This window comes from Entelurus aequoreus, linkage group LG20 (assembly GCF_033978785.1).
Source record: "Entelurus aequoreus isolate RoL-2023_Sb linkage group LG20, RoL_Eaeq_v1.1, whole genome shotgun sequence".
NCBI lineage: Eukaryota > Metazoa > Chordata > Actinopteri > Syngnathiformes > Syngnathidae > Entelurus > Entelurus aequoreus.
Genome location: NC_084750.1, coordinates 47,146,544 through 47,216,543, shown reverse-complemented (window position 1 = coordinate 47,216,543; position 70,000 = coordinate 47,146,544). Strand labels below are relative to the sequence as shown.

The window sequence follows — 70,000 nt, the reverse complement described above, 5'->3', positions numbered from 1 at the left end:
GTATGTGTGATGTATCATGTTGTATGCATGCATGTGGGATGTATCATGTTGTATGCATGCATGTGTGATGTATCATGTTGTATGCTTGCATGTGTGATGTATCATGTTGTATGCATGCATGTGTGATGTATCATGTTGTATGCATGCATGTGTGATGTATCATGTTGTATGAATTAATGTGTGATGTATCATGTTGTATGCATGCATGTGTGATGTATCATGTTGTATGCATGCATGTGTGATGTATCATGTTGTATGCATGCATGTGTGATGTATCATGTTGTATGGATGCATGTGTGATGTATCATGTTGTATACATGCATGTGTGATGTATCATGTTGTATGAATGCATGTGTGATGCATCATGTTGTATGCATGCATGTGTGATGTATCATGTTGTATGCTTGCATGTGTGATGTATCATGTTGTATGCATGCATGTGTGATGTATCATGTTGTATGCATGCATGTGTGATGTATCATGTTGTATGCATGCATGTGTGATGTATCATGTTGTATGAATGCATGTGTGATGTATCATGTTGTATGCATGCATGTGTGATGTATCATGTTGTATGCATGCATGTGTGATGTATCATGTTGTATGCATGCATGTGTGATGTATCATGTTGTATGGATGCATGTGTGATGTATCATGTTGTATGCATGCATGTGTGATGAATCATGTTTTATGCATGCATGTGTGATGTATCATGTTGTATGCATGCATGTGTGATGTATCATGTTTTATGCATGCATGTGTGATGTATCATGTTGTATGCATGCATGTTTGATGTATCATGTTGTATGCATGCATGTGTGATGTATCATGTTGTATGAATGCATGTGTGATGTATCATGTTGTATGAATGCATGTGTGATGTATCATGTTGTATGCATGCATGTGTGATGACTCATGTTGTATGCATGCATGTGTGATGTATCATGTTGTATGCATGCATGTGTGATGTATCATGTTGTATGCATGCATGTGTGATGCATCATGTTGTATGCATGCATGTGTGATGTATCATGTTGTATGCATGTATGTGTGATGTATCATGTTGTATGCATGCATGTGTGATGTATCACGTATGCATGCATGTGTGATGTATCACGTTGTATGCATGCATGTGTGATGTATCATGTTGTATGCATGCATGTGTGATGTATCACGTTGTGTGCATGCATGTGTGATGTATCACGTTTTATGCATGCATGTGTGATGTATCATGTTGTATGCATGCATGTGTGATGTATCATGTTGTATGCATGCATGTGTGATGTATCATGTTGTATGCATGCATGTGTGATGTATCATGTTGTATGCATGCATGTGTGATGTATCATGTTGTATGCATGCATGTGTGATGTATCATGTTGTATGCATGCATGTGTGATGTATCATGTTGTATGCATGCATGTGTGATGTATCATGTTGTATGCATGCATGTGTGATGTATCATGTTGTATGCATGCATGTGTGATGTATCACGTATGCATGCATGTGTGATGTATCACGTTGTATGCATGCATGTGTGATGTATCATGTTGTATGCATGCATGTGTGATGTATCATGCTGTATGCATGCATGTGTGATGCATCATGTTGTATGCATGCATGTGTGATGTATCATGTTGTATGCATGCATGTGTGATGCATCATGTTGTATGCATGCATGTGTGATGTATCATGTTGTATGCATGCATGTGTGATGCATCATGTTGTATGCATGCATGTGTGATGTATCATGTTGTATGCATGCATGTGTGATGCATCATGTTGTATGCATGCATGTGTGATGCATCATGTTGTATGCTTGCATGTTCCAAATAAAGTCAAAGTCAAGTTTTGTGGAAATGCTCTCAGATGACCACTTTCAACAATGTGGAATCATATTTGTCTGAATATGATCATTGTTTGACAACAGTGTGACAAAAATACTTGCTTTGGAATCAGAAGTCAAGATTGCAAGCATATATTAAAGTTCAGCTGTTTTACATGTATTTAAATAGGCTTGTGTTAAAAATGCTTTGAGTAGTTTCTTGTAATAAATAATATTGAGTTAAGTAAAACTGCAGTTGCATTAAAATGTTTTTTTCTGTCAAAATTAAAATACCTCGAAGTGTTTTATTGACACACATTATTTACTGACGATGTTGAGGACCATTTGACATGTTGTAAATAACATGTCACTACCTTACACCTGTGCTAAAGTGGGTTCATCTCAAATTATGTAATCATGATTGTTGAATGTCATTTTGTAAAAATCCTTATAAAATGTTTATATAAGGATTAACTGACACATTTTCTGGGGGAAACATTGAGCAGTGAATGTGTACCGTGATGAAAGTGTAGCCTTTCTTATGCAACCTTCTCATAACTCCTTCAATCAATCAATCACACATTGTTACAAACTGAGAAGAACATCAACCTCAAACTGTCTCCTTTTCATGAAGAATCTAAATGAAAGCATTGCATCATCCCCACAAGACAAACCATCTTCCTATTAAGTTCAAGTTAAAGTACCAATGATCGTCACTTGCTTACTTGCTTATGGTAGTCCATCGTATCCGATGATGACTTCCACTTCATCTATTGGTGAGTTTTGAGGTGACTAAAAAGTCCAATACGAGAGCCACATGGTCTATTGCAATGGGGGCGTATGAAGTCAGTGTTTGTTGTGGTCTTGGCTGCAGGGCCCATCTTCCTCCTCTGGCGTTTCCCTTCTCTCCTCTTCAAAATGTTGAAGGCCTGCATGGCAGAGTTGCCTCCAGAGAGGGCGATCTGAGGCAGAGCTTTCCAGCTGTGTGTGCTGTATTCCACACCTCTTGAGAGTTATTTTCAGTTGGTCCTTATATCTCCGCTTTTGGCCACCTGCAGATCTCTGGCCATGATGAAGTTGACCATACAGCAGTTGTCGCGGAAGTCTATCAACTGACATTCTGATGGTGTGGCCGGCCCATCGCAGTTGGTACTGGAGAAAAGTGGCCTCCATGCTCTTGGTACCAGTTCTACTCAGGACTTCCGTGTGTGGTACACGATCACGCCATGTCAGCCCAAGGATCCACTGGAGACACTTGATGTGAAAGTTCTCCAGCTGTTGGATGTGGCGGCGATACAGGGTCCAAGCTTCACAGCCATATAATAGTGTGGAGACACAGATGGCTTGGTAGACTGCCACCTTGGTACGTATGCTGAGGTCTTTGTTCACATACACCCTCTTACGCAGTCTACCAAAGGAGGCTGAGGCAGACCTGATTCGATTTTGAACATCATTGTCCATGCTGCAGTTTTCGGAGAGGATGCTCCCAAGATATTTGAAGTCTGGGACTATTGCTAGGGGCTTGTCATCGATGTTAAAGACAGGTGATGGTGGTCGAGTTGGCGGAGGGGAGTTCCACTGGCACAGTACTTCCGTCTTTACAGTGTTCACAGTGAGACCCAGTCTACTATAGGCCTTCACAGCAGCTGTTAACGTCGCCTGCAAAGCCTCTGATGTATGTGCCACGAAGGCACAATCATCAGCATACTGTAATTCCACATTGTTCACAGTTTTGACCTTGGTAGCGGCCTGCAGCCTTCTGATGTTAAATAAGCTTCCATCCAACCTGTAATCCACCAGCACACCACTGCTTCCCTCAACTTCTTTGTGCAGTAGCCAGGTGACACTCATGAGGAAGATGTTGAATAGTACAGGTGCAAGCACACAGCCCTGTCTGACACCTGTGGATACCTTGAAAGGCCTAGACTCATGTCCTCCTGTTGTCACCTGAGCCATCATCCCCTCATGGAAACTTTGCAGGATGTTTACAAACTTCCGCGGGCAACCAACCCTGAGAAGGACCGCCCAGAGCAAGTCTCTGTTGACCGTATCAAAAGCCTTTGATAGGTCCACAAACGCCATGTATAGATCTTGATGTTGTTCCCGACACTTCTCTTGTAGTTGGCGTGTTGTGAAGATCATATCCACAGTGCTGCGATTTTTCCTGAAGCCACATTGAGACTCAGGCAACAGGTGTTCCGTTATGCTCTGTATGAGTCTTGACAGCATCACTTTGGCAAGAACCTTGCCGGCAGCAGACAGGAGGGATATTCCTCTACTATTGCCACAGACAGACTTCTCACCCTTCCCTTTATATATGGTTACAACATTTGCATCCCGCCATTGTTGGGGGACTGCTCCGCGCTTCCATATATCAGCAATATAGTGGGAAATTGCTCTGGTACAGAGATAGCCTCCCTGTTTAAGGATCTCTGCAGGGATGCCATCCGGGCCAGGGGTCTTGTTGTTCTTAAGTGACTTAATTGCAGCCAGGACTTCAGAGAAGGTTGGTGGAAGATCCAGTTCTTCAATAGTTGGGTAGCTGGGCAGCTCATCCAGCACTGCCAGATCAGGGGTGGCAGGTTGGTTTAAAAGTGTCTGGAAGTGTTCCGCCCATCTGTCCACAACTTGTTTCTGGTCCTTTATGAGGGTTGAGCCATCAGCCGACTTCACCGGTGAGAGAGAGGAGTTCCTGGGGCCATGGATGGTTTTCACAGCATTATAGAAGTTGTGCATGTCGTTCTTCACTGCAAAATGTTCAATTTCTTGAGCCTTGTCAGTCCAGCAGTCATTTTTCAGTTTTCGTAGAACAGACTGTACCTCCTTCCTTGATGTTCTCCAGTGCTGCTTTAGCCTGACGGATGTAGGGTTGTTCAGGGCTGCGTTATGGGCCTTGTGCATGGTGTCCAGTTTGGTTCTGATGGATTCTGAATTTTCGTCGAACCAGTCCTGATGCCTCCTACGGCGGTAGCCAATAGACTCGGCTGCAGCCTCATAGAGCTTTGAGCTAAGGCAGGTCCAGTTGTCATCAACACTGCCTTCGGGGCTCAGGAAGGGGTCGATTTCCTGGAGCTTCCCTGCAATGGAGGATCAAAGGCTGTTCCGGGCCTCGTCTGCTTCAAGCCGGGCACAGTCCAACCGCTTCTTTCCAGTTTTTCGGAGACGAACAGGGGGACGTACTGACGCTCGCAACTTGGAGATAATCATGCGGTGGTCAGTCCAGCAGTCAGCACCTCGCATTGCACGGGTGATGTGCACGTCCATGGTGTCCTTGCGTCTCACGATGACGTAATCCAGCAGATGCCACTGCTTGGATCGTGGGTGCATCCAGGAAGCCTTGTGTTTATTTTTCTGTTGGAAGATTGTGTTGGTGATTGTCAGGTCATGCTCAGCACAGAGACTGAGTAGCCTCATGCCATTGCTGTTGACCTTCCCGATACCATGCTTCCCAATCACTCCTTTCCATATGAGGTGGTTTTTCCCCACCCTGGCATTAAAACCACCAAGCAGGAGGATTTTGTCACTGCTAGGGATGCGCTGTAGGGCCTCATTTAGTTTCTGGTACAAACGGTCCTTTGCCTCATTCTCGGATGGTAAAGTTGGCGCATAGGCACTGAGAAGAGTTGCGTCGCGGTGTTTTGCAAGGGGAATACGGACAGACATGAGTTTCAGTGAAACTGGGTAGCAGGCTGTTTTTTATTGCCAAACCAACACCATGGTGATGCGGACCTTCTGTAGGGTAACCCTTCCAGAAAAAGGTATAACCCTGGCCTTCTTCCTTTAGGGATCCCTCATCCAGAAGTCTGGTCTCACTCAAGGCGGCGATGTCAATTCCATAACGTCTGAGCTCAGCAGCAACAAGCGCAGTTCTTCTTTGCGGCCTGTCAGGGTTGTTGTCCAGGAGGGTTCTAATGTTCCATGTAGCCAATTTCAGGGGAACTTGTTTATTTTTTGTTTTTCGACCGCGGTAGTGGAATGTCCCGGTAGGTGGGCAATGTTTAGGCCACCTTTTCTAGGCCTTCCCCCAACTTTGGGGCGAGCAGTGTAGCTCCTAAATAGGGCTGCTCAGTCATACAGGGGTCTGCCGAAATCAACTGCCACTCAATTCCCAGCTGATAGCGACCATTATAGCCCTGTATTGCTGACGTGCAGGGATCTAACTAGAAGCTCCCAGTTCATTCTAACCTGCCCCCGTTATTAGACATCCTGACGCCGTCAGACTTTGTGCTTCAGAATCCAATTGCTGTTCTGGATCCACCAAGGTCAGAAGCAGAGACCTGTGCGGTGATATGTTTTAAGTGCCTCTGGGGGTGCACAGTTCCCAGCCGCACTATCTTTGCCACAACGAGATGGAGCCTAGTGGCAAGGGGGAAACCCAGGACAACCAGCACCTCTTCATAGCTGCAGGAGGCCGCCGGAACCCTCAGTCTGTCGTGGCCCGCCTATGTGTGCCTCCATCACGGTGCTTTTCTCTCAGGGTGTGCTTCCCTAGCCCTTGTCTTCCTGGACTTACCCGCAAGGCAGCGGGTCGATCCCCTACCTTCTAGCCTGAAGTCGCGAGACTCCATATACTGTGTGCTGCCACGAGGAGGCAAGGTGAGGGGTCTTGGTGAAGGAGAGGCTATGTACTGACCTCGGAAGGCTTACGCACTCGGCTTCCTTTACCCAGCTGGGTCAGTCAGCGGCAGGAGCTATGCGTCACATGCATCCCTACATGCAACATCTCTCTAGCATGCTGCACTAGACGCATCACTACACCCTGCGAGCCAGGCCCGCTAACACTATTTAACCCATAGATGGGGCAGTGGTTAGCGGACGCCAGGGCGTGTCCACACACCGGTGGGCCTGCACGCCTCGCCTCTGGGGCCCACTGCAGCTCCGAGATCCCCTACAGTTTAGCCTGCGTCCGCAAAGACGCAGTTTACCGTGCGTGGCCACGAGGAGGCACCACAGGAGTCTTGGTGGTGGAGAGGCTTTGTACCAGCAGGAGGAGGCTTACGCACTCGGCTCCTCTTTTCACCCACCCAGGGGCTAGCTGGTGGCGATAGCTGTAAGCAGAGAGTAGCAAGCAGGAGCAGCATGCAGCATGCATTAACTACAAGCACTTCTGCCACAAATCTAACGCACTGACGCATCACACGCACCCTGTGCGCGAGCACACACACATGTCACAATGATTGTCACACACACACACACACACACACACACACACACACACACACACACACACACACACACACACACACACACACACACACACACACACACACACACTAGATGTGGCAAAATTATTATCTGCATTTGACCCATCACCCTTGATCACCCCCTGGGAGGTGAGGAGAGCAGTGGGCAGCAGCGGTGGCCGCGCCCGGGAGTCATTTTTGGTGATTCAACCCCCAATTCCAACCCTTAATGCTGAGTACCAAGCAGGGAGGTAATGGCTCCCATTTGTATAGTCTTTGGTATGACTCGGCTGGGGTTTGAACTCACAACCTACCCATCTCAGGGCGGACACTCTAACCACTAGGCCACTGATTGACCATATATTGAAGAAAGGTGTTAATAATAAATATAAAGTTAGTAAAGATGTGAGAGTAAGAAGTCAACAAACCTGATCTGTGTAACACAACTTGATGTTTCTTGAAAACAGCGTCCAGTAGTTGTTTGTTCTCCTCTTTTGTTCTAGAAAGTTCCGCCTCGTATTCTGCGATCATTCTTTCTAACACTACAAATATGTCTTCAACGGCAGCAGTTAGTCGCTGATCCACCAACGCTCTCAACATGTGTAATGTAGACATTTTCACACAATCACAACACTTTACTCTCACACTTGATCTCTACTTAGCGATGTGTTGATAACTTCTGTTAGCAGCTAAAAAGCTAAGCTAACTAGCGAGCTAAGCTAACTAACAATAAACGAGCACGAGAAGCAGCAAAGTGCTTCTAGCGCATCGAGACGATTTTATCCTTAAAATAAAGACTCAAAGATGTATTTTATACGACGTAAATATTTCAAACTGGAGAAGAAATAATAAGACTGACTTATTAGCATCCTTCTGGCTTCTTTCTGCATCAATGTGCTTTCACGACAGTTGGCACGCTTGACGTTACAAGACGGTTCTGCTCTCGCCTATGACTGCTCTGCTCTCGCGAGATGTGTCATGCGCAGAAGACTCAAAGCTTTGTAGTAAATCAGGAGCGTGATCACTTTTTGATTTTCTACATTTATTTTGCATTTTTGACTTTGTTAAAACTGTTGTTTGTAATCAAATGATTAATTGTATTATTTTGTTGTAATTGTTACATGAACTAAAATGATGTATAAATTGTTGTATTATTCACCAATAAGTCGATACATTTTGGTCCTGTGTTTTATTCTGATGATAATGAAAAATGAGGTAAAAGGCAAAGTGAAAGTGAAACTGAGCTACTGCCTCTCGCCTACACGTCAATTTATTGTGCGGTAGCCAAAAGTCACCAGTAGATGGCAGTACATTATTGTAAAGTCCTACATATAGTACCATTGAAATGTTGCTGCTCATATTAATAAAACACAAAATCCTTTATTTTTGACAAAATACCTCTAGTAGTGATACAAATGTGCTCTGGCAAAATAATCTTATTTCCTTTGTTTGGCTTGAAAGAAGCTATGAAAATAAACATGACAAAAAATGAGTAAATCTCTGCCATTTTAGTTTTTAAAAAAAAGTTCTCAGGAAGAAAAAAAGGTTGTAGATGATGTGAAAGGACCAAATCCTCTGTTTAGGAATAATACGAATAATATTAATCAATGATATTTATAAGGTGCCTTTCTAGAGACGATACAAACATTACAGCATTGAACAATATAAAACAGAAAATGTCAGTTTAGACAAGAAACTAGAAATAGCTGAAATTAAAGGCCTACTGAAAGCCACTACTAGCGACTACGCAGTCTGATAGTTTATATATCAATGATGAAATCTTAACATTGCAACACATGCCAATACGGCCGGGTTAACTTATAAAGTGACATTTTAAATTTCCCGCTAAACTTCCGGTTCTTTATGATGACGTATGCGCGTGACGTCAATGGTTGAAGCGGAAGTATTCGGACACCATTGAATCCAATACAAAATAGCTCTGTTTTCATCTCAAAATTCCACAGTATTCTGGACATCTGTGTTGGTGAATCTTTTGCAATTTGTTTAATGAACAATGAAGACTGCAAAGAAGAAAGTTGTAGGTGGGATCGGTGTATTAGCGGCGGACTACAGCAACACAACCAGGAGGACTTTATGAGTTGGATAGCAGACGCGCTAGCCGACGCTAACCACCGACCGCACGGATGATCGGGTGAAGTTCTTCGTCCTTCCGTCGATCACTGGAACGAAGGTGAGCGCGGGTGTTGAAGAGCAGATGAGGGCTGGCGTAGGTGGAGCGCTAATGTTTTTATCATAGCTCTGTGAGGTTCTGTTGCTAAGTTAGCTTCAATAGCATCGTTAGCAACAGCATTTTTAAGCTTCGCCAAGCTGGAAAGCATTAACCGTGTATTTACATGTTCATGGTTTAATAGTATTGTTGATTTTCTGTCGATCCTTCCAGTCAGGGGTTTATGTATTTTGTTTCTATCTGCATTTGAGCCCGATGCTATCACGTTAGCTCAGTAGCTAAAGTGCTTCACCGATGTATTGTCGTGGGGATAAAAGTCACTGTGAATGTCTATTTCGCGTTCTCAACTCTCATTTTCAAGAGGATATAGTATCCCAGGTGGTTTAAAATACAAATCCGTGATCCACAATAGAAAAAGGAGAAAGTGTGGAATCCAATGAGCCAGCTTGTACCTAAGTTACGGTCAGAGCGAAAAAAGAAAGTCCTGCACTGCACTCTAGTCCTTCTCTCTCACTTTCCTCATCCACAAATCTTTCATCCTCGCTCAAATTAATGGGGTAATCGTCGCTTTCTCGCTGCATTGTAAACAACAGAGAAATGTGAGAAGCCTTTCAACAGGTGACGTCACGCTACTTCCGGTACAGGCAAGGCTTTTTTTTTATCAGCGAGCAAAAGTTGCGAACTTTATCGTCGATGTTCTCTACTAAATCCTTTCAGCAAAAATATGGCAATATCGCGAAATGATCAAGTATGACACATAGAATGGATCTGCTATCCCCGTTTGAATTAAAAAAATTCATTTCAGTAGGCCTTTAAATTGAATAAGCATTCTGGAATAAGTTTGTTCTTGATTTGAAAAGGCTAAATGAGTCCATTTTGTGGAAGTCTTGCTGTTCCAAAAATATGGAGGGTCAAACGGGACAAAATTAAACAAATAAATACATCTTTAAATAATTACTTAAATGTGATAATTCATTAAATTTAAATACATAATTTTTTAGAGTTTTATCTTTCAAACGCAGCCATCAAAGTCAGTGGGCGGGTCCTAACATCTGATTGGTTCCACCAACCAGAGAGAATAGCGGTTGATATCTTCGTCCAAAGTGAGGAAATTGTTACATCTTTGTAACTGTTTTGGACTTATGTTTGAATGTTATCTGTATGTGGTATATAAGTTCCTGTCCTGTGCCCTTATTTGGTGTTTTTCACTTCCTCGTGCTGTTCACAGGCTTCCACACCAGCTGCCTGATATGCAACCAGGACACACCTGTATCATGTTGCCAATCAGTCTCCTATTTCAGTCCAGATTGTCATCCAGACATCGTTGGATCTTTGCGTACACGTGTTGTTTCTAGTACAAAATTAGTTCTGTCTCTTGCGCATTTACTTCTGCACTCGCCTTCTTTTGTTTTCCTCCACTCCTTTTGTGGTTGAGTTTTATATTCTTGCTTCCCCTCCATGTGAGTATTTTCTCTGCATCCTTGGGGTCACGTCGCTAAGCTGCATTCCAGCTCCTGACAGAAATAACGGTATTAGATTCCTCTACTTTATTTGCTACATGCGGGTCAGCATAGGTCTTACATGTTGCACATCTACAAGCAACTCCCCAAAAAGTATGTCCTTCCAAGACGTCATGTTTTCAAATACTTTTAAAGTTCCAAAGATATGAAGATATGACGGGGCGAGGTTGTGGATAACCTTGCAAGTAAGAAAATGATGTAAAATTGGCTACGGTCTTTGACGAGGAGCCAGTGGAGTTGCTGCAAGACCAGGGTGATGTGCTGGACTAAGGGGGTTCTGGTGAGTATCCAGGTAGGGGAGTTGAAGGATTCAAGGAACTTTTTTGTTTAGACACATAAGATGGCAGGAAAACTAATAACCCAGGTTCCAGATTTAGCCTAATAAGAACCACATGAAAGTATAGCCAAAAGTCACTAAAGTATGCTTTAATACAGCCAAACTTCACTCTCCCGCCAGCTTGGACCAAGAATTGGATTCAAAAGGACCCCTTACAGGCAGTACACCAGACAAATGGACCCAGTTCAGGGACGTAATAATGTCATAATATACTGCACAACCTCTGTTTGCCAAGAAGCAGATAATTCAAAACTAGTTTGATGAGTACGACATGACTGTACAGGCTCGAATTGATGAAAAAAGAAGAGCCTATATTGTGGATCCCAACATGACAGGTTTAAAGACTGTCAAGCAAAAGACCAAAGAGAGCTCTGCTCTGTGCAAGACACATGGTGGGAGCCAAAAGCTGAGGAAGTCCAGCGTTACGCAGACTCTCTCAACTCCAAAATGCTCTTCAGCCATCTCAAAGCCATCTTCGGTGCAGCCAAAGGGGGCACTGCACACCCTCTCTCTGTTGATGCATCCACCAAGTGCATCAAAAGTGGTTTCTGTCTGGGCAGAAGCATTGTGATACGCCAACTCCCAGAAAAGTGTATTGAACAACAGATGGAGCTGTAGGTCTTTGTTGAACTAACCAAGGCTTTTGAGACAGTGAATCTTGAAGCACTCTGGTCTATGTTGGCAAAATTGGGCGGCCCAGAAAAGTTCACAATGTTGATAAGGCTCTCTCACGATGACATGATTGGTCAGGTCCTCTAAAACGACGACTATACTTGCAGCTTTGGGATCAGTAACGGTGTCAACCTTCAACCTCTTCTTCACACAAGTCATCCTCCATGCTATCAAGGACCTTGACATTGGCATCTACTTCAGATACCATGTTTGATGTGAGACCTTTCGCTGCAAAGACAAAGACAGGAAAAAGTAATCTTCATGGCTCTTTTGCTGATGACAATGCGCTTCATGGCTCACAAGGAGGACCATCTCCAAGTCATTCACGAGTGTTGTGAGACATGACATCAGACCATACTTGCCAACCCTCCCGAATTTTCCAGGAGACTCCCGAATTTCAGTGCCTCTCCCGAAAATCTCCCGGGACAACCATTCTCCCGAATTTCTCCCGATTTCCAGCCGGACAACAGGCACGCCCCCTCCAGGTCCGTGCGGACCTGAGTGAGGACAGCCTGTCGTCACGTCTGTTTTTCCTCCATATAAACAGCGTGCCGGCCCTCAATACAATTACAAGTAAAAGCATATAATTATAACTACACAAAACAGAAAAAAATAAAAGCATCAATAAGAAAACAAGCAAACAATTTACAGTCACAATAAAATAATTACCATATAAATATAACTACACAATATAAAACCAAACAAATCATCAACGAGCAAACTAATTTAAAGACTCAGATAAAATATGACTTTCCTTTTAAAAACCTGTTTACTTTCAATGCCGGTGAGAATTCCAGGCAGGTTATTCCAGAGCGATACAGATCTATAAATAAAAGATTTCCGCAAATCATTCTTCCTGGGACGAGGGAGTACAAAATGCCCTTCACGAGACGCCCTGGTATTATGATGATGTATAGTGCTACTGTAAACTATTTGGGCCATGAGAAAAGCAGGAGTTTTGCTAGCGGTTACTGATTTGAACAATAGAAGAGTATTAGCTGACAACCTGTTCTGCACTGTTAGCTAGGAAAGAGAAGCATGCATTTGGTTAACATTGGTTCTTAGTGAACAACCAAGAACCAGCCTTGCTGCCCTATTCTGGACAATCTGGAGCTTACTGATCTCACCACTTGCAGCAGACTGTAGAACAATAGTCAAGATGACACAAGACTAAACTCTTAACAATCTGACAAAGAAGAGGTGGATCAACAAAAACAGCACATTTCCTGGAAATACCAACAGCCCTTCCCATCTCTGTAACTATATCCATCCATCCATTTTCTACCGCTTGTCCCTTTTGTGGTCACGGGGGTCGCTGGAGCCTATCTCAGCTACAATCGGGCGGAAAGCGGGGTACACCCTGGACAAGTCGCCACCTCATCACAGGGCCAATATCACTGCTATGATTTGAGCAGGATAGAGTGCAGTCCAGCATCACTCCAAGGAGCTTGGCACTTCTGACCTGTTGAACTGTTGAAATACCTAGCCTCAGATCCAACTTTGGGTCACAAGATAACCCTTGCCTAGTCCCCAATATAATACTTTTGGTTTTTGAGGTGTTAAGGACAAGTGTGTTACATACTGTCCAGTCATGCACAGCTTTTAGTTCCTCACTCAATACTACATGAAGTACACTGCATGATGGTGCAGCATGATATAAGCTTGCATCATCAGCATAAAGAACCAACTTGGCACGCCCGGTAGCCCAAGGTAAATCATTGGTGAGTATAGAAAAAAGTAAAGGTCCTAGGTAACTTCCCTGTGGAACACCACAATCTAAACTTGTGCTATTAGACAAGCTGCCATTAAGATACACCTGTTGTGATCTTAAGGACAAATAACTCTGTATCCACATTAAAGCCGAAGTATTAAAACTATAACATTTAAGTTTGTCAATTAAAAGAGAGTGGTCAATCACGTCAAATGCAGCACTAAAATCTAACAGCACAGCTCCAACCAACATAGAATTATCTATAGCATTAAGCCAATCGTCCGTCATTTGTATAAGAGCAGTGGACGTAGAGTGGCCCGTTCTATTTGCATGTTGACAATCAGTTGCTAGCCCATTTGATTGAAAGTAAGCTTGAATTTGTGCATACACACATTTCTCCAGTATTTTACATAAACCAGGTAGGATGCTTATTGGTCTAGAATTGCCCTCATTGAAAGCCAATTTGGTATCCTTATGTAGAGGAGTAACCTTAGCCACCTTCCATATCTTTGGACACAGGCCCACTTGTAAACATTTATTACAAATATGACAAACAGGCACTGATATGATACCAGCAGTCATTCTCAGTAACTTACTCTCCAGGTTGTCTACACCAGCTACTTTGTTGTCCGCAAGAGAGTGTAGTAACCTCTCAACCTCACTGACTTCAACCTGATGAACATTGAATTCACAGCCCTTATTATCCATTATAATATTCCTAATGAGGTCAGCTGATTTGTTGTTATTGGACATATGCATACCATGCCTTAATTGAGATACCTTGTCAACATAATAGTTATTAAAATGATTGGCAATGTCACATGGCTTAGTGAGTACCAACCCATTTGATTCCACAAAAGGTGTACAGACATTGTTCTTTCTACCCATGATTTCATTCAAAACATTCCATACACTGTAAAAAAAAAAAATCCTATTTTTTGGTTAATTTACTCTAAATTTCTACTGTAATTTTTCTATTTTAAAAAAAATAGTCTATAAAACTGTAGAATTGAAGACATTATCTGTAAATAAACAATCCGCCTGTTATTTTAAGTAATATGCCAGTAATGACAAACTATGTATATTTCTATTTTTTTTACAGAAAAATACCAAATTAGTTATACATAGCATTTTCTGTTTTCTTAAATTACTTTCAAATTCATGTAAAATTACGATATTTTTCCGCAAAACGTTTCATGAAAATTTCTGTAAATATAATGTTTTTGATCATTATTTGGTTTACAATGTTTTACTTTAATTTTATGGTTTTCGTTTGGCAGCCGTAGCTACCAGTAGATGACCGTTTTTTTTACAGAATTCAATTGAAGATAATTACCATCACATTACAGAGAAAAATGTTAAATTGTTAGTATGAGCATAAACATTTATATAACAGGCTACATATATTTTTCAACTTGAATTTAAAAATACACATAAATATTAAAAAAATAAGATTTACCTTAAAATGACATATAAAACTGTTAGAATGTTAGTATGGACATAGACTTTTATATACCAAGCTACATATTTAATGACAGATAATTACTGTAATTTTACATGAATTTGAAAGTAATTGAAGAAAACAGAAAATAATTTGGTATTTTTCTGTAAAAAAATAGAACTATACATAGTTTGTCAATACTGGCATATTACTTAAAATAAGCAATGTGGTCTACATACAACACACAAAAAATGTGGTCTACATACAACACACAAACAATGTGCTCTACATACAACACACAAACAATGTGGTCTACATACAACACACAAACAATGTGGTCTACATACAACACACAAACAATGTGGTCTACATACAACACACAAACAATGTGCTCTACATACAACACACAAAGACAAAGATATGTTTCAAAGGGACAATTTATTTCAGGCCAGAACAAATTGACAAAAGTATGTTAAATACCTGCAACATAAGTAACAAACAGCATAAAAACAACATAGCTGTAAACCTGGCTTCACCTAAGGAAGGCACACGTGACATACACAAACCTGGCTTCACCTAAGGAAGGCACACGTGACATACACAAACCTGGTTTCACCTAAGGAAGGCACACGTGACATACACAAACCTGGCTTCACCTAAGGAAGGCACACGTGACATACACAAACCTGGTTTCACCTAAGGAAGGCACACATGACATACACAAACCTGGTTTCACCTAAGGAAGGCACACGTGACATACACAAAGCTGGCTTCACCTAAGGAAGGCACACATGACATACACAAACCTGGCTTCACCTAAGGAAGGCACACGTGACATACACAAACCTGGCTTCACCTAAGGAAGGCACACGTGACATACACAAACCTGGCTTCACCTAAGGAAGGCACACGTGACATACACAAACCTGGCTTCACCTAAGGAAGGCACACGTGACATACACAAACCTGGCTTCACCTAAGGAAGGCACACGTGACATACACAAACCTGGCTTCACCTAAGGAAGGCACACGTGACATACACAAACCTGGCTTCACCTAAGGAAGGCTCACGTGACATACACAAACCTGGCTTCACCTAAGGAAGGCACACGTGACATACACAAACCTGGCTTCACCTAAGGAAGGCACACGTGACATACACAAACCTGGCTTCACCTAAGGAAGGCACACGTGACATACACAAACCTGGTTTCACCTAAGGAAGGCACACGTGACATACACAAACCTGGCTTCACCTAAGGAAGGCACACGTGACATACACAAACCTGGCTTCACCTAAGGAAGGCACACGTGACATACACAAACCTGGTTTCACCTAAGGAAGGCACACGTGACATACACAAACCTGGCTTCACCTAAGGAAGGCACACGTGACATACACAAACCTGGTTTCACCTAAGGAAGGCACACATGACATACACAAACCTGGTTTCACCTAAGGAAGGCACACGTGACATACACAAAGCTGGCTTCACCTAAGGAAGGCACACATGACATACACAAACCTGGTTTCACCGAAGGAAGGCACACGTGACATACACAAACCTGGCTTCACCTAAGGAAGGCACACGTGACATACACAAACCTGGCTTCACCTAAGGAAGGCACACGTGACATACACAAACCTGGTTTCACCTAAGGAAGGCACACGTGACATACACAAACCTGGTTTCACCTAAGGAAGGCACACGTGACATACACAAACCTGGCTTCACCTAAGGAAGGCACACGTGACATACACAAACCTGGTTTCACCGAAGGAAGGCACACGTGACATACACAAACCTGGTTTCACCTAAGGAAGGCACACGTACCATACACAAAGCTGGCTTCACCTAAGGAAGGCACACGTGACATACACAAACCTGGCTTCACCTAAGGAAGGCACACATGACATACACAAACCTGGCTTCACCTAAGGAAGGCACACGTGACATACACAAACCTGGCTTCACCTAAGGAAGGCACACGTGACATACACAAACCTGGCTTCACCTAAGGAAGGCACACGTGACATACACAAACCTGGCTTCACCTAAGGAAGGCACACGTGACATACACAAACCTGGCTTCACCTAAGGAAGGCACACGTGACATACACAAACCTGGTTTCACCTAAGGAAGGCACACGTGACATACACAAACCTGGCTTCACCTAAGGAAGGCACACGTGACATACACAAACCTGGCTTCACCTAAGGAAGGCACACGTGACATACACAAACCTGGTTTCACCTAAGGAAGGCACACGTGACATACACAAACCTGGCTTCACCTAAGGAAGGCACACGTGACATACACAAACCTGGTTTCACCTAAGGAAGGCACACATGACATACACAAACCTGGTTTCACCTAAGGAAGGCACACGTGACATACACAAAGCTGGCTTCACCTAAGGAAGGCACACGTGACATACACAAACCTGGCTTCACCTAAGGAAGGCACACGTGACATACACAAACCTGGTTTCACCGAAGGAAGGCACACGTGACATACACAAACCTGGCTTCACCTAAGGAAGGCACACGTGACATACACAAACCTGGCTTCACCTAAGGAAGGCACACGTGACATACACAAACCTGGTTTCACCTAAGGAAGGCACACGTGACATACACAAACCTGGTTTCACCTAAGGAAGGCACACGTGACATACACAAACCTGGCTTCACCTAAGGAAGGCACACGTGACATACACAAACCTGGTTTCACCGAAGGAAGGCACACGTGACATACACAAACCTGGTTTCACCTAAGGAAGGCACACGTACCATACACAAAGCTGGCTTCACCTAAGGAAGGCACACGTGACATACACAAACCTGGCTTCACCTAAGGAAGGCACACATGACATACACAAACCTGGCTTCACCTAAGGAAGGCACACGTGACATACACAAACCTGGCTTCACCTAAGGAAGGCACACGTGACATACACAAACCTGGCTTCACCTAAGGAAGGCACACGTGACATACACAAACCTGGCTTCACCTAAGGAAGGCACACGTGACATACACAAACCTGGCTTCACCGAAGGAAGGCACACGTGACATACACAAAGCTGGCTTCACCTAAGGAAGGCACACGTGACATACACAAACCTGGCTTCACCTAAGGAAGGCACACGTGACATACACAAACCTGGCTTCACCTAAAGAAGGCACACGTGACATACACAAACCTGGCTTCACCTAAGGAAGGCACACGTGACATACACAAACCTGGCTTCACCTAAAGAAGGCACACGTGACATACACAAACCTGGCTTCACCTAAGGAAGGCTCACGTGACATACACAAACCTGGCTTCACCTAAGGAAGGCACACGTGACATACACAAACCTGGCTTCACCTAAGGAAGGCACACGTGACATACACAAACCTGGCTTCACCTAAGGAAGGCACACGTGACATACACAAACCTGGCTTCACCTAAGGAAGGCACACGTGACATACACAAACCTGGCTTCACCTAAGGAAGGCACACGTGACATACACAAACCTGGCTTCACCTAAGGAAGGCACACGTGACATACACAAACCTGGCTTCACCTAAGGAAGGCACACGTGACATACACAAACCTGGTTTCACCGAAGGAAGGCACACGTGACATACACAAACCTGGCTTCACCTAAGGAAGGCACACGTGACATACACAAACCTGGCTTCACCTAAGGAAGGCACACGTGACATACACAAACCTGGCTTCACCTAAGGAAGGCACACGTGACATACACAAACCTGGCTTCACCTAAGGAAGGCACACGTGACATACACAAACCTGGCTTCACCTAAGGAAGGCACACGTGACATACACAAACCTGGCTTCACCTAAGGAAGGCACACGTGACATACACAAACCTGGTTTCACCGAAGGAAGGCACACGTGACATACACAAACCTGGCTTCACCTAAGGAAGGCACACGTGACATACACAAACCTGGCTTCACCTAAGGAAGGCACACGTGACATACACAAACCTGGTTTCACCTAAGGAAGGCACACGTGACATACACAAACCTGGTTTCACCTAAGGAAGGCACACGTGACATACACAAACCTGGCTTCACCTAAGGAAGGCACACGTGACATACACAAACCTGGTTTCACCGAAGGAAGGCACACGTGACATACACAAACCTGGTTTCACCTAAGGAAGGCACACGTACCATACACAAAGCTGGCTTCACCTAAGGAAGGCACACGTGACATACACAAACCTGGCTTCACCTAAGGAAGGCACACATGACATACACAAACCTGGCTTCACCTAAGGAAGGCACACGTGACATACACAAACCTGGCTTCACCTAAGGAAGGCACACGTGACATACACAAACCTGGCTTCACCTAAGGAAGGCACACGTGACATACACAAACCTGGCTTCACCTAAGGAAGGCACACGTGACATACACAAACCTGGCTTCACCTAAGGAAGGCACACGTGACATACACAAACCTGGTTTCACCTAAGGAAGGCACACGTGACATACACAAACCTGGCTTCACCTAAGGAAGGCACACGTGACATACACAAACCTGGCTTCACCTAAGGAAGGCACACGTGACATACACAAACCTGGTTTCACCTAAGGAAGGCACACGTGACATACACAAACCTGGCTTCACCTAAGGAAGGCACACGTGACATACACAAACCTGGTTTCACCTAAGGAAGGCACACATGACATACACAAACCTGGTTTCACCTAAGGAAGGCACACGTGACATACACAAAGCTGGCTTCACCTAAGGAAGGCACACGTGACATACACAAACCTGGCTTCACCTAAGGAAGGCACACGTGACATACACAAACCTGGTTTCACCGAAGGAAGGCACACGTGACATACACAAACCTGGCTTCACCTAAGGAAGGCACACGTGACATACACAAACCTGGCTTCACCTAAGGAAGGCACACGTGACATACACAAACCTGGTTTCACCTAAGGAAGGCACACGTGACATACACAAACCTGGTTTCACCTAAGGAAGGCACACGTGACATACACAAACCTGGCTTCACCTAAGGAAGGCACACGTGACATACACAAACCTGGTTTCACCGAAGGAAGGCACACGTGACATACACAAACCTGGTTTCACCTAAGGAAGGCACACGTACCATACACAAAGCTGGCTTCACCTAAGGAAGGCACACGTGACATACACAAACCTGGCTTCACCTAAGGAAGGCACACATGACATACACAAACCTGGCTTCACCTAAGGAAGGCACACGTGACATACACAAACCTGGCTTCACCTAAGGAAGGCACACGTGACATACACAAACCTGGCTTCACCTAAGGAAGGCACACGTGACATACACAAACCTGGCTTCACCTAAGGAAGGCACACGTGACATACACAAACCTGGCTTCACCTAAGGAAGGCACACGTGACATACACAAACCTGGCTTCACCTAAGGAAGGCACACGTGACATACACAAACCTGGCTTCACCTAAGGAAGGCTCACGTGACATACACAAACCTGGCTTCACCTAAGGAAGGCACACGTGACATACACAAACCTGGCTTCACCTAAGGAAGGCACACGTGACATACACAAACCTGGCTTCACCTAAGGAAGGCACACGTGACATACACAAACCTGGTTTCACCTAAGGAAGGCACACGTGACATACACAAACCTGGCTTCACCTAAGGAAGGCACACGTGACATACACAAACCTGGCTTCACCTAAGGAAGGCACACGTGACATACACAAACCTGGTTTCACCTAAGGAAGGCACACGTGACATACACAAACCTGGCTTCACCTAAGGAAGGCACACGTGACATACACAAACCTGGTTTCACCTAAGGAAGGCACACATGACATACACAAACCTGGTTTCACCTAAGGAAGGCACACGTGACATACACAAAGCTGGCTTCACCTAAGGAAGGCACACATGACATACACAAACCTGGCTTCACCTAAGGAAGGCACACGTGACATACACAAACCTGGCTTCACCTAAGGAAGGCACACGTGACATACACAAACCTGGCTTCACCTAAGGAAGGCACACGTGACATACACAAACCTGGCTTCACCTAAGGAAGGCACACGTGACATACACAAACCTGGCTTCACCTAAGGAAGGCACACGTGACATACACAAACCTGGCTTCACCTAAGGAAGGCTCACGTGACATACACAAACCTGGCTTCACCTAAGGAAGGCACACGTGACATACACAAACCTGGCTTCACCTAAGGAAGGCACACGTGACATACACAAACCTGGCTTCACCTAAGGAAGGCACACGTGACATACACAAACCTGGTTTCACCTAAGGAAGGCACACGTGACATACACAAACCTGGCTTCACCTAAGGAAGGCACACGTGACATACACAAACCTGGCTTCACCTAAGGAAGGCACACGTGACATACACAAACCTGGTTTCACCTAAGGAAGGCACACGTGACATACACAAACCTGGCTTCACCTAAGGAAGGCACACGTGACATACACAAACCTGGTTTCACCTAAGGAAGGCACACATGACATACACAAACCTGGTTTCACCTAAGGAAGGCACACGTGACATACACAAAGCTGGCTTCACCTAAGGAAGGCACACATGACATACACAAACCTGGTTTCACCGAAGGAAGGCACACGTGACATACACAAACCTGGCTTCACCTAAGGAAGGCACACGTGACATACACAAACCTGGCTTCACCTAAGGAAGGCACACGTGACATACACAAACCTGGTTTCACCTAAGGAAGGCACACGTGACATACACAAACCTGGTTTCACCTAAGGAAGGCACACGTGACATACACAAACCTGGCTTCACCTAAGGAAGGCACACGTGACATACACAAACCTGGTTTCACCGAAGGAAGGCACACGTGACATACACAAACCTGGTTTCACCTAAGGAAGGCACACGTACCATACACAAAGCTGGCTTCACCTAAGGAAGGCACACGTGACATACACAAACCTGGCTTCACCTAAGGAAGGCACACATGACATACACAAACCTGGCTTCACCTAAGGAAGGCACACGTGACATACACAAACCTGGCTTCACCTAAGGAAGGCACACGTGACATACACAAACCTGGCTTCACCTAAGGAAGGCACACGTGACATACACAAACCTGGCTTCACCTAAGGAAGGCACACGTGACATACACAAACCTGGCTTCACCTAAGGAAGGCACACGTGACATACACAAACCTGGTTTCACCTAAGGAAGGCACACGTGACATACACAAACCTGGCTTCACCTAAGGAAGGCACACGTGACATACACAAACCTGGCTTCACCTAAGGAAGGCACACGTGACATACACAAACCTGGTTTCACCTAAGGAAGGCACACGTGACATACACAAACCTGGCTTCACCTAAGGAAGGCACACGTGACATACACAAACCTGGTTTCACCTAAGGAAGGCACACATGACATACACAAACCTGGTTTCACCTAAGGAAGGCACACGTGACATACACAAAGCTGGCTTCACCTAAGGAAGGCACACGTGACATACACAAACCTGGCTTCACCTAAGGAAGGCACACGTGACATACACAAACCTGGTTTCACCGAAGGAAGGCACACGTGACATACACAAACCTGGCTTCACCTAAGGAAGGCACACGTGACATACACAAACCTGGCTTCACCTAAGGAAGGCACACGTGACATACACAAACCTGGTTTCACCTAAGGAAGGCACACGTGACATACACAAACCTGGTTTCACCTAAGGAAGGCACACGTGACATACACAAACCTGGCTTCACCTAAGGAAGGCACACGTGACATACACAAACCTGGTTTCACCGAAGGAAGGCACACGTGACATACACAAACCTGGTTTCACCTAAGGAAGGCACACGTACCATACACAAAGCTGGCTTCACCTAAGGAAGGCACACGTGACATACACAAACCTGGCTTCACCTAAGGAAGGCACACATGACATACACAAACCTGGCTTCACCTAAGGAAGGCACACGTGACATACACAAACCTGGCTTCACCTAAGGAAGGCACACGTGACATACACAAACCTGGCTTCACCTAAGGAAGGCACACGTGACATACACAAACCTGGCTTCACCTAAGGAAGGCACACGTGACATACACAAACCTGGCTTCACCTAAGGAAGGCACACGTGACATACACAAACCTGGCTTCACCTAAGGAAGGCTCACGTGACATACACAAACCTGGCTTCACCTAAGGAAGGCACACGTGACATACACAAACCTGGCTTCACCTAAGGAAGGCACACGTGACATACACAAACCTGGCTTCACCTAAGGAAGGCACACGTGACATACACAAACCTGGTTTCACCTAAGGAAGGCACACGTGACATACACAAACCTGGCTTCACCTAAGGAAGGCACACGTGACATACACAAACCTGGCTTCACCTAAGGAAGGCACACGTGACATACACAAACCTGGTTTCACCTAAGGAAGGCACACGTGACATACACAAACCTGGCTTCACCTAAGGAAGGCACACGTGACATACACAAACCTGGTTTCACCTAAGGAAGGCACACATGACATACACAAACCTGGTTTCACCTAAGGAAGGCACACGTGACATACACAAAGCTGGCTTCACCTAAGGAAGGCACACATGACATACACAAACCTGGTTTCACCGAAGGAAGGCACACGTGACATACACAAAGCTGGCTTCACCTAAGGAAGGCACACGTGACATACACAAACCTGGTTTCACCTAAGGAAGGCACACTTGACATACACAAACCTGGTTTCACCTAAGGAAGGCACACGTGACATACACAAACCTGGTTTCACCGAAGGAAGGCACACGTGACATACACAAACCTGGTTTCACCTAAGGAAGGCACACGTACCATACACAAAGCTGGCTTCACCTAAGGAAGGCACACGTGACATACACAAACCTGGCTTCACCTAAGGAAGGCACACATGACATACACAAACCTGGCTTCACCTAAGGAAGGCACACGTGACATACACAAACCTGGCTTCACCTAAGGAAGGCACACGTGACATACACAAACCTGGCTTCACCTAAGGAAGGCACACGTGACATACACAAACCTGGCTTCACCTAAGGAAGGCACACGTGACATACACAAACCTGGCTTCACCTAAGGAAGGCACACGTGACATACACAAACCTGGCTTCACCTAAGGAAGGCTCACGTGACATACACAAACCTGGCTTCACCTAAGGAAGGCACACGTGACATACACAAACCTGGCTTCACCTAAGGAAGGCACACGTGACATACACAAACCTGGCTTCACCTAAGGAAGGCACACGTGACATACACAAACCTGGTTTCACCTAAGGAAGGCACACGTGACATACACAAACCTGGCTTCACCTAAGGAAGGCACACGTGACATACACAAACCTGGCTTCACCTAAGGAAGGCACACGTGACATACACAAACCTGGTTTCACCTAAGGAAGGCACACGTGACATACACAAACCTGGCTTCACCTAAGGAAGGCACACGTGACATACACAAACCTGGTTTCACCTAAGGAAGGCACACATGACATACACAAACCTGGTTTCACCTAAGGAAGGCACACGTGACATACACAAAGCTGGCTTCACCTAAGGAAGGCACACATGACATACACAAACCTGGTTTCACCTAAGGAAGGCACACGTGACATACACAAAGCTGGCTTCACCTAAGGAAGGCACACGTGACATACACAAACCTGGTTTCACCTAAGGAAGGCACACGTGACATACACAAACCTGGCTTCACCTAAGGAAGGCACACGTGACACACACAAAGCCTAACCAGGCAGATTTGAATTGTTGTTTTGGGCAGTAGACGGGATCTTTGATCCAAGACACAACTTACATTTAACTAAAATGTTCTTTTCTTTGTGCTCGACAAAAGAAAAGAAGTGACAATATCTCATACTTGCCAACCCTCCCGAATTTCAGTGCCTCTCCCCGGGACAACCATTCTCCCAAATTACTCCCGATTTCCAGCCGGACTTAAGGCACGCCCCCTCCAGGTCCGTGCGTACCTGAGTGAGGACAGCCTGTCGTCACGTCCACTTGGCCAACCAAAAGTAACCACAGAACATTATAGTGTTCTGTGGTTACTTTTTGGTTGGCCAACGGTTTACGTTGCATTGCGCACCCCCCTCCCCTCCCCTCCCCTTCCCACACCCAGACACACCCAGACACACCCAGACACACCCAGACACACCCAGACACACACACCCAGACACACCCAGACACACCCAGACACACCCAGACACACACACACACCCAGACACACACACCCAGACACACCCAGACACACCCAGACACACCCAGACACACACACCCAGACACACCCAGACACACCCAGACACACCCAGACACACCCAGACACACCCAGACACACACACCCAGACACACACACCCAGACACACCCAGACACACACACACACCCAGACACACACACCCAGACACACCCAGACACACCCAGACACACACACCCAGACACACCCAGACACACCCAGACACACCCAGACACACACACCCAGACACACCCAGACACACCCAGACACACCCAGACACACACACCCAGACACACACACCCAGACACACCCAGACACACACACACACCCAGACACACACACCCAGACACACCCAGACACACCCAGACACACCCAGACACACACACCCAGACACACCCAGACACACACACCCAGACACACCCAGACACACACACACACCCAGACACACACACCCAGACACACCCAGACACACCCAGACACACCTAGACACACACACCCAGACACACCCAGACACACACACCCAGACACACCCAGACACACACACACACCCAGACACACACACCCAGACACACCCAGACACACCCAGACACACACACCCAGACACACCCAGACACACACACCCAGACACACCCAGACACACACACACACCCAGACACACACACCCAGACACACCCAGACACACCCAGACACACCCAGACACACACACCCAGACACACCCAGACACACCCAGACACACCCAGACACACCCAGACACACCCAGACACACACACCCAGACACACCCAGACACACACAGAGCGCGCCATCTGGACTAACTGCAACCGGGAGAGAGCTTTTTGGCTAATGCCAGCATAAAGTGCATTGCAGTAGTCCAGGCCACTTGAAATAAAAGCATGCACCACTTGTTCAAAAAGGTTAAAAGATAAAAATGGTTTTACCTTTGCTAAAAGATGAAGATGATAAAAACAGGATTTTAAAACGCCCTTGACTTGTTTGTCAACTTTAAAATGGCTGTCTATAGTGACGCCAAGGCTGGTGACTTTGGGACGCACATCATTTTGCAATGGTCCCAAGTCAGGGAGGGCCGGACCAAAAACTTGATTGATTTATTGAGACTTTTATTAGTAGGTTGCACAGTGAAGTACATATTCCGTACAATTAACCACTAAATGGTAACACCCAAATAAGTTATTCAACTTGTTTAAGTCGGGGTCCACTTAAATTGATTCATGATACAGATATATACTATCATATATACTATCATCATAATACAGTCATCACACAAGATAATCACATTGAATTATTTACATTATTTACAATCCGGGGTGTGGAGGGGGGGTGTTAGGTTTGGTTGTTATCATCAGTCATCAACAATTGAGAACAGAAAAATGGATATTGGAACAGTGTAGGTCTGACTTGGTAGGATATGGACAGCAAGTAGTGGACATAGAGAGAGAGCGCGAGAGAGAGAAAGAGAGAGAGAGAGAGAGAGAGAGAGAGAGAGAGAGAGATCAGAAGTCATAAGAAAAAGTATATGCATTTGATTGTTTACATTTGATTATTAACAATCCGGGGAGGGTGTTAGTTTAGGGTTGTAGCTGCCTGGAGGTGAACTTTTATTGCGCTTTTGAAGGAGGATAGAGATGCCCTTTCTTTTATACCTGTTGGGAGTGCTTTCCACATTGATGTGGTATAGAAAGAGAATGAGTTAAGACCTTTGTTAGATCGGAATCTTGGTTTAACGTGGTTAGTGGAGCGCCCCCTGGTGTTGTGGTTATGGCGGTCATTTATGTTAAGGAAGTAGTTTGACATGTACTTCGGTATCAGGGAGGTGTAGCGGATTTTATAGACTAGGCTCAGTGCAAGTTGTTTTACTCTGGCCTCCAACTTGAGCCGGCCCACTTTGGAGAAGTGGGTAGGAGTGAGGTGTGATCTGGGGTGGAGGTCTAGAAGTAATCTGACTAGCTTGTTCTGGGATGTTTGGAGTTTAGATTTGAGGGTTTTGGAGGTGCTAGGGTACCAGGAGGTGCATGCGTAATCGAAAAAGGGTTGAATGAAAGTTCCCGCCAGAATCCTCATGGTGCTTTTGTTGACCAGAGAGGAGATTCTATAGAGAAATCTCGTTCGTTGGTTGACGTTTTTGATTACCATGGTTGCCATTTTATCACAGGAAAGATTAGCCTCTAGCAGAGGTGTGGACTCGAGTCACATGACTTGGACTCGAGTCAGACTCGAGTCATGAATTTGATGACTTTAGACTCGACTTGACAAAATGTAAAGAGACTTGCAACTCGACTTAGACTTTAACATCAATGACTTGTGACTTCACTTGGACTTGAGCCTTTTGACTTGACATGACTTGCTACTTTCCCCAAAACCTAAAGCTTAAAAAGTTATTTGGGAGCGCTCCGTAGCTTTCATTTTGTACGTGTGTGTCTATCAGCGTGTGTGCTGCGTGTCAGCGTGTGTGCTCTCAGTACAACAGCCAATCAAATTAGATCTACATTGTTTTCATCACACAGCATTCATCCAATCAAATTGCAGGACAACCAATGAACAAGAGTTGTCAAACAACGCGCCAGTGAGAAAGGTTTATACCAAAGTTGGTTTCGTTCGGGTATAAAAACTACGACTTGGTCAACAAAAAACGAATTGCCGTATGCAAATCACGCAGTTCGAATATTACAGACGGAGACGCAACAACTTCCAACTTCGTTCGACATTTGAAGTTGCACAAAGAAGGGTAAGTTTTGAATGTAAGCTAACGTATATTGGCTAAGTAACATGACTTTTATTTGCTGTGTAGTTAAATCAGTGAGGCTGTAAACTCACTGCTAACGTCGTAACCATAGACATCTTATAAGTAGACGCAGCATCGAGCGCTACTGCTTACTGGCGCAGACGAGACGCGGGGCCGCCATCTTGGAGTGGTGATCCGCTCCACTCAGTGCAATTCATTTGGCAGGAGCAATGAACTGTCAGCGCATTTAATTCATTTTACCTCACTGAATACCACTCGTTTTCACGCGCTTTTTTGTCATACGTGTAGCTATGATAATGGTCACATGTTTTATTATTCATAGTTTGCTTAACAGTAATAGAATATTCTTATATGCTATAAGTGACCAGACGTCCGAGATCAAAACTGGGAATATAAGCCCAGAGAAAGGGGAAAAAACGGTCAGCTATTTTTAAGTTGAAGAAACAATATAATTACGTTATATATACATGCGTATATCCTACATAAACAATGTATGAATACATTAGATATCTATATATCTTATAGACCGTATCTCTGTTGCTGCAGCAGCAGAGAGTTTATTCTGTCTTGACACTTTGTATTGATATTTTGTATTACATTCTTCCCTTAAAGGCCTACTGAAATGAATTTTTTTTATTTAAACGGGGATAGCAGATCTATTCTATGTGTCATACTTGATCATTTCGCGATATTGCCATATTTTTGCTGAAAGGATTTAGTATAGAACAACGACGATAAAGATTGCAACTTTTGGTATCTGATAAAAAAAAAGGCTTGCACCTACCGGAAGTAGCGTGACGTAGTCAGTTGAACATATACGCAAAGTTCCCTATTGTTTACAATGATGGCCGCATGAAGTGAGAGAGATTCGGACCGAGAAAGCGACAATTTCCCCATTAATTTGAGCAAGGATGAAAGATTTGTGGATGAGTAAAGTGCAAGTGAAGGACTAGTGGGGAGTTGAAGCTATTCAGATAGGGAAGATGCTGTGAGAGCCGGGGGTGACCTGATATTCAGCTGGGAATGACTACAACAGTAAATAAACACAAGACATATATATACTCTATTAGCCACAACACAACCAGGCTTATATTTAATATGCCACAAATTAATCCTGCATAAAAACACCTGCGTGTTTGTTATGCTAGCTCCTAGCTCCTCTGCTAGCTCCTAGCTCCATAGAACACGCCAATACAATTCAAACACCTGATCAACACACACAGTCACTCAGCCCAAAAGACCGTTTACCTAACCCAAGGTTCATAAAGCTTATATATTTTTAAAAAGTTACGTACGTGACGCGCACATACGGTCAAGTTATCGAATGTTTAGCAGCCAAGGCTGCATACTCACGGTACCTGATATTCAGCTGGGAATGACTACAACAGTAAATAAACACAAGACATATATATACTCTATTAGCCACAACACAACCAGGCTTATATTTAATATGCCACAAATTAATCCTGCATAATAACACCTGCGTGTTTGTTATGCTAGCTCCTAGCTCCTCTGCTAGCTCCTAGCTCCATAGAACACGCCAATACAATTCAAACACCTGATCAACACACACAATCACTCAGCCCAAAAGACCGTTCACCTAACCCAAGGTTCATAAAGCTTATATATTTTTAAAAAGTTACGTACGTGACGCGCACGTACGGTACGGTACGTGTTATGCTAGCTCCTAGCTCCTCTGCTAGCTCCTAGCTCCATAGAACACGCCAATACAATTCAAACACATGATCAACACACACAATCACTCAGCCCAAAAGACCGTTCACCTAACCCAAGGTTCATAAAGCTTATATATTTTAAAAAAGTTACGTACATACGCAAAAAAAAGCCAAAGCTGCATACTCACAGTAGCACGTCTGCGTCTTTGTCAGCCAAATCAAAGTAATCCTGGTAAGAGTCTGTGTTGTCCCAGTTCTCTACAGGCGTCTGTGTATCCAAATCAAAAGTCCTCCTGGTTAGAGTCTCTGTTATCCGAGTTCTTCCATCTTGACTGCATCTTTCGGGAATGTAAACAAAGAAGCGCCGGCTGTGTACTGTTGTGGCTGACTACGTTCGAAAAATACGTCCATTTCGCACCGACAACTTTCTTCTTTGCTTGCTCGGATTCCTTCTCCATAATGCAATGAACATGATTGAAACAGATTCACGAACACAGATGTCCAGAATACTGTGGAATTATGAAATGAAAACAGAGCTTTTTCGTATCGGCTTCAATGTGGAAGGCATACCCGTGTTCGCCGGGCTACGTCACGCGCATACGTCATCCTCAGAGGCGTTTCGAACCGGAAGTTTAGCGGCAAATTTAAAATGTCACTTTATAAGTTAACCCGGCCGTATTGGCATGTGTTATAATGTTAAGATTTCATCATTGATATATAAACTATCAGACTGCGTGGTCGGTAGTAGTGGCTTTCAGTAGGCCTTTAAATGATCACGTTTACAGTGATTGTTATATATGTATTTTTTATGTATGTCGCTTTGGATAAAAGCGTCTGCCAAATACTTAAACATATATAAACACCTGAAAGTCTTTATATCAGCTAAAACCACCAATCTGTTTCACTGGATTCAGAATAAAACCAAATGCTGTCTTACCCAACAATGTTAGTATTTGAATATTGTTACTTGAAGACTTATTCCTGGTTACAATTATACTGTTAAGAAAGTATTGTCTTATATTTTGCCTAAAATGAGAATGCATCATAATCAGTGGCGGCTGGTGAATTTTGTTTTAGGTGGGGCTGAAAGTTTGTTAACCAAACCCCTGTATGGGCGTCATTCTCCCCCAGAAGATTTGTTTGTGATTTTCACATACAAATATTGAAGATCTTTGCTCCTTCTTAACTCTGTGGTAATGTTATTTTCATAAAATACAACCAAAAGTACATTAATGTTAAATCTTACTTGTGAAAAGTAATCCCCCGATTCCTATTTTCAACAGTCCGCTCATTTGAGCAGGAAAACGCTGAACACCAGCCCGGCATCTTTGTTTTCTACCTGTCAACTGTCAGTTTAGGCTGCTCACCGGCTCCTCATCACCACTTCAAGATGCAATTTGCTCGCGTCACAGCAACCAATACTGCGTCTATGTATAAGATGTCTATGGTTATAACATCATTTCAAACACAGCAATATGTTGCGTCCACTGCAGTTTGCTTCCTTATTCATACTTTTTGTCAAGTGATTTTTTTAAGCAGGGTTGCATGAGGTACCTACACTTAACGTTACGTTAGTCAATGTATCACACACAGTAACATAACGTTAGACGGCGGTCAGCAGCACCGCATATTTTAGCCACCTACAAAAAGACAAACATAGTCAAATAAAGGTCAGTTAAAATGTATACTATATTAAGAATATGTGTACATATTGCATAGGGCCCTGACATCTAAAAAGTACAACTCTGTTCATTGTTATGTTCATGTATTTGTTATGTTTTTCATGTGTACGCACACATACACACACATACAGTATGAGATGAGATCAATGAGATAAGGTAAGAACAGAATAGAAACTGCTGTGGAACTAGTTACAATGCAATATGCCATGGAAATATAATGTTAACACTTTTGTACAAATAAGTACAGTTGCACTTGTTTTTGCAAATGTGTTTATTCTGTAAAGGAATGAGTTAAATGTTTAAAATTGTTTAAACTATTAAAATGACTGGTTAATAGTGCTATTATGAATTGCAATGTCAGTACTATTTTTTTCCCTGCTATTTCAAATGCACTTGTTTTAATAAATAAATACAGCGGTTTAAAAGCATACACAATCTGTGTAAAAATATTAGTCTGTGGTTAAAAGGACTTGAAAGGACTCGAAACTCAAAATGCAGGACTTGTGACTTGACTTGAGACTTTCCAGTCTTGACTTTGGACTTGACTCGGGACTTGCCTGTCTTGACTCGGGACTTGACTCGAGACTTGAGGGCAAAGACTTGAGACTTACTTGTGACTTGCAAAGCAATGACTTGGTCCCACCTCTGGCCTCTAGAATGGAACCTAGGTAGGTGACCTCATCTTTCCTGTTGATAACAATGTCACCCACTTTTATAGTGAAGTCATTGACTTTCTTAAGGTTGATGTGGGACCCAAACAGGATGGATTCAGTTTTACCCAAGTGTATGGATAGCTTGTTGTCAGTGAGCCAGGTGCAAGTTCTACAGAGTTCAGCACTGAGGATTTTCTCCACCTGTGACTTGTCCCTGTCCGATACCAGCAGGGCAGAGTCATCCGCAAACAATAACAATTCACAGTCGCATGCCGATGACATGTCGTTTATGTATATTAGGAACAGTAAAGGCCCTAATATACTGGGGGACTCCACAGCTTACTGAGAGGGGGGGGGACACGGTGCCGTTCACCTCTACCACCTGTTTCCTCCCCTCCAAGTAAGATTGCATCCAGCTTGATGAGGTTTTGTTCAATCCGATTGCTCTGAGCTTATCCAACAGTATAGCGTGGTTAACGGTGTCAAAGGCCTTCTGAAGGTCCAGCATGACCATGCCGCAGTATTTGCCCGCGTCCACCTCATGTTTGATGTGGTCGGTCAGATAGAGAAGGCATGTGTCAGTGGAGTGGTTAGTTCTGAAGCCGGATTGGAATTTGTACATGAGTTTATTAGTGGCAAGGTCACTATCGACCTGTTCATAAACTATTTTCTCCATTACTTTCGAAATGGAACTGAGAATAGAAACAGGTCGGTAGTTGCCAGGTTCCAATTTGCTTCCTTTTTTAAAGAGGGGAGTTACTCTTGCTATCTTAAAATCTTTTGGTACTTGGCCTTGTGTAATTGATAGGTTTATTATGTGCGTGATGATCGGGGCAATGATGGAGGCAGAGTCCCTAGGAATCTGGAGGGAATATTATCAAGGCCAGTGGCCTTGTTTGGGTGGAGCGCGCTCAATTTTTTAAGCACCTCATCAGCTGTGACCATTTCTAATTTGAAATTATTGTTTGATACTCCTAGCTTTCTGTAGAAGGCTGTAATGTGTTCTACACCAAAGCGACCAGAGTGGTGGGACAGCTTGTTAACAAATGTTGCGGCTATGCTGGTGAAAAAGGCGTTAAGTCTGCTTGCTACCTCCATTTTGTCTGTAATGAGGGAGTCACCCTCCTTGATGCTGATGTTGGTGAGTCTGGTTTTAAGTTTTTGGCTGCAACCGGGAAGCTGGTTTTTCCAGAGCTCACGTGACTGACATTTCCGTTTTTCCCTCATTCAATATTAAAACATTCTGGGCTAACCAAGCCTTGACGTGGCATAGACAGTTGAGAAGGGGTGTCAGGGGGCCGTGGCCTTTTGAAATTGGCATATACATTTGGCAGTCATCTGCATAAAAGTGTAATATATATAAATATAATGCCAAAGGAAATTTAGAAAGAACATGAAAACCTCCCACATTCTAAAATACATTATAAAAACGATTAGCATCAAAGACAAAAATAATATCATGAGTGTAATATTTATTTATTTTTTATTTCCTTATGCTACTGTTGTTTCAATACATTGTTAAATATTTGAATATGTTTACGAAAATAAATTGTATGTCTTTGTTTTGAAAATTTGAAATGGACAAGTTGACTTTTATTTTCAGAATAAGTAAATAGTATATAATAAAATAGTTTTACCGGGGGTGGAAAGCTGATTGTACTTATTTCTCTCGCGAGATCTGGAAAAGAACTGGGTACTTGTTTCTCTCGCGAGATCTGACAAGACTGCGCGCGAACCAAACACGGCGAGGATAAAACAAGATGGCGTCTGACGGTGAAGACGTTATTGCAGTCGTCACAGTTCAGTGTTCTTAATCTGTGCGTCCATGTACACATATATGTCCTTTATTACACTCTATTAAATAGAGTAATAATAACTGTTTGTATATTAGTCTTTGATGCTTCTCCAGCTAGCTTAGCTCTCTAGTTAGCTTAGCTTGTTAGCTGCTAACAAAGAGAGGCGGAAGTGGTGAAAACACATCGCTAAGCAGAGATCAAGTGTGAGTGTAAAGTGTTGTGATTGTGTGAAAATGTGCGAAAGAACCATAGCAGAGTACGAGGAGGAACTTTGTCCAACAAAAGAGGAGAAGGAGCGACAACATCAAGTTGTGTTACACACAACAGGTTTGTTTACTTCTTACTCTCACATCTTTACTAACTTTATATTTATTATTAACACTATTCTTCAATAGATTGTCTATAGGAAGATAAATTGTCATGTGAGGATGATGCACTGATTGTTTTATGTTGTTCATAAAAACGAGACACTTTCAGACACACACTATTTATGAGAGGTTGATGTTCCTCTCAGTTTGTAACAATGTGTATCAACATGTTTACACAAAACTAAGACAAAGTCAGAGTCAGTTACCATGGTAACTGGCGCTGTAAACCTAGCCTGCTAGCTGGCAGGTTTGACAAGTTATTTATGTGTGTACAAGCTATACTGACCTGTTATTTCCTTCATATTGGTGCAGCCATTAACCTACTACCCATTACCTCACCTCTTGGTACTCAGCATTAAGGGTTGGAATTGGGGGTTACATCACCATAAAAATTATTCCCAGGCGCGGCCACCGCTGCTGCTCAGTGGTCCCCTCACCTCCCAGGGGGTGATCAAGGGTGATGGGTCAAATGCAGAGAATAATCTGGCCACACCTAGTGTGTGTGTGACAATTATTGGTACTTTTAACTTTTTAATGTGGCAGTGATTGTGTAAAAAACAAAGCCTGATCTAAAGATGACATCTGGATCTCATACCATCTCAAACCAATTGGCCGTTCATTATGAAGTGAAATGTCTCAAAGTCGCTTAAATTCGTCTTTAACCAAGCAACACTATGTTTTATCCAGTTACTCGATTAATCAAAAACATTCCCAGTAGAACACTTGATTAATAAAATGTTCAATTGCCACAGCCCTATATTTCATGTACGATTTAATATTTAGCATGTAGGAGTTAAAATGTGTTTTGTTTGTGTCCTGTAGACATCCATCAGCTGATTGGACACCAAGAAGAATGTCTCCCTCATCTGCAGGGGGACAGTTTCACTTTAGAGGATCCACAGCCCTCACATTTTAAAGGGGACGAGGAGGATCCACAGCCCCATTTTTTTAAAGAGGAAGATGAGGGAGAGTGTCTTGTAGGGCAGGAGGAGGATGATGTCATGACTGTTGTCTCTGTGAAGACTGAAGAGCATGAAGACAAAGCACCTGAGTCCTCACAGCTTCATCACAGTCCAAGTAAGCACAACATCCACATATCATCTAATACAATGTTTGTGACACATGTTCATCCGGGGGCCACATTTATGACTAAAGATGGAGATATACTTGCTTTTTAACACCACCATTTAAAAATGAATGCTCATCAATCATCAACAGTGTAATTGCTGGGGTGTAACCATGTGACCTAGAGGCCGTCCTCCTTACCTCACGTGGTCAAATGAAGGCAAACATTCAATATGGCTACTGTTTATTTACCTTTAGCAGCACATATGTCAGCATATTTCAAAGGTTTAGTGGTGAAGATTAGGGATGTATACCAAGTACCATTTTTTTTAGTACTGGTTCCTAATTATGTCGTCCATGAGGACCGTGAAGATTCTGGACTAACGACACAACTATTTGTATTTTTAATTCCAGCTGACTGACGTAACTATGACACGTTGTCACATTGAGTTCAGCTGCCGCTGCTACACATTAAAATAAGCTTTGAATAATGACAAATAAGGAAGCAACCACACACAAAAGTGAGATGTGTGTGTTATTGACAAGAAGATGACATAACTGCATTTCCACCTTGCACTGCACAAATAGTTGACTTCTTTAAGACTTCAAATAAACAGCTGTTGATAAAAGACTTCCCTGCTCTGAGATGTTACAGAACATCATGTTGGAGGTGTTCAACCTGTTGTTCTAATAGGAATGCTATTTAAAATGCCTTTTTTACACTTTTTTATTTCAACAAATGACATGTAGTACCGATAAGAGTACCGATGAATACTGGTATCGATAACGAGTATCGATTAGGGTATCATATCGATAAATTCTTAACGATTTATATCCCTAAAGAAGATACAAGCCAGATATCTTAAAAAAATATATTCAAAGTTTATTTGGATTTAGTTACTTCTCTGCTATCCAGCAATGTCTCAATCAATCTAGTTTATTAGTACTAATTAGCAAAGTTTTCTTGTCTTTCTAAAGTCTTTCTTTTGACAGCCCCCTCGTGGTAAAGTTGTCCGAGTGCAAAGTATTTGTGACTGATAACATTTTCGGTGAATCAATATTTAAGAAATTGTACCGGAAAGTTCATTACTTTGAAGACGGACAATAAAATCGCAATCAGAATCAGAAATACTTTAATAATCCCAGAGGGGAAATTAAGATTTTCAGCACAATCCCATTCAAGAGCAGACAAACATTACAGGGAGACAGAACAGGATCGCTGACGGGTCTGCCAACTTCCGGCACCCCTTACAAAAAAGGTGAGAAACAGGTACACGTAAATGCTGGGGGGGAAGGGGGAGAAGAAAAAAATCAGTCTCAGCCTGGGCCCCTGGAGAGGGGGTCCAGACTGAGGCCAAAGAGAAAAACAAACTCATAGCCATAGAACACAGAAACATGTGAGTAAGAGGGAAACATCAAAGAACACAAAGGACATTGAAAGAACAGTCACTTCTACACACAGCCACAAAAGTCAAACAACAACAAAAACATATGCACTGTGGTGACCTCTGTGGTGTTCCACGCCATCGTCTGCTGGGGTGGGGGGAACATGGCCAGAGAAAGGAGCAGACCCAACAAAGCAACCAAGAGAGCCGACTCCACCCTTGGCCGCCCACTAACTCTCGGCCAGTGTCCAGTCTGCATGGATGAGCGAGGATACGTCCAAGGAGACAGAGGTGTCCGATACCTGCTCATTCAGCCAAGACACTGTGAAGCTTGTCTGTCCCGGCTCTCAGCGCCAGCTCCGCAGTCCTGTCTCTTCATCCACATCTCCTCCAGTCTCTCCAAACTCTGCAGTCCTGTCTCTTCATCTGCATCTCCTCCAGTTTCTCCAATCTCTGCAGTCCTGTCTCTTCATCCACATCTCCTCCAGTCTCTCCAAACTTTGCAGTCCTGTCTCTTCATCCGCATCTCCTCCAGTCTCTCCAAACTCTGCAGTCCTGTCTCTTCATCCGCATCTCCTCCAGTCTCTCCAAACTCTGCAGTCCTGTCTCTTCATCCACATCTCCTCCAGTCTCTCCAAACTCTGCAGTCCTGTCTCTTCATCTGCATCTCCTCCAGTTTCTCCAATCTCTGCAGTCCTGTCTCTTCATCCACATCTCCTCCAGTCTCTCCAAACTCTGCAGTCCTGTCTCTTCATCTGCATCTCCTCCAGTCTCTCCAAACTCTGCAATCCTGTCTCTTCATCTGCATCTCCTCCAGTCTCTCCAAACTCTGCAGTCCTGTCTCTTCATCCACATCTCCTCCAGTCTCTCCAAACTCTGCAGTCCTGTCTCTTCATCCGCATCTCCTCCAGTCTCTCCAAACTCCGCAGTCCTGTCTCTTCATCCACATCTCCTCCAGTCTCTCCAAACTCTGCAGTCATGTCTCTTCATCCACATCTCCTCCAGTCTCTCCAAACTCTGCAGTCCTGTCTCTTCATCCACATCTCCTCCAGTCTCTCCAAACTCTGCAGTCCTGTCTCTTCATCTGCATCTCCTCCAGTCTCTCCAAACGGACTCTGGTGTGGCAGAGACCCAGCAGCTGGTCTCCATGGCCAAAAGGCTCCCGGGAGGCAGATCCAGAAATTCACAAAAAAAGCACAGCAGAAGTCACCAAAGTGCCACTCCTTGTCACACAGTCCCAAAGGGTCCCCAACCAAAAGGCAAAAAAACCCTGCATGAAAACAAGAAGGAAACATCCGGAACACAAAAGGATGACACAAGAGCACAGAGCTCCTGCCACCAGCAGCCACTACAGCGGCGCCATCTTGGGGACGGAAACTTGACCCGGTTATCTTCTCCAAGTCACGACACTGACATAAAAAGACATAAAAAGTGTGTCAACGCCAACACTGGTTATTAATGTGATTATCACACAGCAGTCATTTCCATTAGACAATATTCAAATATAGGTGGTAGTGTTGTAACCATACCAATATTTTGGTACCGCTACTAAAATTATTTTGGTACTTTTCTAAATAAAAGGGGACCTCAAAAAATTGCATTATTGGCTTTATTTTAACAAAAAAAGTTAGGGTACATGAAACATATGTTTATTATTGCAGTTAAGTCCTTAAATAAAATAGTGAACATACTAGACAACTTGTCTTTTAGTAGTAAGTAAACAAACAAAGTCTCCTAATTAGTCTGCTGACGTATGCAGTAACATATTGTGTCATTTATACACCTATTATTTTGTACACATTATGAGGGACAAACTGTAAAAATGAATTATTAATCTACTTGTTTATTTACTGTTAATATCTGCTTACTTTCTCTTTTAACATGTTCTATCTACACTTCTGTTAAAATGTAATAATCACTTATTCTTCTCTTCTTTGATACTTGACATTAGTTTTGGATGATACCACAAATTTGGGTATCAATCCGATACCGAGTAGTTACACGATCATACATTGGTCATATTCAAAGTCTTCATGTGTCCAGGGACATATTTACTGACTTTATAAACATAATATACATTTTAAAAAAACAAAAGAAGATGTTGTGATGCCAAAAAATATCGACATAATCATAGTAGTATCGACTAGATATGTGGCGTTTGTTTACATTTTGATGCCGGTGAGCTACGGTGTGTAGTGAAGCATGTTCAGCTATTGTTCGTCCTGCAGTGATAATAATACTTGTAAGAAACTTACATTATTTGTCACCATGGAGGCGAGGATTAGTGATTTAGAAGTAGCTAAAACACTGTGGGTGGACATTAGCCGCTAGCCATGTCCTAAAGCACCTCTTCCTGAGGGTGTTTCAGTGTTATAACTTCACCTTTATTGTTACTTTTTAAACCAAAATACGTCCGTTCTCCCTTTTCTGTCTACACACTGTGTCTGCTTGTAAGTACTCTGTGATTGTGTGCCGCCGAACATGCTCGTCTGCTCGTAAACCAGCAATGTGACCACGTGACTTCGACGTAGGAGCAGAGGGGGTGCGGGACCGGTACGTTTCAGAGACGGTATAGTACCGAACATGATTCATTAGTAGCGTGGTACTACACTAATACCGGTACACAGTACAACATAATAGGTGGTATGGCCCACTTATAATTAAACTAACAAAATAATGTTGTTTTTCATCAGATATGTTCTAGTATTGTATATGTGGATAAGGGCGCTGCTTTGGAAATAGTGTGTACCCCTTTCAGAGATCACCTTTAGTTCCACTTCAAACATTCACATGTTGCACAATGAGATGAGTGCTGTAGCACAAGCGTGGGATAACGTGAACACTTGTGGAACTTTCTAACCAACACAGTGGAAAGTATTTTGAGAAAAATGAAATGACGCAGATATTGCTTTTTCCTTTTCCTGTTAACTCGAGAGAGAAAACGGGATCTCGTTGGAAGCGCGATGTATGTGCAGATGCCGTTTGGGTATAATAAAATGGTGGCTGCCAATGTAGTTTACAACGTCACTACGTCAGTAGTTGTCAAACTTTTTTCATCAAGTACCACCTCAGCAAATACTTGGATCTCCAAGTACCACCATCATGAACAGCATTAAAATACAGTAGCATAGTAGGTCTTAATTATTCATTAAAAACAAGGGTCTCAAACTTAATTTACCTGGGGGCCACTGGATGCAGAAACTGGGTGAGGCTGGGCCGCAAGAAAAGATTTCTTAAAAAAATCTAACATGTACTTTTTAATGAATTCACCTTCTTTGAATGGCTATCTCGCCCTAGCAACATACTTGCCATCCCTCCCGATTTGTCCAGGAGACTCCCGAATTTCAGTGCCCCTCCCGACAACCTCCTGCATGGGACAACCATTCTCTCGAATTTGTCCTGATTTTCACCCGGACAACAATATTAAGGGCGTGCCGTGATAGCACTGCCTTTAACGTCGCGTCCGCTTTTTCACCATACAAACAGCGTGCCGGCCCAGTCACGTGTTGTATGCGACTTCTGCAGACACACGTAAGTGACTGCAAGATATACTTGGTCAACAGCCATGCAGGTCAACCCTCAGTGTGACCTGTGTGGCTGTTAATCAAGTATGTCTTGCAGTCACTTAGGTTTGTGTACAGAAACCAAATACAACATGTGACTGGGCTGGCAGCTGTTTGTATAGGTTGTAGAGGGCGCTAAAGGCAGTGACATCACGGCACTCCCGGAAAAATCGGGAGGGTTGGCAAGTATGACACTGTCAAGCGGCATTCATATAAAACTTGTGGGCCGCACTAACATAACATTTTCATATCAAGGTGTGGGCCGCAAAATAACGTCTCGCGGGCCGCTTGTTTGAGACCTCTGATTAAAAACAAGGAGGACACTTTATTTAACAAGTATATTTAATATTTTAGCCACTGTAATATTACACACAGTTTGAACAGTAACATTGTGTTTGAAAATAGGAAAATAAAACACTGTACTTAAATAATAAAATAATATTTGGCGTACCACTTGTGGTACACTTACATCAGTTTTATGTGTATGTACATTTATATGTGTGTGTATCAGGGATATAACGGTAAACAGTATAATGATAAACCACATTAAAATTCTGGACATTGGGTACTACCGTTTAATTTTTAATTATGGAAAACCCTCATTTAGTAATGCATTTTAGGCGACATTGCTCACTTCCTGGAAATGCAGGGGCGGCGCGCCTCTGAAGGTGGCGCATGTGCACTAGCGCTGTTTGTTAAAGTTAAAGTACCAATGATTGTCACACACACACTAGGTGTGGCGAAATTATTCTCTGGTCAGAGCAGGGGTGGGCAATTAATTTTTACCGGGGGCCGCATGAGCAACCCGAGCACTGCTGGAGGGCCACATTGACAATATATCAATTACATTTTGCTCAATATTATTTTTGATATACCGTAAGATAAAAAATAACAATAATAACAATTATTTCATTTAACCTCACTTAACTTTAAACAAAAGCAGATTGCTTTTGATGGTTTTATTTAAACTCTTAATCCTTAAATATTTATATTAGGCTATGTGAAATTGAATAAGAAAACAAAAACAATCATTGAATCACTGCAATTTATTTTTAACTTGTTCACACTTTAACTTTGTTCCACAAACAAGGAAAAACAACAAACAACTTAACAAAAGTCCAACATATTTCCCCGTCAGAATTGTCCAACCATCTGTTGTCACACCTGCCAGCTTGTCCCATTTCAGTCCTAACATGTCCAAACACACATTTACCTCTGTGAACAAGTCATTAGCTGTGGTTGTCCCTTTAACTGACTGCATGACTGCCAGCTCCTTCGTGATTCGAAAGTCTGCAGTTATCCCACGTAAGAAGATGAGCAGCTGGGCGGTGTCACGTACAATTGTAACTGTTATTTCTTCCTGCACATAATAACAACGTGTTTGGATGTATTCATTTATGTAAAATTGTCATTAAATGTAATATTGCCTGACAAAAAGTGATTTAACGTGATATTTTGATATTTACACATAGCATATTTACACACGCGTATTTTGCTAGAATACCCTTATGAGTATTACATATATCAAAATCAACTACCTACTGTACTGTTTACTTGTTGAAATACCCTTTTTAGAACAAATATCTACCCAAATGGCCACTTTGTTGCTGCCAAAAATGGATTTCGAGTACTATTTTAAATATTGACACATGTCAACAAAATGTGTCAATATTGACACATGTATTGACGCATATTTTACTAGAATACCCTTATGAGCATTACATATATACAGTGAGGTCCACAAGTATTTGCACACCCTGTAATTTTGCAAGTTCTCCCACTTAGAAATTAGGGAAAGGTCTGAAATGTTCATCAAAGATGTATTTCCACTGTTAGAGACATAATCTAAAAAGAAAAATCCGGAAATCACATTGTATGATTTTTTTTAATGATTTATTTGTATGTTACTGGGGTTCATAACTATTTGCACACATGAGAATCAGCAAGAATTAAGACTCTCAAAGAGCTGTCAGTCTACCTTAAAAAAAAGTCCACCTTTACCCCACAACTAATCACCCACCCACCACCCCTTTGAGCTCATTAAAGTCACCTGTGCAACCCACAGTCAGTCAAGGTCCAACTGCTACCATAGGCAAGGCCAAAGATCTGTCAAAAGAGGCCAGAGACAACATTGTAGAGCTCCACAAAGCTGAAAAAGGCTATGGGACAATTGGGAAGCAGCTTGGTGAGAATAGATCATCTGTTGCAGCAATTGTTAGAACATGGAAGAGGCTAAACATGACTGCTAATCTATACTCGGACTGGGGCTCCATGTAAGATCTCTCCTCGTGGGGCATCACTCATGATAAGAAAAGTGAGGAATCAGCCCAGAACTACACGGCAGGAGCTGGTGAATGACCTGAAGAGAGCTGGGACCACTGTTTCCAAGGGTACTATCAGTAGAACACTACGGCGTAGTGCTTTAAAATCATGCATCACACGGAAGGTTCCCCTGTTTAAGTCAGCCCATGTCCAGGCCCGTCTGAAGTTTGCCAATGGCCATCTGGATGATCCAGAGGAGTCATGGGAGAAAGTCATGTGGTCAGATGAGACCAAAATACAACTTTTTGGTATAAACTCCACTTGTCGGGTTTGGAGGAAAAAGACGGATGAGTATCATCCCAAGAACACCATCCCTACAGTGAAGCATGGGGGTGGAGGCATCTTGCTTTGGGTGTGCTTTTCAGCACTGGGGACAGGACGACTGCACTGTATTAAGGAGAGTATGAACGGGGCCACGCATTGTGAGATTTTGGCCAAAAACCTCCTTCCCTCAGTCAGAGCATTGAAGATGGGTCGTGGCTGGGTCTTCCGACATGAAGCACAAAGCCAGGATAACAAAGGAGTGGCTCCATACGAAGCATATAAAGCTTCTGAAGTGACCTAGCCAGTCTCCAGATCTAAATCCAATAGAACATCTTTGGAGGGAGCTGAAACTTCGTGTTGCTCGGCGACAGCCCCGAAATCTGACAGATTTAGAGGAGATTTGTGTGGAGGAGTGGGCCAAAATCCCTGTTGCCGTGTGTGCAAACCTGGTGAAGAACTATAGGAAACGTTTGACATCTGTAATTGCATTCTGCACTAAATATTAACACTGATGTTCTCATGTGTGCAAATACTTATGAACCCCAGTAACATACAAATAAATCATAAAAAAAATCATACAATGTGATTTCCGGATTTTTCTTTTTAGATTATGTCTCTAACAGTGGAAATACATCTATGATGAACATTTTAGACATTTCCCTAATTTCTAAGTGGGAGAACTTGCAAAATTACAGGGTGTGCAAATACTTGTGGACATCACTGTATAAATCAAGTACCTACTTTACTGTTTACTTGTAGAAATACCCTTTTTGGAGCAAATATCTACCCATATCATTTATATGTGTATATATAATATAATAGCATATAACCCCAATTCTTCAGAGTTTGCACTGGCTCCCTGTTCATTTTAGAATTGATTTTAAAACCTTGCTGTTTGTTTTTAAAGCTTTACATGGACTGGCACCTCAGTATATCTCTGACCTCATCCAAATTTACACTCCTGCACGCGCACGCTCTGAGGTCCGAGAGCCAGCTCCAGCTCGTGGTGCCCAAGACCAGACTTAAAACCAGGGGAGACAGGGCCTTCTCTGTGGTTGGCCCTAAGCTCTGGAACACTCTGCCCCTCCATGTTCAAACTGCTCCCACAGTGGAGTGTTTTAAGTCTCGTCTTAAGACCCACTTTTATTCTTTGGCTTTTAACACTACGTGAGTTGTTTGGTCTTCTGTCCTCTGTTGTCCTCTGTTTTTTTTTAATAAATTTTGATTTCTATTTACTGTTTTAAAATTGGTTTTAACCTTTAAAATCGTTTTTAATCATATTTATTTTGATATTGTTTTTATATTGGTTTTATATTTATTTATTTTTTGTTTTTATTCAGTCATTGGTGGAGCATAATATTGTTTTTAACATGGCTGTGCAGCACTTTGGAAACATTCTTGTTGTGTAAATGTGCTATATAAATAAAGTGGATTGGATTGAATATATATAATATACATATGTATAAGCATGTATATATATACACTACCGTTCAAAAGTTTGGGGTCACATTGAAATGTCCTTATTTTTGAAGGAAAAGCACTGTACTTTTCAATGAAGATAACTTTAAACTAGTCTTAACTTTAAAGAAATACACTCTATACATTGCTAATGTGGTAAATGACTATTCTAGCTGCAAATGTCTGCTTTTTGGTGCAATATCTACATAGGTGTATAGAGGCCCATTTCCAGCAACTATCACTCCAGTGTTCTAATGGTACAATGTGTTTGCTCATTGGCTCAAAAGGCTATTTGATGATTAGAAAACCCTTGTGCAATCATGTTCACACATCTGAAAACACTTTAGCTCGTTACAGAAGCTAAAAAACTGACCTTCCTTTGAGTAGATTGAGTTTCTGGAGCATCACATTTGTGGGGTCAATTAAACGCTCAAAATGGCCAGAAAAAGAGAACTTTCATCTGAAACTCGACAGTCTATTCTTGTTCTTAGAAATGAAGGCTATTCCACAAAATTGTTTGGGTGACCCCAATCTTTTGAACGGTACTGTATATATTATATTTTATATGTATTATATATTACTGTAACTTGTTCTTAAAAATAGTAGTTATTTTGTATGTCAAATTGAGTGTTTGTGTGTGTGTGTGTATATATATATATATATATATATATATATATATATATATATATATATTTATATATATATAAACTCAAAGACCTTTATGAAAAGTACAACTCGAAGACCCGAAGAGGCAACATGGGTCCCCCCTCCAATGGGCTCACCACTCATGGGAGGGGTCATAGAGGTCGGGTGCAGTGTGAGCTGGGCGGCAGCCGAAGGCAGGGCACTTGGCGGTCCGATCCTCGGCTACATAAGCTAGCTCTTGGGACATGGAACGTCACCTCGCTGGGGGGGAAGGAGCCTGAGCTAGTGCGCGAGGTGGAGAAGTTCCGGCTAGATATAGTCTGACTCACTTCGATGCACAACAAGGGCTCTGGAACCAGTTCTCTCGAGAGGGGCTCGACTCTTTTCCACTCTGGCGTTGCAAGCAATGACAAGCGACGGGCTGGGGTGGCAATTCTTGTTGCCCCCCGGCTCAAAGCCTGCACGTTGGACTTTAACCCGGTAGACGAGAGGGTAGCTTCCCTCCGCCTTCGGGTGGGGGGACGGGTCCTGACTGTTGTTTGTGCTTACGCACCAAACAGCAGCTCAAGAGTACCCACTCTTTTTGGATTTTCCTGAGGGAGTACTAACCCTAACCCTAACCCTTTATTTAGGTTATTTTTCAGGGTCTTCTAATTTATTTTTTATTTATTCTATTCAATTGTATAATTATGTTGGTATTAGTGGTTATTTTGCACTTTAAATATAACATTTTGTTTTTATTGGATTTGTTGAGGTAATACTCTTATGTTGAAGGTTAAGATTTATGTAACCAATTGGTTAATAATAAATGGGTCAGTTTTTCCTTTACCTACTCTTGCTGACTATTGTTTTCTGTTTTAACACTACAACATCAGTAACAGTAATATCACTTTATCAAGCCTTTTCTAACATTCCACACAACAAAATAAGGAATAAATATATGTAAGATTCGTGCCTATATCGTATCGTATTGATATCGGTATAGGCCAATACTCAAGGCTACAATATCGGTATCGTATCAGAAGTGAAAACGTTGTATCGGGACATCCCTAGTTTTTGAATGGTTATTTGGAGGACTTTGTGGGTCTAATAGAGGAGCTCCCATTGACTCCAATGTTAGCTGATTTTTACTCACGTTTATTTACTAATTAGAATTTATAAAAATGTAAAACATGTCTTACATAAAGATTGTGAATGATAGGCGACATTTAAAAAAAAAAAGTGCAGTTTCCTTTGAATTTGTCAGATAAGTAAACTGTCCTTCAAATTTAAGATGAAAAACAATTGAGGTTGTTTATAGATATTATCCACAATGAAGTTGCAGTAAATCTAAGCACACAAGGGAAAGTACATTCATATACACATGAAGTACACATATGTGTAAGAATCATGTTAACCACCAAAATATTGTCTCGTTCTCCTAAAGCTAGGGCTGGGGGATATGGCCTTTTTTTAATATCTCAATATTTTTAGGCCATATCGCGATACACGATATACTGTATATGTGGATATTTTGCCTTAGCCTTGAATTGTTTATTGTTTATTGAATGGATCCCCATTAGCTGACGCCAAGATGACTGTTAGTCTTCCTGGGGTCCATATAGGAGCGTACAAAATTAAAATACAAAGAATACATGCATTACCAGACATTATACAATGGAAACATACAACATAAGATAAAAAGCTAGTTAAAACCAGTATTAAAAATTCACGTCATGTGGGCAGCTGCATTAGGTGTATCTTCAAAGCTGTCTTAAATGAAAATTTACTTTGTGAGAGACTAATGTGAGATGGCAATTGATTCCAGAATAAATGACTGTATGTTTGAGGAGATTTGTCCTGGGAGCAGGAAGTGTCAAATAGCCATTGCTGGCATTCCTAGTGCCATGAATATGTGTATTAGTTGATTTTAAAAACTCTTTGTAAAAGTAATCTGGTGATTGATCTAAAATGATAGTTCTAAAGAACATAAGGAGACTACAATGCATCTTTTGTTCAACAGACAACCAGGACAGGCGTGAATGCATATATGAAATATTAGTGCGCAAAGAACATTTAAGTAGCAGTCTAGCCGCTCTGTTCTGTACAAGTTGCAGTTTGTTCAGGTCAGACTTAGTCGTAGCGGACCATATTATAGGACAGTAATGAAGATGACAGAAAACCAAGGACTGTATCACTTGAGCCATTGTTGAGGATGTCAAGAAGGTGGAGCACTTCCTGACCATGGCTAAACTTCTTCCCATTTTCATTGAAATACCATCAATATGATGGGACCATGACAGTTGACTGTCTAATAGCACACCAAGCAGTTTTGCTTTTTTGACCTGCTCAATAGGTATGTCTGACATTGAAATATGAAGCTGTGGGTCATCAACAAGCATATGCCTGGATCCAAAAAGAATGCTTTTTGTTTTGTCAATATTCACAACAAGTTTACTATCATTTACCCAGCGTAACACTCTTTCCAGGTCCTGATTTAAGTTATTTTCTAGGTGATTTAAGGTAGAGGCAGTACTGTATAGAGTTGTGTCATCTGCATACATAACCATATTGGTGTTTGTTGTAACACAGGGAAGATCATTAGTAAAAATAATAAAAAGTAAAGGACCTAAGCAGCTTCCTTGAGGCACGCCGCAGTAATTGTACTTGCGTTCAGATAGGCTACCATTAAAACACACTCTCTGTGATCTTCCTGATAGATAGCTCAACATCCAAGAAAGTGACATACTATTAAAACCATATTTTCTCAGTTTGGAGATCATTATGTTGTGATCTATGACATCGAATGCCGCACTAAAGTCAATCAGTACAGTACCAACTATCTTCTTGACATCCATTTGTGACAGCCAGTCATCAGTCAGCTGAGCTATAGCAGTAGATGTTGAGTGACCTTGCCTATAAGCATGCTGGGAACACCACATCACTTTGTTGTAGGTAAAGTCATCTTGAATTTGTTTGAAAACAACTTTTTCCATCAATTTACTAAGAACAGGAAGTATGATTATTGGTCTACAGTTTTTACCACTAAAATCTTGAGCTTGGTCTTTCTCCTCATTGCAATTAAGTTGTGGTCCGTAAAGCCAAGAGCTATTGATACTGTTTTAGTGCATTTATCAGGAACATTAGTGAATAGGTGGTCAATGCATTTGGATGACTTTAGCCCATTTCTATTTATAGTTGATCTAGTTGGTAGTGTAATGGTCTGTGTGAGGTTACAGGCATTAGTTACAGCAATAAGTTTCTTTTTCAGCGGGCACATAGCGGACCAATCAATGTTTGTGTCCCCAGTAAAATATATCTCTCTGTTCTCATCACTAGATTTATCCAACATCTTGCATATTAAATCCAGGTATTTTATATCGGCACTAGGTGGACTATAGCAGCACCCAACCAGTATGGGTTTGGTCTGTGGCAGGTGAACCTGGATCCACAGGGCCTCAATATCAGTCAACATTAAATCATGTCTTACTTTCACAGGAATGTGACTCTGCACATACACAGCTACACCTCCACCATATCTTGTTCTATCCTTCCTAAAAATTGTGTATCCGTCTACAGCTAATTCAACATCCTCAAAAGAGGAGTCAAGATGGGTTTCAGATATTGCCATAATGTGTATATCATTAGACTTCATTATCATACATAAATCTGGGATTTTGTTTCTTAAGCTACAGATATTCAAGTGAGCTATTAGTAGGCCTTTGTCGGGTAGTTTAAGGTTGTATGAAACCATGATGAAGAGAGAGAGCAATTGATGACTTATATTGCTTTTTACAATTGACCCTGAAACACAGTAGTGTAGGCTTGCTTTGAGGCATAACAAGCTGTACAGGTAGACATATATAACAACGCCCAACTAGTACATAGGCATGACATCTGCAACTGCAACAAAAAACTAAAGAATAAAAAGGGAAACAATGAGTGACAGTCATTATGTGTGTGTGAAAAGTGTCCATGAGTAGACACATGTGGGGTCCTACCTCGCCGCAGATAGTTCCTCAGATATCGAATTTGTCCAAATCACTGATGTCGTTGATGACCATGACTTTCTCCTCTTCTGGGGTCGTGTCATTCAGCTTGATAAACACTTTACAGCTGGCAGTCCATCTAGACTGAATTTTGCTTTGCTTCCTCAGGATTGGTGCGCGCCTGGCGATCTCACCATTCCTTTTGGTGAGATGTTTGTTAATGTACACCTCCGTTCCTTTTAATTTGCGACCCTGTTTTAGGATCGCAATCTTGTTCCTTCTGTTGGTGAAGCGAATGATGATTGCTGGTGTCGCTCCTTTGGTTCTCGTAGGCAGCGTGTGACAGGCTTCAATGTCGCTTCTGTCCACGGAGATCCTCCTGCTCCCCAAAAAGCTGACCACTTGCTGCTCCAGCGATTCCACCTCCGACTCCAATTGAACTCCCTCCCGCCCTACGGGACCGTTTTCCCGGGCTGCCACACTGGCGTATGACCGATGTTTGGTCTTCAGTCCGCTGACGATCACGTTGTTCATGCGGGAAACTTTTATAGCTTTGTCTTTGTCCGTGTTCAGTCTTTTGAGTGACTGAATGTCACCCATCAGATCCACGATTTTCTTTTGCTGTTCAGCAATTGTTGCGATCTCAGCCGACAAGAATTCAAGAGATTTCTTAATTTCTTCCATGTCGTCCTCAGGGGGGCTAACCGCTCTCCTTGGCTTCGGACCCATGCTAACCTGGGCCACGGCTGAAGGCGAGCCTAGCCCGGCAGCAGTGCAACTTGGATCTAGGCTAGAAACGAGCCACACAAATGTAGACACTTAGCGACGCCGGAATGTACTATTTTACCAGGCACTCAAAGGCTACTGCCCGCCCGAGTGGCACAGCACACGCCGCTCTGGTCGCTCTGTTGCTGCACGCCGTGAGAAAGTTTCGCCCTGCTTCCTTGCCTGCAGGTGTGTGACTGAACACTTGTCGGGGCGGGGGCGGGGTTGGGGGCGTGGTTATTTACAGCTAGAATTCACCAACTCAAGTATTTCATATATATTTCATATATATATGCATATATATATATATATATGTATGAAATACTTGACTTTCACTGAATTCTAGTATATATATATATATATATATATATATATATATATATATATATATATATATATATATATATATATATATATATATATATATATATATATATATATATATAATATTTATTTATTTTATTTACATAAAATAAATACTTGAATTTCAGTGTTCCGGTGGCTATCCATTAGATGGCAGTATTGTCCTGTTTAACTTCTCCGTTCATGATGAGTATATCATTTCGGCCACCGTGTTCAATGGAGAAGTCTGTTCTACATATTTACAGGCAACATACACCTTCCCCTTCAAACCGTCCTGGATGAACTGAAATTCTTGTTTACATTCGTTTGAATTCGTTAGGCAAGCTGTTTATATTGTGGGAAAGCGGACGTGAGAACAGGCTGTCCCCACTCAGTCTCAGGTCCAAATTGAGCTGGAGGGGGCGTGGCCTCCAGCTCCGGCTGAATACCGGGAGTTTGTCGGGAGAAAATCTCTGCCGGGAGGTTGTCGGGAGAGGCGCTGAATACCGGGATTCTCCCGCTAAAAACGGGAGGGTTGGCAAGTATGTAAAAAAGATATTTGGTTTTCAATTAGAAAAAAAAAGTTCTCCACTGGACATCCAGGCACATTTTTGAAATTAGTGTTTAAAGTCGGGACTATTTCTTGCTTGGCGTAACAATATTTTCGTCTCAAGAGGTGACGTTTTTGTCACGTGTTTCACATTCGACCAATCGGCAGCCGCGCAGATCCAAAATGGCGATGTCAACAACGTCTAGCGATGAAGAGGAAAATACTCTAATAAAACACCTTCAAAAAGTTTGAAAAAAGAACAACAAAATATGCTACATGCATGTTACGTCTGTTAGGAATGAAGAGGTGAATGCTTTCACTATCACAAGGTGGGATACTTACAGGAATTGTTTAAAACGCTGGCTTTGCTGTGATGGAGCGTCTCATAAAGTAGCCGAGACATTCACATCCTGTATCCATGTTGAATTGAAAGATATTCCTGATGACGCTGGGCTTCATCCGACTTGTTACCGGCGGTTCATTGATAAGAAGCGTTTGGATTCTGCCGAAAAACTGGCCAATCGGCTGGATGTGGGTCAAGATGAGTGTGTGGCATCGGACAACACTTCAGACTCGACAAGTGGCATTCCAAAGAAAAAACTAAGATGGAAGACAGGCCTGCCTATCGCTCCCTGCCATTTGCATCATTTGCAAGAAAGCGGACAAGAGAATTACTGTGGGAGGCAAACGGCAGAAGGACCATCGTTCACAGACACAAACGCTTTCAGCAGGTAAACACACACACACACACGCACACACACACACACACACACACACACACACACACACACACACACACACACTACACGTAGCACTTACACACTTACAAACCATTGAATCATCTTTTATTTTTAGGCCAGTTGATGAACGCTACCAGGATAAAGCAAGACAGTAGCATTCTCTTGCATATTGGAGACAGAGACTATGTAACAGTTACTGGAACCGCAGATGAAGAAGTGAGTTATTAAATTCCATCCATCCATCCATCTTCTTCCGCTTATCTGAGGTCGGGTCGCGGGGGCAGCAGCCTAAACAGGGAAGCCCAGACATTCCTCTCTCCATCCACTTGGTCCAGCTCTTCCCGGGGGATCCCGAGGTGTTCCCAGGCCAGCCGGGAGACATAGTCTTCCCAACATGTCCCGGGTCTTCCCCGTGGCCTCCTACCGGTCGGACGTGCCCGAAACACCTCCTTAGGGAGGCGTTCGGGTGGCATACTGACCAGATGCCCGAACCACCTCATCTGGTTCCTCTCCATGTGGAGGAGCAGCGGCTTTACTTTGCGCTCCTCTCAGATGGCAGAGCTTCTCACCCTATTTCTAAGTTATTAAATTGCATTATCAATTACCGTATTTTCCGCACCATAAGCCGCCCCGTGTTGTAAGCCGCACCTTCAATGGATGGCATATTTCAAAACTTTGTTTACCTATTAGCCGTCCCGTGTTATTAGCCGCACCTATGCTACGCTAAAGAGAATGTCAAAAAAACAGTCAGATAGGTCAGTCAAACTTTAATAATATATTACAAACTAGCGTTCTAACAACTCTGTTCACTCCCAAAATGTAATGTGCAAGTGTGCAATCACAAAAATAGTAACACTCAAAATAGTGCAGAGCAATAGCAACATCAATAACTCAACGTTGCTCATACGTTAATGTCACACAACACACAAAATAAACATTTAAAGCTTACTTTCTGAAGTTATTCCTCATCCACAAATCCCTCAAATTATTCTTCTTCGGTGTGCTTCACTTGTTTATTGACACCATCTGTGATGTGGACGCGCATGCAGTCATAGATCAACAGGGACGGAGCTGCGTGAAAAAAGTCACCCAGTCTCTTCGCTCATCTTTTCTTCATCCATCCATCCCTTCGAGTTAGCTTTTATGACGACGCCGGCTGGAAAGTTCTCTTTTGGCAAGGTCTTCCTTTTGAATATCACCGTGGGTAGAAGTTTCTGGCCGTTAGCATGGCAAGCTAGAACCACAGTAGGACGACTTCTCATTCCCTGTGGTGCGAATATTCACTGTACGTGTTCCCGTTGTATCCACAGTGCGGTTCACAGGAATATCAAAAGTCAGTGGAACCTTGTACGCGTGTCTCTTAGTAGGAGACATTTTGTGGTCTTTACAGGAACACACAAATGAAATGAAAGGTAATATCCGCGCGCTTCTTCTTCTACGGGGTCGGGTGCTCACCTTGGCGGTTGCTTACAGTAGAAGAAGAAGCGCTTCCTCTTCTATGGGGGCGGTTGCTTACCGTAGAAGAAGAAGCGCTTCCTCTTCTACGGGGAAAAAAGATGGCGGCTGTTTACCGTAGTTGCGAGACCTAAACTTTATGAAAATAAATATTATTATTAATCCATATATAAGGCGCACCGGGTTATTAGCCGCACTGTCAGCTTTTGAGAAAAATTGTGTTTTTTAGGTGCGGCTTATGGTGCGGAAAATACGGTATATACACACTATAAATTACAATTCATATTATAGATGCATGACAGATACAGTGTCAATAATTATGAAATGAATATAAAATAAATAAAAGTTTCACTTTTTGAATGGACTTTTCCATGATATTACATTTGTTTTAGATGCACTTGTAAAGGCTGTTTGTATGTAGCTACAATCTTGACTGCATACCTTTTGGCACATATTAAATGTGTGTGTGTGTTTCTTTTCAGAAGTGAAGCAACCTTTGATGCCAGCTACAACATATTCGGCGAGAGGATCTTCCGCCAAAGGATAATTGTTAATCAGGAGGTGCTGCGAATGAAGCAGCTACGACCAATGTTTTTAAATACGGTACAAAAACATGAAGATTGTGATGCTTCAAACTACAGGTAACAACAGAAGCTTTTTTTAGCAGCGATGTAAAACACTTTTTTGCTGGAAAATACCAAAAGACTAATAAATCATTTAAAAAAAGGCTTTGATAGTATATTTAAACTACTAATACTTCTGAATATATCTTTATTTACACCCTTGTGCTCCTCTTTCCCTGTGTTCTTATGTCGCAGGCAGGATCAATTAAAGAGAAGGCTGACTCTGGACTTTCCCCAACTGGTGTTTCAAGCGCAACATCTACGAACTGGATTTTGTTGAGACATTGTCTGCAGATAAGTGATAGACAGGCTACCTCATCCATCAGGTACAGACACAACTGAGTCAACTGCCGTAAGCCAAGGTGAAAGTGACACTGAACACATGGCAAGAACAACACAAACTACTGAGAACACCAGGACACTTTATAGTGCAGCGCTGATATCGAAGCAGCTACTACCGGTATGACGTGCCCCTGGCCACCCACATCACATGATTTAAATGCAAAATGTGTTGTGCCACTTGAGCTGTACAATGTTTTTGCTTGGATTGTAGGTGCAACAGAGGAACCAACATTAGCCTGTTATGTTGATATTCCAGAAGATGTCAACCTAAAAGTGATATCTGTTTGTCAAGACATGATGTATCTTGCATTTAAAGGTCGGAGGCAGACACCCAAATCATTATGTCTTGGTCTAAGTATTGGGCATTGAACAGGTTCCTCACAAGTTGTGTCACTGCTGAGTGGACTAGGACATTGTGCTTCATGAGACATTCTCTCCAAGGTATAATGTTCACCCAATGGCAATGGATGGCACATTGCGGATGGGGAGTTAAAAGGGACATAGATGACTACAAATCCTGCCCCTGATAGTGTGTTAAAGGTAGTCCACTGCAGCTGCAAGCAGAGCAAATGTGAGGCAGGAAGATGTTCCTGTATGTCTGCAAGACTGTCCTGTACTCATTTGTGCCGCTGCCAAAAGCACATGGGAAGATGGCTCTGATGATAGTGATAGCTAAGAGGAAAAAAAAAGAAAGAAAAAAAAAGTGATAGCTAAGAGATGAACAATGTCTCCCTCCTTTAGAATACGCAAAGTCACACTTAATCAGTTAGTTCTCTAATAAAAATTTGAGTTTTTGCCCCATTTCAGAAAAATCCCTCAGAGTATTTTACTATTTCTTTTTTTTTAGTTACCATATTTTCCGCACCATAAGCCGCCCCGTGTTGTAAGCCGCACCTTCAATGGATGGCAAATTTCAAAACTTTGTTTACCTATTAGCCGCCCCGTGTTATTAGCCGCACCTACGCTACGCTAAAGAGAATGTCAAAAAAACAGTCAGATAGGTCAGTCAAACTTTAATAATATATTACAAACTAGCGTTCTAACAACTCTGTTCACTCCCAAAATGTAATGTGCAAATGTGCAATCACAAAAATAGTAACACTCAAAATAGTGCAGAGCAATAGCAACATCAATAACTCAACGTTGCTCATACGTTAATGTCACACAACACACAAAATAAACATTTAAAGCTTACTTTCTGAAGTTATTCCTCATCCACAAATCCCTCAAATTATTCTTCTTCGGTGTGCTTCACTTGTTTATTGACACCATCTGTGATGTGGACGCGCATGCAGTCATAGATCAACAGGGACGGAGCTGCGTGAAAAAAGTCACCCAGTCTCTTCGCTCATCTTTTCTTCATCCATCCATCCCTTCGAGTTAGCTTTTATGACGACGCCGGCTGGAAAGTTCTCTTTTGGCAAGGTCTTCCTTTTGAATATCACCGTGGGTGAAATTTTCTGGCCGTTAGCATGGCAAGCTAGAACCACGGTGAAGGACGACTTCTCATTCCCTGTGGTGCGAATATTCACCGTACGTGCTCCCGTTGTATCCAAAGTGCGGTTCACAGGAATATCAAAAGTCAGTGGAACCTTGTACGCGTGTCTCTTAGTAGGAGACATTTTGTGGTCTTTACAGAAACACACAAATGAAATGAAACGTAATATCCGCGCGCTTCTTCTTCTACGGGGGCGGGTGCTCACCTTGGCGGTTGCTTACAGTAGAAGAAGAAGCGCTTCCTCTTCTATGGGGGCGGTTGCTTACCGTAGAAGAAGAAGCGCTTCCTCTTCTACGGGGAAAAAAGATGGCGGCTGTTTACCGTAGTTGCGAGACCTAAACTTTATGAAAATAAATATTAATATTAATCCATATATAAGGCGCACCGGCTTATTAGCCGCACTGTCAGCTTTTGAGAAAAATTGTGGTTTTTAGGTGCGGCTTATGGTGCGGAAAATACGGTACTTCAGTTAAATACTTTAAAAATAGAATGTGAGGTTACAGTGCACGTGACCTTAAAACAAATAATCATAGTTTGAGTTTGTCACAAATTTGAGGAAAATCTATCAAAGAATTCTTGAGATATGGCTTTAACAATGTGCAAAGTTAAGACAAAATAATACAAAAAATGTATTTAAAAAAAGACTCAAGACCTGCTGTGACATCAACACATTGTTTTGTTCGTGTAAATATTGTTTTGTACCATATTGTATACAGATTCTAAACTGTAATGCAGTATGTGGGCTCTGTACCGAGGATGTCGTTGTGGCTTGTGCAGCCCTTTGAGACACTTGTGATTTAGGGCTATATAAATAAACATTGATTGATTGATTGATTTTGTTGTATTTCCATTTTTCGGCATTATTCGATATTTTGATTGATGTCAGCCATTTTGGGCTGGTGTTCTATATTTTATTTTATTTTTTACTTCCTCTTATAACACAGTATCTACTGAAATTTTTAATGTATAAAACATTATTGTTAAGCAAAATGTACCGTGTGTATGTTCAATTGTACAGGTTGCTATTCACTTTTTTTGAAGCGTTTTTTTTCATTTGTTTTGTATGTTTCATGGTTTAAATTCTAATTAAATTATACCAATGATAAAATACTTGTCTCAAATGTTAGGTATATGTATTAATGTCAATTTGTGAGAGAGATTCTGTTTCCAGAATGAATGTAAATACATTTACAAGAAAAAACAGCTGCATAAGATTTTTGTTTTTTGTCATTCCTATTTTTATACATTTATGGCTCTAAAAAAAAAAATGCCACGATATTTTGCGGATAACTTTTAACCTAATGTCCACAATGGCATTTTCTATGCAAAAATGCAAAAAAAGAGTAGTGCCCAGACGTGGGAACGAAAATCACTTTCTAGACACTTTTTCCTGGTTCACCTTTTGGCCTAGTATGTAAGATGGTGCGCTTGTTTTATGTCTCTGTGAGAAGGAGAGACAAGAAAGAGTGAGAAGAGCCTGTAGTGTAATGCCTGCAGCTAAAAGCAACTGCGTGAGAACGTATACTCCAATATCACAATATAGTAATTTTCTATATCGCGCAGAGACAAACCCGCGATATATCGAGTGTATCGATATATCGCCCAGCCCTACCTAAAGCCAATATCGAATATCCTTTGGTGAGCTGACCGTATCTTCACACCCCTAGTTAAAAGCACACCAACCCCATGACATGACACTTCCACGTGTTGTAGAACAGTAGTACAACATTTTAAACATACACACACATCTAAAGAATATAAAAAATATAAATATTTGGTGGGCCAAACAAAATGACTCGGCGAACCAATGTTTGGTATGGGCGATATGACCTCAAATCTATATCCTAACAACAATATATGTCACGATATATCAATTAGTATATGATTGATAATAGAAGAATTTCAAAGCGGGTTACAAAAGCTCCTAATTTGGCAGCTGACATATGCAGTAACATATTGTGTCATTTCTAATTGTATTATTTTGTCGAAACAATTATTATTAATGTACTTGTTTATTTACTTTTAATATCTGGTTACTTTATTTGAGAAAATAATATTGGAAATGATGTAATATTTTACTGCATATTTCAGCAACTAAATTAGGAGCCTGTGTAGCCTGTTTTAAAATGGTTCTATTAGTAATTCTATATCAGGGGTCTCAAACTCAATTTGCCTGGGGGCCACTGGATGCAGAGTCTGGGTGAGGCTGGGCCGCAAGAAAATATTTCTTAAAAAAATATTTTTAAATGTCTTTATTTTTATTTTCAACATAATATAAAATCTAATATAAATGAACAAAATGAGAATTCAGTAAATAAATCAGTCATAAGTAATAACAATAATCATTTGATTTCTCCAGTCAGCAACAATGTATACACATACTTACTGTGTGAGAAGTAACAATAAATAAATCTGTGAACCTGAACATGGCTTCTCTTGCCTACTTTTTGCTGCTAGACACCTGGCAGCATTTCCTCTCGCATAACTGAGCTACATTTGGCTGGAGAGAAGAAGCAGTTGAGACCCTCAGTATGGCTTGAAGATGATCATCAGTAATTCTGGACCTGTACTTGGACTTATTGAGGTTCAAGGTGGAGAAGAGCTTTTCGCACAAGTATGTGCTCCCAAAAAGGCACATGGTCCGTTTGTACATTCGGGAAAGCTCAGGGAAGCTGGGAGGCAATTTTCTCAAAAATGGTCCAAGTTTGTCTGCTTTTCCACTCACCTCCCTGAACTTGGCTTTGAAGTCAGAGTTGCACTGCAGGTCAATGAGCTCCATTTGAAGCACAGTAGGGGCATCTTGCACATCAATGGAGAAGGGGTCTGCAAAAATGTGAAATGTGGCTCTGTGTGTCTTGAAGTCTTCAAATCTGTGATCAAATTCCTCCCCTAGCTTCAAAATGGCATCAACATACATCTCACCACTGAATGGTGTGCCTGCATCCACTAGTGCCTTGCATGCTGGGAAATAGCAAAGGTTTGTCTGAGGGAGCTGGGATTTCCACAACTGACATTTTGTGCAGAATGCTCTCACGTTGTCATTGGCAGCACTGACGAGTTGCCCCTGGCCTTGTAACTTCTTGTTCAGTACATTAAGCTCATGTGTGATGTCAACAAGAAAAGCTAAGTCCATGAGCCATTTGGGATCACTTAGCACAGGAACAGCCACCCCAACCTTCTCCATGAAGGCTTTCACCTCTGCTCTCAACTCAAGAAATCTCTTCAATGAGTTTCCCCTGCTGAGCCAACGCACCTCAATGAAGTAGATCACAACCCAATATTCAGACTCCATTTCCTCTAAAAAAGCACGGAAACATCGGTGCTTTAAGCCCCTGCATCTGATTTGGTTTATGCATTTGACAACAACAGACATCACATGGTCAAACTTCAGGCATTTGCTGCAAAGGGCCTGTTGATGGATAATGCAGTGCAAAGCAATGGCCTCCTCTGCACGCTCCTCTTTCAATTTTTTTTGAACAAGTGTCACTAGTCCATTTTCCCTCCCTGTCATTGATGGTGCTCCATCAGTTGTTATTCCAACTAACCTCTTCCATGGCAAACCGGCATTCTCAATGGCATCACAAAGCTGGTGAAATATCTCCTGAGCGGTGGTCTGGCCATGCATTGGAACTACTGTGAGCATCTCCTCTATCACTTCAAAATTGTCATCAATATCACGGGCATTATATATATATTGCGAGCTGGGCAGTGTCTGTGATGTCTGTGGTCTCATCAAGAGCGACCGAGTATCAACTGAAATATTTGGCTTTCTCGCACAGTTGATCATAAATGTTAGTTGACAAGTCAGAAATGCGCTCTGCCACGGTATTGGCAGAAAGGCTGATGTTGCTAAACGGATCTTTCTTTTCCGGACAAACTATACTTGCAGCCTGTAACATGCACTTTTTAATAAATTCACCTTCTTTGAATGGCTTTTCCGCCCTAGCAACCATCTCACTCACCTTGTAGCTAGCTTTGACTGCTGCATCACTCTTTTCGCTTGCTTTCTTAAAGAAATCTTGTTGCCTCAATAGACTGCTTTTAAAATGTGCAACCCGGTTCACTCTGTCATCTCCCTGGTATTTTGCATACTCCTCAGCATGTCTAGTGGTATAATGACGTTTTAAAATGTATTCCTTGTGCACGGCAACTTTCTCTGTGCAAATAAGACACGTCGGGGTGCCCCTGTGCTCAACAAAGAAATATTGCATCTCCCACTTTTCCTGGAATTGTCTTTGCTCATCACTAACCTTTCTCTACACTGCACGCTTTGAAAAAGACATGTTTGGGGTTGTGGAATATATTTGTATTTAACCGACGCATGGAGAATAATGTTATTTCCGCAATGTGTGTCGTTCCGCTTTTCCTCCCGACAGCAACATGGCGGTCGGCGGAAAGTACCGGGAAAAAGTGACTGCTCCCGGAGTGTTATATGGCGTCATATACAAATATATGTAGTGTTCATCGTGTGAGGCAATGCAAATTAAACAATGAAAAAAACAAATAACGGTTTGAATTGGTCCAGGTTATCAGGAACTTTATTACTGACGGACAGGTGTCGCCGTGTGACTGCAGCCAGGCACGTAAGACAACCCTCGTCTCCATGGCAACGTTTCTCTCGCTTTTACTCATTTGCCGCTTTTCCACTAACGCAGGGGTATTTTGGACACAAATAACAAAAATTGTCTCTGTCTGGAGCCAACGGGAGGGGGTGGGGTCTCGCTGTGGAGTTTACAGTTACGGTAGCACAATTAGCCCCGATCACGACTAACGTGTTACACATCCAATTCGCCCAGCGACTCTCTGTCGGAGTATCAGCGCTGGGGTCCAGTGCACCACAGTTTTGTATTGTCGCTCGGTCCTTTGGAAGCTACCGGGCCGCTCGTCTCCCCCGCCCGGACCAGCGGGAGTGAGAAATACACACACAGTGACAGAGAGCGTAAGAAAGAGAGAGAGAGAGGGAGGGAGGGAGGAAGAGCGTGTGCGGGTCTCGTGGAAAAGCAGCAAAACGTTTCTCTGCTTGCATCACGCAAGTGACGTCAATGTTAGGTCCTCGAGAGCCATATACCACACCATGACTGGTAGATTCCTTGTAGCCCGGAAGAGTTAGGGCTACAAGGGATCCTGGGTATTTGTTCTGTTGTGTTTATGTTGTGTTACGTGTGGATGTTCTCCCGAAATGTGTTTTTCATTCTTGTTTGGTGTGGGTTCACAGTGTGGCGCATATTTGTAACATTGATAAAGTTGTTAAAACGGCCCCCCCTCAGTGTAACATGTGTGGCTGTTGACCAAGTATGCTTTGCAGTCACTTGTGTGTGTCTGTTGAAGCCGCATACAACATGTGACTGGGCTGGCACGTTGTTTGTATGGAGAAAAAGCGGAGGCTAAAGGCAATGCCATCACTGCACGCACGCCCTCAATAGTGCCCTCAATATTGTTGTCCTCAGTATTGTTGACGGGTGAAAATCGGGAGGGTTGGCAAGAATGCTTCAGCTCCGCACACAGCGCTGTCAAGCGCCATTCATATAAAACTCGCGGGCCGCACTAACATTTAACGTTCATATTAAGGTGGGGGCCGCACAATAACGTCTCGCGGGCCGCAATTGGCCCGCAGGCCGCATGTTTGAGACGCCTGTTCTATATGAAATTATATATCGCAAAATCAATTTTAAACCATATCGTCTATCCATAGTAAAAAGTCCTGTTGTCCTAGTTTGTTTTTATTTTCCTGTGAATAATGTTGTAAAGAGCAGCGTGTTTGTGCGTCACTGAGATTTCAAGACAGTTCATACGATAACTTGTTTGTCCTAAGTGCATGCAAAAGTACTGAATGTATTGTGTGACTGAGCAGAGATGGATGTTTCTCAAACTTGTGTTTGTCTTGCAGACGTCTGTGTAGAACATCTTCACCCTGAGCAACAGAAGTGGAGCTTCAGGATGCGGACAGAGGAGCCACAGCCCTCCCACATTAAGAAGGAAGAGGAATACCCACTGATCCCCCATTTTAAAAAGGAAGATGAGGACCCACTGACACCCCATTTTAAAGAGGAAGAGGAGGACCGACTGGCATCCCATTTTAGAGAGGAAGAGGTGGATCCACTGAGCCCTCACATTAAAGAGGAAGAGGAGTACCCACTGAGCCCTCACATTAAAGAGGAAGAGGAGGAACACAGCATCAGTCAGCAGGGAGAGTATCTTGAAGGAGTGGAGGAGGTTGATGTCACCAAGATGTCAGTGACTGGTGTCCCTGTGAAGAGTGAAGGTGATGAGGTCAAAGGTGAGAGTGAGGAGAAGAGAGAGGCGGAGCCTCCAAGCAGCAGCTCAACACAACACATGACAACAGAAGCTGATGGAGACCACTGTGGAGGATCACAAGTCGACAAGATCTTCGCTCCACTATCAGATAGTGAGGACACAACGTCACACTCTCCTGACACTGATGATGAACACTCTAAAGATGATGCAACATGTCACACTGACAACACACACTTCAAATGTTCTCTCTGTGACAAAACTTTTAAATATCCTAGTAAATTGAAAAGACACATGAGAACACACACTGGAGAAAAACCTTTTTCATGTTCAATCTGCAGTAAAGATTTTACTCATAGGCACGATTTGAAAATACACAAGAGAACACACACTGGAGAAAAACCTTTTTCATGTTCAATCTGCGGTAAAGATTTTACTCAAAGGCACAATGTGAAAATACACATGAGAATACACACTGGAGAAAAACCTTTTTCATGTTCAATCTGTAGTAAAGATTTTACTCAAAGGCAAGATTTGAAAATACACATGAGAATACACACTGGTGAAAAAGCTTTTTCATGTTCAATCTGCGGTAAAGATTTTACTTATAGGAACTATTTGAAAAGACACATGAAAACACACACTGGAGAAAAACCTTTTTCCTGCTCAGAATGTGGTAAAAGTTTTATAATAAATCAAAGTTTAAAAGTACACATGAGAACACACACTGGAGAAAAACCTTTTATCTGTTCAATCTGTGGTAAAGGTTATGTTCTAAGTTACAATTTGAAAGTGCACATGAGAACACACACTGGTGAAAACCCTTTTTCCTGTTCAATCTGTGGTAAAGGTTTTACACGAAATCATTCTTTGAAAGCACACAAGAGAACACACACTGGGGAAAAATCACATTCCTGTACAATCTGCAGCAGAAGCTTTAGTGAACGATCAGCACTTGTAAGACACATGAGAACACACCCAGGAGAGAAAGTGTTGAGTTGCAGTGTTTGTGGTGAAAGATTGTCTTCTAAGTACCAGTGTAAGAAACACAAGTGTGCTGGTGAGAACAGCAGCAGCAAATGAAGATGCAGGATTTGAAATAAACTGTCAAGACTTTAATGTTGACTTTCTAACAACATCAGCACATATAACATGTGTGACATCATTGTTGTTTGTGTAACTATCTTTTTAATATGCTTCTACATTTATAGATTAGATTTTATATTTATTATATATTAGTGCTTTTTTCAGTCAAGTACATGCATTAATATGCAACATTGTGTACTTTTATTAAACATTGAACAGAACAATTTGACTGAAAAGGTGAGAGTAAACAGTACAAGACATATTTTACATACAATAAACATTTTATGTGTATATATATTCATCGTACAATATTAGACTTATTCATAATAGTGTTTTTTATAGGTGTTAGAAATATTGAAGTGTGACATGTTTGTATTTCTAATTATTAATGATCCCATAGATTAGCACCTTTATATGACATACATATGTACTGGTTCACATCTGAAACATCTTCTGGACCACTTCAGGAAGCATATTATTATTTACTTTATTACATAATTTGAACACTTGTCTTTTATACAATTTTAAAATGTGTGATTTTATTAATCATTTGTTGGGTTTCTATAATCCATTCTCTTAATTGTCTTTATTACTCTCTTTTGTAATATGATGATTGTGTCGTGATTGTTTCATATGTATGTCCCCAGACCTTTATGCAATATAAAAGTGAGATAAAATGGCTGAATTGTTTGTGGAAGGATGGTTTTGTTTTTACAAACTTACATTTGTGGATAAAACACAAATGTCGATTATTGTGTTTTAAAAATGTTGTATGTTTTTTTTTCTTTTTTAACATCCTCAAAACAATATACATTTCAGAAAACAAGTGTGGAGTGTCAGGCAAAAGCCAATATTGTACATCATCCCACAGACATTTATTTTGCACACATTTATAACAAACTATTTTATTTCCCTATCACAGAAAGAACAAGTGTTGTCATCAATTGTAAAACAACATCCTAAAATTATTTTAAGTGGTCAATTTTTGGCCACTGCCTTTGCCTTTGGAAGAATGGATTCTTTCAAGTTATGAGTATTTTTTGTTTGTTTGTTTTGCTCCAGAGAAAATACAGCAAAAAATAAATAGTAAATAATTGTCTCCAAAAAGGGACAAGCGGTAAAAAATGGATGGATGTCTAATTTCAGAGTTTTGAATCTGTAATATTGTGTCCATCCACCAAAAGCCCAGAAAGTTTAGAAAAGAACGTCACCTCGCTGGGGGGGAAAGAGCCTGAGCTAGTGCGCGAGGTGGAGAAGTTCCGGCTAGACATAGTCGGACTCACTTCGACGCACAGCAAGGGCTCTGCAACCAGTTCTCTCGAGAGGGGCTGGACTCTCTTCCACTCTGGCGTTGCCGGCAGTGAGAGGCGACGGGCTGGGGTGGCCATTCTTGTTGCCCCCCGGCTCAGAGCCTGCATGTTGGGGTTCAACCCGGTGGACGAGAGGGTAGCTTCCCTCCGCCTTCGGGTGGGGGAACGGGTCCTGACTGTGGTTTGCGCTTACGCGCCAAACAGCAGCTCAGAGTACCCACCTTTTTTAGATTCGCTCGAGGGAATACTTGAGAGATTCCCTCGTTCTGCTGGGGGACTTCAACGCTCATGTTGGCAGCGACAGTGAAACCTGGAGAGGCGTTATTGGGAAGAATGGCCGCCCGGATCTGAACCCGAGCGGTGTTTTGTTATTGGACTTTTGTGCCCGTCACAGATTATCCATAACGAACACCATGTTCAAACATAAGGGTGTCCATATGTGCACTTGGCACCAGGACACCCTAGGCCGCAGTTCCATGATCGACTTTGTAGTTGTGTCGTCAGATTTGCGGCCTCATGTTTTGGACACTCGGGTGAAGAGAGGGGCAGAGCTTTCTACCGATCACCACCTGGTGGTGAGTTGGCTGCGATGGTGGGGGAGGAAGCCGGACAGACCTGGCAGGCCCAAACGCATTGTGAGGGTCTGCTGGGAACGTCTGGCAGAGTCTCCTGTCAGAGAGAGTTTCAATTCCCACCTCCGGAAGAACTTGAACATGTCACAAGGGAGGTGCTGGACATTGAGTCCGAATGGACCATGTTCCGCGCCTCTATTGTCGAGGCGGCTGATTGGAGCTGTGGCCGCAAGGTAGTTGGTGCCTGTCGTGGCGGTAATCCTAGAACCCGTTGGTGGACACCGGCGGTGAGGGATGCCGTCAAGCTGAAGAAGGAGTCCTATCGGGTTCTTTTGGCTCATAGGACTCCTGAGGCAGCGGACAGGTACCGACAGGCCAAGCGGTGTGCGGCTTCGGCGGTCGCGGAGGCAAAAACTCGGACATGGGAGGAGTTCGGGAAAGCCATGGAAAACGACTTCCGGACGTCTTCGAAGCGATTCTGGACCACCATCCGCCGCTTCAGGAAGGGGAAGTAGTGCACTATCAACACCGTGTATGGTGAGGATGGTGTTCTGCTGACCTCAACTGCGGATGTTGTGGATCGGTGGAGGGAATACTTCGAAGACCTCCTCAATCCCACCGACACGTCTTCCTATGAGGAAGCAGTGCCTGGGGAATCTGTGGTGGGCTCTCCTATTTCTGGGGCTGAGGCTCCTGAGGTAGTTAAAAAGCTCCTCGGTGGCAAGGCCCCGGGGGTGGATGAGACCCGCCCGGAGTTCCTTAAGGCTCTGGATGCTGTGGGGCTGTCTTGGTTGACAAGACTCTGCAGCATCGCGTGGACATCGAGGGCGGTACCTCTGGATTGGCAGACCGGGGTGGTGGTTCCTCTCTTTAAGAAGGGGAACCGGAGGGTGTGCTAACTATCGTGGGATCACACTCCTCAGCCTTCCCGGTAAGGTCTATTCAGGTGTGCTGGAGAGGAGGCTACGCCGGATAGTCGAACCTCGGATTCAGGAGGAACAGTGTGGTTTTCGTCCTGGTCGTGGAACTGTGGACCAGCTCTATACTCTCGGCAGGGTCCTTGAGGGTGCATGGGAGTTTGCCCAACCAGTCTACATGTGTTTTGTGGACTTGGAGAAGGCATTCGACCGTGTCCCTCGGGAAGTCCTGTGGGGAGTGCTCAGAGAGTATGGGGTATCGGACTGTCTGATTGTGGCGGTCCGCTCTCTGTATGATCAGTGCCAGAGTTTGGTCCGCATTGCCGGCAGTAAGTCGGACACGTTTCCAGTGAGGGTTGGACTCCGCCAAGGCTGCCCTTTGTCACCCATTCTGTTCTGAACTTTTATGGACAGAATTTCTAGGCGCAGTCAAGGCGTTGAGGGGATCTGGTTTGGTGGCTGCAGGATTAGGTCTCTGCTTTTTGCAGATGATGTGGTCCTGATGGCTTCATCTGGCCAGGATCTTCAGCTCTCGCTGGATCGGTTCGCAGCCGAGTGTGAAGCGACTGGGATGAGAATCAGCACCTCCAAGTCCGAATCCATGGTTCTCGCCCGGAAAAGGGTGGAGTGCCATCTCCGGGTTGCGGAGGAGACCCTGCCCCAAGTGAAGGAGTTCAAGTACCTCGGAGTCTTGTTCACGAGTGAGGGAAGAGTGGATGGTGAGATGGACAGGCGGATCGGTGCGGCGTCTTCAGTAATGCGGACGCTGTATCGATCCGTTGTGGTGAAGAAGGAGCTGAGCCGGAAGGCAAAGCTCTCAATTTACCGGTCGATCTACGTTCCCATCCTCACCTATGGTCATGAGCTTTGGGGAATGACCGAAAGGACAAGATCACGGGTACAGGCGGCCGAAAGAGATAGGGTGAGAAGCTCTGCCATCCGGGAGGAGCTCAAAGTAAAGCCGCTGCTCCTCCACATCGAGAGGAGCCAGATGAGGTGGTTCGGGCATCTGGTCAGGATGCCACCCGAACGCCTCCCTAGGGAGGTGTTTAGGGCACGTCCGACCGGTAGGAGGCCACGGGGAAGACCCAGGACACGTTGGGAAGACTATGTCTCCCGGCTGGCCTGGGAACGCCTCGGGATCCCCCGGGAGGAGCTGGACCAAGTGGCTGGGGGAGAGGGAAGTCTGGGCTTCCCTGCTTAAGCTGCTGCCCCCGCGACCCGACCTCGGATAAGCGGAAGAAGATGGATGGATGGCTGGATATTTTTTCATTTATTTATTTAAAAAAAAAAAAAATCAATCCAAAAAAACAATACACAGCAATACCATAATAATGCAATCCAATTCCAAAACCAAACCCAACCCAGCAACACTCAGAACTGCAATAAGGAGACACAAACACTACACACAACAATTGAGAGGAGACACAAACACCACACACAACAATTGAGAGGAGACACAAACACCACACACAACAATTGAGAGGAGACACAAACACTACACACAACAATTGAGAGGAGACACAAACACCACACACAACAATTGAGAGGAGACACAAACACTACACACAACAATTGAGAGGAGACACAAACACTACACACAACAATTGAGAGGAGACACAAACACCACACACAACAATTGAGAGGAGACACAAACACCACACACAACAATTGAGAGGAGACACAAACACCACACACAACAATTGAGAGGAGACACAAACACTACACACAACAATTGAGAGGAGACACAAACACCACACACAACAATTGAGAGGAGACACAAACACCACACACAACAATTGAGAGGAGACACAAACACCACACACAACAATTGAGAGGAGACACAAACACCACACACAACAATTGAGAGGAGACACAAACACCACACACAACAATTGAGAGGAGACACAAACACCACACACAACAATTGAGAGGAGACACAAACACCACACACAACAATTGAGAGGAGACACAAACACCACACACAACAATTGAGAGGAGACACAAACACTACACACAACAATTGAGAGGAGACACAAACACCACACACAACAATTGAGAGGAGACACAAACACTACACACAACAATTGAGAGGAGACACAAACACCACACACAACAATTGAGAGGAGACAAACACCACACACAACAATTGAGAGGAGACACAAACACCACACACAACAATTGAGAGGAGACACAAACACTACACACAACAATTGAGAGGAGACACAAACACCACACACAACAATTGAGAGGAGACACAAACACCACACACAACAATTGAGAGGAGACACAAACACCACACACAACAATTGAGAGGAGACACAAACACCACACACAACAATTGAGAGGAGACACAAACACCACACACAACAATTGAGAGGAGACACAAACACCACACACAACAATTGAGAGGAGACACAAACACCACACACAACAATTGAGAGGAGACACAAACACCACACACAACAATTGAGAGGAGACACAAACACCACACACAACAATTGAGAGGAGACACAAACACCACACACAACAATTGAGAGGAGACACAAACACCACACACACAACAATTGAGAGGAGACACAAACACCACACACAATGATTGAGAGGAGACACAAACACCACACACAACAATTGAGAGGAGACACAAACACCACACACAACAATTGAGAGGAGACACAAACACCACACACAACAATTGAGAGGAGACACAAACACCACACACAACAATTGAGAGGAGACACAAACACCACACACAACAATTGAGAGGAGACACAAACACCACACACACAACAAACAAAAATGAATATTATCAACAACAGTATCAATATTAGTTACAATTTCAACATAGCAGTGATTAAAAATCCCTCATTGACATTATCATTAGACATTTATAAAAAAGAACAATAGTGTGACAGTGGCTTACACTTGCATCACATCTCATAAGCTTGACAACACACTGTGTCCAGTATTTTCACAAAGATCAAATAAGTCATATTTTTGCTTCATTTAATAGTTGAAACAAATGTACATTATTGCAATCAGTTGATAAAACATTGTCCTTTACAATTATAAAAGCTTTTTACAAAAATATACTACTCTGCTTGCATGTCAGCAGACTGGAGTAGATCCTGCTCAAATCTATGTATTCCATCAATAGACAATCCTTTTCAATCGGGAAAATAGCGTTTTTGAATCGAGAATCGCGTTGAATCGAAAAAATCGATTTAGAATCGAATCGTGACCCCAAGAATCGATATTGAATCGAATCGTGGGGCACCCAAAGATTCGCAGCCCTAATATTTAGATATATATATATATACACCTATATATACATATGTGTGTGTGTGTATGTATATATTCATATACATATATGCATATATATACATATATATATATATATATATATATATATATATATATATATATATATATATATATATATATATATATATATATATATATATATATATATATATATATATATATATATATATACATCAGTCCACTTGTTTCTCTTTAGTAGTACTACTGCACTTTAGTAGTACTCCAGTCCACGTTGTTACATCATTTACTTTCACGTCACTGTAGAAAAAGAAATACTGTAAAGAATGTCCGTCTTCTATTTTTATATGTTTGTTCCAACAAAACCAAAGTTGTCCAGTCAGCACTTTTGTCTCCAAAATAAAATAAGTTTCTAACTGTTTTTAATTTAAAAAAAAAAAAAAAGTCTTCTTTTTCTTCTTACACCAACAAAAATAACTTTTTTGTTTTGTTTTCATTGACAAATAACAAACGAGGTGGATTTTTGTTGTTGCTTTTTCTTTGCATTTTCACTGCAGGACAAGAACTCCCAAGATGAAGATTGAAGAAAAAACACATTTTAATGGTAATACTAGTAATAATAGTAGTAATACTATGCTAATGGGGAAAGTAATAGCGTGGCTCGGGTGGTGGAACAACTCGAGGGTTCCAGGTTCGATCCCTGCTTCTGCCATCCGAGTCACTGCCGATGTGTCCTTGGGCAAGGCACCTGCTTTCCCTTCACTTATTAACAGTAATCATCATAGTAATAAGCAGAGGTGGGACCAAGTCATTGCTTTGCAAGTCACAAGTAAGTCTCAAGGGTTAGGGTTAGGGTTAAGGTGGGTGGGGTGGTGGCGGGGTTGGGAATGGGGGGCGTGGTTGGGGGCGTGGTTATTTACAGCTAGAATTCACCAACTCGAGTATTTCATATATATTTCATATATATATATATATATATATATATATATATATATATATATATATATATATATATATATATATATATATATATATATATATATATATATATATATATATATATATATATATGTATGAAATACTTGACTTTCAGTGAATTGTAGCTATATATATATATATATATATATATATATATATATATATATATATATATATATATATATATATATATATATATATATATATATATATTTTATTTACATAAAAAAAAAAAAACAACTTGAATTTCAGTGGTCCTGTGGCTGTCGATTAGATGGCAGTGTTGTCCTGTTTAACTTCTCCGTTCTTAATGAGTATATCATTTCGGCCACTGTGTTCAATGGAGAAGTATGTTCTACAAAATGTACAGGCAACATACACCTTCCCCTTCAAACTGTCCTGGATGAACTGAAATTCTTGTTTCCATTCGTTTTGGAACTTGCAAGCGTATTTCTTCTT

At 42.7% G+C, this 70,000-nt stretch overlaps 2 protein-coding genes across 4 annotated transcripts; both read left to right on the top strand.

Annotated features, from left to right (window-relative positions):
- Positions 1-33,733: 33,733 nt before the first annotated feature.
- Positions 33,734-63,179, top strand: LOC133636337 (oocyte zinc finger protein XlCOF22-like). Its single transcript, XM_062030294.1, has 3 exons — positions 33,734-34,118; positions 34,982-35,236; positions 61,032-63,179. Exons 1-3 carry the CDS (start codon positions 34,025-34,027, stop codon positions 62,477-62,479), a joined length of 1,797 nt encoding a protein of 598 aa, XP_061886278.1. The 5' UTR covers positions 33,734-34,024; the 3' UTR covers positions 62,480-63,179.
- On the top strand, positions 50,418-56,303 carry LOC133636350 (uncharacterized). Of its 3 annotated transcripts, XR_009822226.1 has the most exons (4): positions 50,418-51,217; positions 51,342-51,442; positions 53,164-53,322; positions 53,500-56,303. XR_009822226.1 is itself a non-coding variant. In XM_062030324.1 (3 exons), the coding sequence occupies exons 1-3, from the start codon at positions 50,763-50,765 to the stop codon at positions 53,582-53,584; spliced, it is 699 nt and encodes a 232-aa protein (XP_061886308.1). In that variant the 5' UTR covers positions 50,418-50,762; the 3' UTR covers positions 53,585-56,303. The 3 variants fall into 3 exon arrangements, 1 of the variants encoding a protein (XP_061886308.1); XR_009822225.1 differs by having other exon boundaries at positions 50,418-51,442; XM_062030324.1 differs by lacking the exon at positions 51,342-51,442.
- Positions 63,180-70,000: the final 6,821 nt, after the last annotated feature.

Coding starts and splice junctions, on each gene's coding strand:
- LOC133636337 (XM_062030294.1), top strand. CDS start 34,025: ATGTGCGAAAGAACCATAGCAGAGTACGAGGAGGAACTTTGTCCAACA. Junction 34,119..34,981: donor AGTTGTGTTACACACAACAG/GTTTGTTTACTT, acceptor TGTGTCCTGTAG/ACATCCATCAGCTGATTGGA. Junction 35,237..61,031: donor ACAGCTTCATCACAGTCCAA/GTAAGCACAACA, acceptor TTTGTCTTGCAG/ACGTCTGTGTAGAACATCTT.
- LOC133636350 (XM_062030324.1), top strand. CDS start 50,763: ATGCATGTTACGTCTGTTAGGAATGAAGAGGTGAATGCTTTCACTATC. Junction 51,218..53,163: donor GACACAAACGCTTTCAGCAG/GTAAACACACAC, acceptor GTTTCTTTTCAG/AAGTGAAGCAACCTTTGATG. Junction 53,323..53,499: donor TGTGATGCTTCAAACTACAG/GTAACAACAGAA, acceptor CTTATGTCGCAG/GCAGGATCAATTAAAGAGAA.